Genomic DNA, 72,089 nt, shown 5'->3' with positions numbered 1-72,089 from the left:
AACCCGTACTATTAAGCATAGTAGTGTTTCTTCGAAAGTGACAACTTAAAAACCTGTGAACATACAATCGTTTCCCGAACTACTTGACAGCAGCCCTGGAACCGTAGAAATGACCAAAGACAGACACATTATTATACATTATTGAAAACATAAGCAGCATGAACACGTCGCAGATCAGACAGATTCTATCTCGTAACTGTTCCACCAGAAACATTTTCTACGGTGTTTACCCGAGAGATCTTTTACCTCGGACGTTTTCTACCCCGGCCTTGATCATCGCAAACACTGACAAGTCCGACTCCCGGGGTACACACTGGGTGGCCTTCTATTTCGACAAAAACAATGTGGCCGAGTATTTCGATTCATACGGATTTCATCCTTTCTATCAAGAATTCGTAACTTTCCTGAATCGTCATTCCTCGGTTTGGACTTACAACAACATTCCCTTACAGGGAGTATTGGCCACAACATGCGGATATTACTGTTGCGTGTATGCTTATTACAAAGCGCGCCATGTTACAACCAAGGATTTCATTCAGGCATTTCCACCAGGCATCAGTAAAGATGGATATATCCTACACCGTTTCCGTCAGATCTTCAAATGTTTACCACATTCCACGTGGGTCAGAGGGGAACAAGGGTGTTGTTCTATCCACGCGACCCGGTGTTGTGCCATGAAAAAAGATATATAAAATGTGTGCTGCCTGATGTTTCTCTCAGTGTCATCGAGACAGCTTCAGCTAACACATCATGGAACCCGCTGTGGATTCTACAATAGAAAAACACGACAAACTTGTGAAACGTATGACCCGTCAGGATGAGGCTTCCAAACGTAAAACTCGCAAACGTGTGCAACCTGTTAAATTCGAGATTGTCACTATCAAGAACGAGACGATGGACGGGGGAATGGATGTGGCTACGGATTGTGATTTCATAAAAAGACGTAGGGAAATAGGCTTTTCCACAGATACAATTCAGTGTCCTGAACTACACGCCGTAGAGACATGTTTCGATCTCTATCTTGCGAACACATATTTTCTGAACAAAGAGAAGAGCAAGTACGTAGCAATAGGATTCGAAAAGGAACCCCCTTTCAATTTAGTGTGGGAGTTTTCGAAACAGGGGAGATCACCCGTACGTATCGATTCTAAACAGATTAGAGAACTGTGTGCTTCGAAATCTGACTTATTAAATTACGTCGAAACAGGTCGATGATTCAACTATTTGGTTACAGGAAATATCACCGTTAGTGGTGTAATTTTTTTCGGGAAACGGTGTATTTCAATGTATCAACATTATTCACCAGATGCTTTTATTTTCACAGATTCTGAACTACACTTATTTTTGTGTAATCTTTTTAGACCTCTGCAAAAATTAATGAACGACCGTTATCATAAATTACAACCAGAAATGGAGACTTTTGTATATTGTGTCAAAAAAAATATGAGTTCATAAAAAAAAGAAGTACCCGATGTAGTGAACTATTTTTATGTATTCTGGTACAACGAATTGATGATTGAAATATATCTTCAGAACAATCTTGGACACACATTGATAGTGTAAATAAGTTATGTTATGTATCTGATGCTGTAAAGTATCCATTGTAAATCTATTCCATATTGTATTCCATTGTTATTTTTATGTATTGTAAATCAGTCTTTGTTATTTTATGTATTGTAAATCAGTCTTTGTTATTTTATGTATTGTAAATCAGTCTTTTTTATTTTATGTATTGTAATATAACCCTTCAGGTATTGTAAACCTTCTATATCATCAATTGTAAATAAAATATTTGTGTTATTCTATATCCATACTATCAATTATAAATAAAACATTTGTATATTTTGAACATTTCTTTTATTTATTACAATAAAAAGTGTACATTTTCCAGACATTTTCAACTGCACAGGTTTTTTCACCTTTACCATGTTCTTTACATTTTAAACTTTCTGAACTGTTTTTGACACTGCTTAACTTTGGACATTCAAGATCTTCGATATTGCATACAGTCATCTTACCCTCACCTATTTTCCCCACTAATGTTTTCACCCATTCCATTTTCTCCGTACCTTTAACATAAACTTGCTGATTCATAAGCACTAAATACAGAAGATCTTCTAATTTCTCGTATGGTAGCCATCCATCATTCCAATCGAGACCATGTTTGTTGGTACGGAGCCAGTAATTCACTCGGCGATACTTTTCACTCAACAAGTGTAAACCATATGGAGGTTTCATTAAACAGTCAAATGCACTGTCGAAAGGAAATTTTAAAATTCCTACTTCTTTACACACAAATTCTCCTTCGACTCCTCGAAAACCTTGAATGTCCAAAAAACAGGCATCCATTTTGTTCAACAGGTGAACACTGTCAATGTATCATCAATACTGCCCCGACATACCGCACACTTGTCCAATTGAGAGGCACAGAGACCACAGGCTACAAAATGTCGACACGGAAGAATTACCACACTGCAAGAGTTTTCAAAACATATTTTACAGAGTAGCACAGAATCCACACTCTGATTATCGGATGTTTTTTCAGTAGTTTCCACACTGTCGCAATATTTGCAACTTTTCGAATCACTGTGTAACGCTGCAACACTCTGTATGTAACTACAGGCTGGTATTGCCTGGTAATGTTCTAGAATCGGGCAATCTTCGGATGTCCAATCACACGCTCCGTACCCACAATGGAAACATATTACCCTATCACTGAATCCTGAATAATAAAAACCTGCAGTGGCTAATTCTTCAGCAGTCTGACGTAATCCTATTGGCCACTTTCTGTAAGTCTTGTATCTCGCATTCACCGACATATAATCGGTGGTAAAAGGACCGCCTGCTATCAGACGAGTATGGTAAGTATACACTCTCATATGTCGAACAAAGAAAACTCGTCTGATACTGTAGGTGACGGCGTTGTAGGTATCGGCGATAAATGTTCAATCTGGTTATCCTCACCATCAACAGGAAACAGTGATCTGCGAACACCGGAAGAAAACACAGGGAAACAGGGATGTCCTTCTAATTTACGTAACACAGGGCGGTCGCAGGCTGAACACCACACGGAACTTCTGTTCTCCAGCAAAACAAGCCACTCTTTCACTCTTCCCTTCAATGCTTCATGGATCTCATCCTCATCCTTCCTGCGACGTAGTTCGCACATACACCTGTGACTTGGGAATCCTGTTTTTTCATCCACTCTTTTTTTTTCTCTCGTCTATCTTCTTTAGCGTCTCGCAATATTCATGGACACCATTTCCTAATTCGTCAAACAGGTAACATCCACACCAGGGAGGTTCACGTAGCCCCACATACATAAACGGAAAATAGTTCAACAGACGGTGCAGGGCTGTTCGGTCACTATCGAGCTCCCCGCAAGATCGAACAATTTCCCAGAACTCCTCGTAACTATATTCGTAAAAATTCAGCCCTCTACTAAACAATCCTGTGCCACACACGTCCATTCTAACATAACTATTTTCCAACTCTTCTATTTATACCTTCTTGTATCTACGTCACATCCTCCAACGGTCGTAAACGCTCAAAACATGTTCAAACTTGCCCCGATTAGCAAACAAGACATTTACCATCCTATCTCAATAATTAAACGCACATCAACGCCATCACCGGAAACACGTATCACAATTCCAAGAAAAACAACCGCCACCCAATTTCCCCCCAGATATTTCAAACTCGTCCAAAACTACGCCCAAAACATGTTCCGGCACGCAGAAAACCGTTACACACAATTCCAGCAATTTCAGACTCATCAAAACAACCGGAAACGCTCCCCCAAAAATAACCGTCCATCTTATCAACGACAGGAAACCCATATCAATCCCTCATTAACAACAGGAAACACTTCCCGCAATCTCAATCTTATCAAAGCCCTCAAACCACAAACGCTCCCCAAAAAACCATAATTCAACTCCCGACCGGAAACACTTATCAATCTCCTCATTAACAACAGGAAACCCATATCATTATGCCACGCCCCCTTTTTCCCAACAGCCAATCAAAACTCTCAAAACACCCACACTTGCTTGCCCACATACCTACATCATCAATTGATCTTTGATCGATCTTTTCCAATCAATTGATTTATCGACTTCAACGCGGGTACATAACTACTATAGGCTGGGACTGTAATCCATAAACTTTAATGGTAACATCCAATAGTGGCCCCTCATGTTCTAGCTGCCATTCTGACTTTTTCAAATACTCCTTCTACATCATTATGTATCCTCACCAAGAAATCAGTACATGTCTTTGATAAATTACATTGGTTCTGTACAATGGAAACGAGCTTAAATAATGCTTTGGGAAAATTTTGTAACCTCTGCCTGCCTACTTCCTTCTTACTGACAGCGGCAGTGCCAGGGGAGTGCAAATGAGTGTTTGTGAATCCCTTAATTTTCTTCCGAACCCCCTTTGCAATATCTATGTTCACCTGAAATCACTAACAATTGCAGTGTCATATAATGTCATGCCATCACATTGTGCACCGAATATTAGGTACAGAAATGAGTCCACCTTGGAAAAATCCTCCGGTTGTCCATGCATGTCATTGGCCTCCCTTGAACAAGTTGTTCCTTTCAAATTTCCAAATAATGTCCTTGTGCTACAATCAAGCAAATTGGAAACAAGTCGTTAGTATTCCTCAGTATCGTAGATGCCTACTAAAAGTTGATTAGTAATTCATTTAGCAGCTAAAACATGCATGGGGCATTCCAGCATTACATGTGTGGCATTTTAGACGCAAAATTTAACATACTAGACATGAGATTGGATTAAAATAGTCACAATGAGCTGATTTCATGAAATTATGAGGTACTTGATGGTGTCTGCTAAAAAATGAAAAAAACGAGTATGATGGCATAGGCTGAATGCATGAAAAGCATTAACAAAAGTGTGTGACGATTTAAAAATGTACCAAATTTTGACTTCATTTGTCTGTGAAGCATATAGGCTACAGGTGCTATTAACTTTTATTGGTGAAATGTGCAATTGATATGCATTCACAAACATCTAAACGTCATGGAAATTAAAAACAATAATTATTTCCATTTTTTTTAACATGAAGTAGGACCACTTTCGTGGAATGCTCTGCATGCATGTTTCATTGTTCTTTATTTTCAATATCGCACCCCCTACATTTCATTCTGCACCCTAGATGATTAATCCTGGTGCCGTGCCTGCTTACTGACAACAGCTACAGAAATTAACAAAATGTCAGAAGAGGTTATCACTTTCCAAAATATTTTAACTTTCATACCTATGTAATCCATGTAACATATGCATTGATAATCATGGGGTAAAGATGTCTGTTTTTTTGGATGTGTGATTCATTGTTAGTCTTCGGATAGTTATGCACTAAAAAAAACTTTAAATATGCATGGAAAAATTCTGGAAATATGCTATTTAAATGATCAAAATATGCATTTAAAATTTTAAAAATTTACATCAAACTGAAAATTTAGCCGTAGATTGTAACTATTTACTAATTCCACTGTTTACATAAGTAAAAAAAAGTATGGTTTCGCTTACCTTATTGACAATTGACCATATTTTGCATATGTATCTTTATCATAAGTCCACTAACTGTTTCTGCCTTCACTGAACGTCACGATTAGCAGAAGGTGGAATTTCACCAGCTGTCTGCCATTCTACTCAGAATGGAAGGTTACTATTGCGCTTAATAACTACATATTGTTTCAGATGCTCAAAAGTAAACCTATGCCTGTTATCCACGACAATACTTTTATACTGTGAAAACACTCTCTCCACATCACAAGTGTAATTTCAACAAATTGGAAACGAGCAGTTCGCTTGGAATACCGTCCACATTTTGTTTTCCTTCATGAATAGAGCAATTGTCCTTTAGGAGCCTGTAGCCAGAATTCTTCACGAACACATACTGAATCATGTTTCTGAATTGCTCCAAAGGAAAGGAAACTGCAAATTTTCAGACAGAAACAGAAGAATATACATTTGTAAGAAAAAATCGGTAAAATATGCTATATATCCTGAAGACCCTGAAAATATGCATTTTCATATGCTATATGTAAAATGCATAACTATCTGAAGCCTATTCATATATACACTTGATATCAAAAGGATATGTAATGTGGTGTGATGCAGCACATATGTATATACCTAATAATATACTTCACTTGTAACATTTTTTTGAATAGCAGTTATAACAGCTGTTTAGTACAAGCTTCCATCTTCCTCCTTGGATCAAACAATGAAAAAAAAAATACATGGATGCGATCATATTCAGACTCCATTTTGACACGTGATTACTCTACCACCTTGTGGAATTGATGTTTATGTACTTGTTTTATGTTTCACTGCTGTATTACAGAAGGTCGGTATGTCAGTATCAAGGATTGCTATTTTTAGTCTGTGTTGGACAACTAAAGAAACTTTCTTGTGTAATTATAGAATTGATAGTATTTAGTCATTTTATATGAAAATGTAATGCATAAATTAGGGTACTCACTGAAACCCTGCTTTACTTAGAATATATGGGCTGGCACCCGTGGCGAAGTGGTCAGCACATCGTGCTACGATGCCAGGGGTCCTGGGTTCGAATCCTCGCCTGGGCATGGGTATTTGTGAGTGTTCATTCATCAATTTCATCATATCATAACTCATCCCCATCTTCGCAAATTAGCCGAAAGTGGCACAAAAGACGAAGTAAAATAAAGCAAATGAATCAATCAATTAATTAAAATATATAGACAACAAATTTTCCCACACAAAACCCTCTTAAGGAAGAACTTCATTGTATTTTCCATGCTCCATGGAAGTTACATAATAAATATGTGGCCAATAGAGGTTGATTTTGATTTGATTTGATTTTAAAATTTTTTGGGTGCGTCAGCACTAAGGCTATTTTGCACCCGTCACACTATATGGGGTCCAGCCCCTTACCGTTACACGTAACAACTCTAACGTTGCTTAATTAAAATCATAAAAGATTAAAATGTTCTGACTTGTTAAAAGCCGAGGCTGCAAAGAACACTCAGCACAAATAAGGACAAAACACAGTACAACACAAACAAAATTATACTGGCCATGGGGCCAGTCGCCAGAGCCTCGTTAGTCTTTAGTCCAGGGTGCACTACGTGGAAGTGAGGTTGACTTTTGGGCGCCTACGTGGAAGGTACCCCTTACACCCCGCCAATAGAGGTATACTACGTTTCTGTCCTTCAGATGACGATCACAACTAATCTGCCTGATTTTTTCTCATCATCACAATTGTTTCATAGTTTTCAGGTTCTAATATGCAATTGAAAAAGGATTATTGTAGCCCAGTCTGATTGTAGGTATGTTATTAGTAAAAATATGAAACCACTGTCTCCTTATAAGAAATGCTCACTGGTTCAAAATAGTGGTTACAAACAGTGTGAAAAATCTACTTTTGCACCAAACACAATATTAAATTATTGGTGACTTTTTCAGGATTTGTAATATATCTACTTAAATCCCTGTGAATAATCTATAGGTTGTAGGTATGGTATCAAGGTCTGTGCTACTTTTATTTGGCATGTATTTCACTTAAGACTGTACAGTCAATGGCAAAGATAATTGTAGGCAAATTGTCCACCACTATTTTCATTACTTTTCAATTCTACATTCTGGGTTGTTTTAAGGAATGAAACTATGTTGGTTCGAAGCAGGCATTCTCCTCTGCTTATTGGCGTCATTATTTCAATTAATTGTAATCATATTGTGTAATACAGACTGAATGAAAATTGTGGTGGACAATTCGCCTACTGTTTCTATCACCGTTGGGTGTACAATGTTTTATGCTTATATAGATTTTCTTCAATTTACTTCATCTCTCAAGATAATTTTCTGAATTTTGGAAAGAAGTCTCATTAATAGGCCATCCATGACCCAGATTAGATTTGTTAAGATTTAAAACCTTTTCATTTCTTGTATGTTTTGTTCACACACACATAGACGTATATCATGACTGAATGTGTTTCTAAGATGTTTTGATACTGTCAGTTGGCAGCAAGAAACTAAACAGAAGGAGATGCTGATAATACATAATACAATGAGATATTTGTAAGACAAAATTCAGAGGATCTGCAATGTGTTTTTTTTTCTATAGCTTGAGGATGAAAATTTTCAACATGTGTTGGTGTTTATATTTTTCTTTAAAAAGAAGGTTGTCGCAGAAAAAATTATAATTCACATCAAAGGTTTGCATCGATTATGTACCATGTTGAACACATTGACAAAACAACACATTGCAGTACCTCTGAATTTATTTTTTTATTTTTTTGGAAATATCTCATTGTGTTATGAATTACCAGCAGCATCTCCTTCTGTTTAGTTTCTTGCTGCCAACTGACAGTGTCAATACCACTTGACAGCACAGTCAGTCATGATATATGTCAATGTGTGTGTGTATGTTAAATCCAGCTAGAATACTTGGAGTTTGAAATGATTGTTTTTTTTTTACAAATTATACGCAATAATTTTATTGTACTCCTACTTCCATTGAATCTTCTTGTATCAGAGTGATATCGATATAAACAACAGTTGTAATATATACGCATAAGCAACTTTACCTTGGAATTATTGGGAGAGTAAATTCTGTAGCCTTTAATGCATCAATATCTTATATAAATTATTTCCGAGTTAATGGAGGTGCTCACTCTTCCCTATCCACTGACGGCACCAGTAGACATTCATATTTCAATCTTTTCATAATTTCACATACCAAACTGTAATGTAATTTGAAAACTCGTATTTACAGCACATGAAAAATTCAAACCTTTTTGAACATTCAGCATTTCTGTGATATTGATAAATTTTATTTGATATACGCATTTCTTTAATTTTCACAATTTGTCATACGTTTGTGTTTGTTCAATATTATTTCTTTTATATTTCCTGCACTGCAAAATCCCACAATCCATTTAAGAGATCAGAATATAAAAAAATCCCCAAAAAGATTCACGTAGAACAAATGTAAACATTAAACCCTTTCGAATTAGCCGTCGTAATTGCACTCCACTCCTATTCTGTATTTACTAGGACTCATCTATGGTTGGTTATACAGACATTTTTATTATTCCTTAAGTTGTTATTTCTTGGCTTTATTATGGAATTATTCCTGTAACGCATTTTTACTCTCATTTTTTTTATTTTTTACATAGTTTTTTTATCACCAGAAAGCGTCCAATAGCAAAATATAATAGATTTCCCATTATATAATATATTTCTTGATTTAGAATACTTGATTTCAAACTTTTTTTAATAAAATTATTACGAGCATAGAGCTTACGTTACGAGTACAGCGGTTACGAGTATGCTTTTCCCTTTCCAGCGCAATCTATTTCCTGTAAACAAACAAGCAAGGAACGATGGACACAAAACATGAGCACTTCCGGTGCGATCAGCCAATAAGGAAGCTCTATATTCCACTGGTTCTGCAGCACTATAGGGTTTGTAAATACGCTCCCGGGAGAGCTGCACTGCTATTACAGTCAGTGGTGTGAGTCATTATTGTGCAGTCGGTCGACAATGCCTTTTAAGCGAGCGCAGCGAATCGCTTTGTTAGAAGCATATTTTGAGTGTAAGACATACTGAGGTTGTGTGGAGAAATGGAGACGTCTATTCCCTGATGATCCGGTGCCAGGAAAATGTGCAGTGTATGATCTTGTTCACCGATTTCGTGAAACAGGCTCAGTGCATGATCGACAACGAAGTGGAAGACCCAAGGTCGTCACACTCGAATTCCTAGAGAACGTGACTCAGCGTATGGTGCAATCTCCAAGAAAATCTATACGACGTTTGTCACAAGAAGTTGGAGTATCATATGGATCCACACAGAAGGCACTGAAAGTAGCCAAGTTTCACCCATATCGTGTGAAAGTCGTTCAGGAGCTGAAAGCGTTAGATAAAGATAAGTGTATCAAGTACTGCCGGTGGTTCCGAGCTTTCACACGCAACAATGTGGCCATTCTCGATAAAACTTTTTTTACCGACGAAGCATGGTTTCATCTCAGTGGATACATCAACTCACAAAACACCCGAATGTGGGCAACTGTAAACCCACATGCCCTGCATGAAGTACCGCTACATTCCGCAAAGGTCGGTGTCTGGTGTGCCATTTCGCGACGAAGGATTGTTGGACCCCTGTTCTTTGAGGACACAGTGGATGGCGATGTGTACAGGGATTTAGTGCAACAATTCGTGGCTATGTTGGAAGAGCATGAGCGTGAATGTTGGTTCCAACAAGATGGGGCAACGTGCCATACTGCAAACGACACAATGACTATGTTGCGCGAGTTTTTCGGGAATCGCATCATCTCCAAAAATTTGTGGCCCCCCTCGTTCCCCCGATCTCACGTCCCCCGATTTCTTTCTTTGGGGGTTCCTGAAAGAAAGAGTATATACACACAACCCTCGCACATTGGATGAACTCCGACAAGCAATTTCTGACACTATTGCTGCAATTCCAGCTGAAACATTGAGGAAGGTGTCGCGGGACATGTGTAAGCGTGTAGACATGTGTTTACAGAAACATGGCGGCCATTTTCAACACTTCCTATGAACTGGAAACCAAACACTACTTTGCAATGTCCATAGAGAGTGCAGCATAACCTCCATTGTGTGTTTATGTGATTATGTTCTGTTTGTGTTGCGTTATGTTTGTGTTTTGGAAACTTTTTCCTCATGCGCTTAAAGTTATATGTCATCTTGTTTGTGTTTTACCGACCGTTGCTATTACAGTATACCTCACTTTTGGTTTACATTTATTTTTCTGTGTAGTACAAGGACTAAAGCATTTATATATGTATTCCTTTCGTTCCCATGTGTATTACTTTCTACACAATAAATTCTTAAAAGGTGAGTGCAGGAACTTTTCGATCGCACATATTGGTTGTATACGACATATACTTATGGATTCTGTGCCACGGAAAACCTATTTCAATGTGTCTGTGTGTGTGTGGGAGGGGAGTAGGTCATTCGTAAATCTCATTTCATTGGCGATGTGGCTTACGAAGCTTTGAGTTCCTTTTTTTAAGTAGTGAAAATCTATTGCAGTTGGCAACACTGCAGACAGTTGTGCGCCCGGTGCAGATTCTACTCAAAGCAACTACGTCCTGCAGAGGGAGGGGCGTGCAGTTGGTTGAATGAACGCACTGGGACCTACTAGATATCTTACGACTGCGGGTACCCGGCGGGTTTTCAATACCTGCCAAGAACGATCTGGGCAGATGGTCAGGCAAGGTGCTCAAGCGAGAGTGTTGTGCAGGTTGCATGGCATTTCTGGAGCGATGTCTCGCGAACAGGTCTGCTCCAGGTCTTGTGCAGGCCTCTGTACGATAATAGAATGTGTTTTTTCCATCCATTCCAAAGAGGTTTTGGTTGAGTATACAGGGAAAGACATGCTCATAACAAGGAAATATCGCGCTCTCCTGTAAAATCAAGAAAATGGACAAAGCACATTCTTTCCCTGTGGACTTCAAATATGCTGACGTATTCCTCTTGTTGATTTGTTGAAAGGTACAGCCAACGTCAAAGTTAATAGTTAATAAAATGTCCATCGATACCATTTCTTTTCCTGCTGTGTGTACTAATCATACGAGGCTTGAAAAATCACCTCGTATATTATCAACATCACTACCAATGTTAGAAATAGATTAAAGAAATATTTAAAAGTTTTTGGTGCTTCGGCACTTTGCACTAGAGTGCTGCATCCAAGTCTTTATGCTCGATCGTCTAATAGATCGAACGGATGACGCTAGATGGCTTACGGAATCAACGGTTTCTTCGCTCGAGGGAATAACGCTCGAACATTCAAACGATCGGTATAAGCTCGAAGCCAATTAGTTTACGTGTAACCTTAATTTTTGTGTAGTAGTTGGTCTTCAAATATGGATCGTGAAGTGAAAGACGCAGTGAAATTGATACTGAAGCTATCACAGTCGTCATCTCCACGTTAAAATGTAAATTAGTTTATCTTACAGATACATAGCAATACATGAAAACGAAAAGAAGATCATGGGCTGAAACTACCAGGACTAATTTTTGCACATTAACATGATATTTGATATTCTGATTTGATATCACGCTCGAGCGTTGGAGACTCGATCGAGTATTTTAGATGGAAAGTGGTCCGATGCAGTGCTCTACTTTGCACCATTTGATTTGATATCACGCTCGAGCGTTGGAGACTCGATCGAGTATTTTAGATGGAAAGTGGTCCGATGCAGTGCTCTACTTTGCACCATTCAAAATGTACGAGCAAGAAACCCCTAAAACCCTTACCTTAAAGCTAAAGAACAGTATGAAAAGAGCCCTTGAGAATGGTTGAAATTGCAAGGTTGTAATGGGACCTTTCTGGGATAAACACAACACATAAAAAACGTTACAAATTACCAAAAACTTCCTCAGAAACAATATAAGAAGTCCGTTCTTCTCGAAAAGCTTAAAACGTTTGTTCAAACACTATCATTATGCTCCAATAGGGATGATTAAGTTGTGTTAAAAATAAATTAAGGAAATCGGGAATACTCATAAACACACACACTCTCTCTCTCTCTCTCTCTCCCTCCCCCTCTTTCTTTCTTTAAACACACACACACATTCATATATGTATGTGTGTGTATATATGTATATATATATACACACACACATGCGCAAAGGAGAATATTGAATTTATCCAGAAACTTGAATGAATACAAATATGAAACTGTAGTATGTTACGCACATGGTATCACACTAAAATTCCACATAGTTGCCACTGCGGTCCAAATATTGAATCCAGCGGCAGAGACCAAATAGTCCATCCCGGTCGCTAAAAGGTCTTACTCCAAACTGTTGAGCCAGGTAACGGTAGACTGTAGCATTGCTCCAATTGTGTGAAAACATTTTCCACGGAGGTGTTTCTTCAGGGTTCAAAACAGATGGTAGTCCGAGGGGGCGAGATCGGGACTGTACGAAGGGTGTTCGAGAACTTCCCACTTGAAACCACCGATGTGATGTGTGCACGGGTGCGTTCGGCTGTATGCGGTCTCGCACTATCGTGCAAGAACTCCACACCATGTTGTAGTGTTTTTCTGCGTTTTTGGCGTATGACGGTTTTAAGTCTGTCCATAGTTTGACAGTACCTTTCGGCTGAAATTTTTGTACCCTGTGGCAGGAACTTCACACGAATAACACTGACCTAGTCCCAAAACTCAGTGGCATGAGTTTTTCTTTATTTTCTTTTTTTTTCAATTTCTTGGTCTAGGGAGACGAAGTGTGTTTCTATGTCATGGTCTGTCTTTTTGACTGCGGTGTCCACAGGAGTACAGTTGTTTTTCATCGCTCATTATGATGAGATGAAGAAATGATGAACCCTCTGCCGCATATTGTGTGAGGTGTGTATGGGCAGTGCCCATCCGTTGGGTTTTGGTTTCCTCCGTCAGAAGCGTCGGCACTCAGCATGCACACAGTTATCTATAGCCGAGTTGGTCACGGACAATGCTGCACACTGAACCCTGCAATGACTTGTAATCGGAATGTCCCTTCCTCACGAATCATAGCCTCCACGGCACACACATTTCGGTCATTGATTGATGTGGATGGTCTTCCACTTCTTTGCTCATCCATCACATCACTTCTCCAGCTGGCAAACACATTACGCAAACAGGTATGTTTACGTGTCATCACATCTTCTCCATAAACCTCTTTCAATTCTTGATTTGGTTTCTTCCCTTTGCTCCCACAACAATCAAATGACACTACGCACCTCCACTTTTGTGTAATGTTCCAGTTGCTGCTCCATGTCTCGATCGATATAGTCAAGGGAAGAATCAACGTGCTGCGCTCTGTTGGCTGTCAGATGTACGTCTGTATGTACGCATAACATACACCTCGACACCTACAACATACAAAAATTATAATTACACACATGCAAAACAATTGATTGTACAGCTAAATTCACCTATTTTTCTATTCACCTTTGTATATACGTTTATATGTATGTAGACATATATATATATATATATATATATATATATAATATGTGTATTATATTATTCAGGATTGCCTCAAAATAATCCTTTTCTATTTGGTACCGTTCCAATAACTGGAATCGTTCAATTAATATTTTTCTTGCAAATAACAGCTAAACTTCAAGTATAGTGTACTGTCCGCAAAGAAACAGTTACTGTGTATTGTATTACGTGATGTGATAACTTTACCTCACCTTGTGACTCAACAACCCTTTACATCCTTGTATCTGTCCCTTACGTGTCTTCTCTTTCGCCTACTTCTCAGTATTCTTAAATCTTTCTTGGCTTCTTCTAACCATCTTCTCCATTGTCGTCTTGATTTTCGTCTCTGGCATTTCATACATTTACTTCCTCACCCGCCTTCATTCGTTCATTCTATCTCCGGTCCTTAACAATCTTAATCAGGCTCTATTAAATTAATGTGTATCTTAATAGATTTCAATACTTTGGATATTGTATGTACGCATACCAAAAAAAAAGTTTTTTCAGATACAATTTTACAAAAATATGAAAATGAGAACTATTTCTATTTCTCTCGATTAGTTTTACATGAGTGATTATATTTCGTAGATAAATTTCGACAATTAAGATGAATGATAAAATGTTTGATAGGAAATGCCTTATCCAGGATTCGAATACTGGCCTTTGTTGTGTGTTCCAGCGGCCATTCTTTACATTGAGGCAGTAAGGAAAATTTATGAAATTATTGTAGTCCAGCCAACTATACATTTTTTTAAGGCCTTAAGTTAATTTTAAAGTAATAACCTTCAAAATCATAATCAAATGGCATTCTTTTAGGCCTTAATTTCCTTGAGTCATATTTAAGGAGATGTTGGAGGAGATGTGATCAGCAGCACGCTCCAGCTACCTTCACCCTAAGTGTTGCCCAAAGGTACCCGTTTAGTTTAGGCCACGTGAGAACCGGGGCCGCTTTATGCGGGAGCAAGGCCGAACCAGTAGATCACCCAATCAGGAATCGAACCAGGATATAGTGACACTGAGACACAATACCGACTAGACCATCCCGGCTCCCTCGACAGAGGCAGACAAGACGACAATTAAAGACAACACAAATTGCGATTAAATCAAAGCAAATTTCGAAACGTACCCCCGAACAAAAGTGATATTTGTAAACACTGATTCGTAAATATACCATTACGATAACCTGCAAAGACAATCGATGTAAAAATATCATTCGCGTACGATAAGCAATGAATTGTGTTCATGGCGACAAAACTAAACTTCTTTTCAGTGGCAACAAATGGTGGACTAACAGCTTCTCTTATGCACATACATTTTCCTAGCTTCTTTTGTATAAACGGATCCCAACTTTTCGCGAAAGTTCCATTTGGAATCAGCTGCAAGGGAAGCGAAGTAAACGACCCCAGATGGGGTTTGTGTCTGCCGGGAAGTTGTCCTGGCTCAAGGGCTGTTGCTTCAACCACAGACACTGGCCTTCGTTTGTAGTTTCCTAAGCCTTATTAACATGCTTTCTATAGAGATCCATGTTTCGAACTTTTCTCCAACTGTACCCGGTACTGGAAAGTTTGATCTTCTATGAATTATTCACACTGTCCCTTAATTTCTTTTCCCTGGTGTGGAACATATGCAAAGAATTTATTATTCATAATGAATATATTTAAACACGTTTGAGCTGCATTAAGTACTCTACTAATCACAAAATCTAACATGTCCATATTCTAAAGAAAAATATATAATTTATAATTTTAAATAAAACATTATTGTCTCAAATATATTTCAAGGCAGGTTTAATTGTTCTTGTAAAGTCTCATAAAGAAACTCTACAATGGCTATTTTATTTTTGCACGATTGTGAAGGTTTCAAACTTACATCACACGAACATTCTCGTACACAAAAAGGTAGAAATGCCGTATTTACGAGATCAATTTGCCAATTAGCATTTCTGCCAGGTTATTGATACACCTTAATTTTAACAACTTGTGATTCTAGATTTACTTTTAACGAAACAGATATGTCTTTATGCTATTAGACGACTAAAAAACATTATTTAAATGAAATATTAAGTGCTTGTATTTTTAAAGAAATAGTAATATTTTTATTTACCTAATATGAAATAATTTAACACAGAAATTAAGAAAACATGGATCACGATCTATCTATATCCTGTGAAGATATATTCTTAATTGGTTCCTGAATGCCTGGTGGGCACACACTGCAGGTTGTGTTGAGGCGAAGATTGCAAATTTTGCATTTAATTTTGTTGATTACACCTTCACTGTATGACCGCAGACAGGCAGCTCAATAATTTATTTACACTTGCATACAACATGTCAATTATTCGCCAAAATATGCGTGATTTGTCCATCAATTTTCTGTTTGTGTCAAAAATCGAATCATTTGATGCATGTTGATTATACAGAAACACAAAAATCGGGAACAAAAAAGATACTAGATTCATTATAATGTGATATTTAACATTTCATGGGACTTGCCTCTCTCTCTTAGAAAATAATAATGAACTTGATGTTATCAATCAACATCATAGCTCAGCTATCTCCGAAACAAATGTACACTTTATTATAATATAGCAAAAAACTATAATAATTAAATAAATATTTTATTAAATTCTTAAGAAATTGAAACTGACACTATTGTAGATTTTAGTGAAATTGCCCTCTTAATTAATAACAAAACCAATTCATCAAGTGTTGACCTTTGAAAAATTCAAGAGCAGGATGCTTGTTTTTGTCTTGATTGAGGATGACGAAGCTGTACTGCACATGCATTTGCAGTAGAATAGCTGAAATTATTTGCAATGGAAATTTGGTATATTTGTATATATCAACTAAAGAACTAGTGAATATAATTATGTAAGTCAACAAATATTATTATGATATCATTTATGACATAGGCATAATCTTTTCTTTAAGAGAGCATCCACAAAGATCAATACAAATAATTGATTCAAAATCTTTTTTAGGGAATAGACTATCTTAATACATGGAATTCTCATTCAAAGAGATTTAATGTGGGGCGTAATAATCCACACATAGCAGCCTCTGTTCAGGGGAAGATACATTTCTCAAGTTGGAAATGAATGAAAACATTAGAATTGTTTTTTTAAACCTGGAAATGGTGTAGGGAATCAAACTTGCCTAAGAATCTAGAATCTGCTCCACTACTGGTCATGTTCAGTTCAAGAGGAGGGGAATATGAGAACAATGATTTTCGCTACTTTCCGGACCCACTCATGGCACGTGAAACATGCGTCAAAAATGTTCATTTCTCTTGTACTGATCGCGATTCCAACAACGTCCGTAACTAAGCCGCGCGTCAGGCTAAGTTTGCAGCAGGTTTTATGTATCAATCCGCACGAGAATTGAGCTCAGAATCTTCCGAACCAGTCTTGCCTCAACCGCCGAACTGCTTACATCGCAGACACTGAGAATATCCACAGTATTGCCAACCGCACAACACATCAAAACCATCATGCATGTCAAGAGGAATGTATTTTTGTTTCTTTTTGTCTCCTGAAACATAACATTTTAGAAGTACTTTCGGCGCATAAATTATTTAAAAAATGTGTCATTACTTAATATAAATGCGAAATATCTTCGAAACATGAGAGCATGTGCATGGACGTGCGCAGGATTTTTTCCAGAGGGGAAAACAAATCACATTTTCCGCCAAAAGAGTGTAGTTCCCTAAAAAAACATTGCTTAAATTTGAATTTAAAGTGTTAATGCAATAATAAAAAAATATTATTGTGGCTAAAATGAAATTATATGTGTGAAATATAGAATTTTTGGTTGACTTTCATTTTCCAGGGGGGGGCACGGCCCCCCTTACCCCTCCCTTCCGGACGCCCATGAGCATGTGTGTATATTTCGAGCACGCAAAAATAAAAATAAACAAAAATATAAGTAAACAACGATAGGCCCCCTTGAATTTAATGACAAATTATTGTTTTTGGTTTATAAAAAATACATTTATGAAAAACTTGGTTACTGTAAGACACGTACTTCAAGTTATACCAGCAAAAAAAAAGCATGATTTGTTATTGGTGATATATACAATCAGGTGCATTGTCTGCTGTTAATACTCTGGTTTCAATTTATGAATCACCACTAAACCAGGATTCAAATATTGGTCTGGCCAGTGGGTGAAACAATAAGCTTCCCCCTTCCCCTCTCCCTTTCTCGTCGGTTTCTTCAGCCCTGGCTTTGGTTTTGCACGGTGGTATACATAAAAAAAATTCAATGTACGCCCCCGCCCCTTAACTCACGTCCATACATTTCTCAAGTTGTAAATGAATGAAAACATTAGAATTGTTTTTTTTTAAACCTGGAAATGGTGTAGGGAATCAAACTTGCCTAAGACGTTAAAGCACGTCTGGTCCAAATAATAAACATGTTTCTTCTCACGTGGGTATCTTTTAATACCACGGGCATTCATTTGCTGTCAAACAACAAACAATCGTTTCCTCTTCCTAAACTCAAACCGCAAATCATTCAACACCCGGGATACAGTTCGTGCGCACATTGACGGCAAATCACCTGCCGCTCTGTTTTACTTTGATCTTGTTTCCGTAAGGAGAATTAAGAATTTTAAACAACTTGCTTGATTTGAAGAGATTTTCCCTTCGGATGAAGCTCACAATAACACTCGCTGAACAGGAGACTTCGATTCAGCCATTCTCGCCGCTGTATATAACGATTATTAATCACAATTAACATAGGGTTAAAATAGTGGGATGTGCAACACTGGTATCACGGATTCCACGCGCTCTGCAACGTATTCAGTCTTGCTCGACTCGCACTTGGGCTTCAGCGATTCCTCAGCGCAATACAAACTCCAGTTGGCGAATCTGAGGATCCAACTTCGTCTGCACAGTGATTGCAACCGATCAAGTCCACACCTGCTAATGGATGTATTATTTTGTCTGTATTTTACAAATTAAATAACTGTTTTCTTGCAAGTATGCAGTTGTGTCGGAATAGAACCCGTCTCAGTGGAACTATATTCTGCGCGCACGTTTGGATCTACATATGCGAAAACCTGCTGCAAAGTTAACCTGACGCTTGGCATAGAACGGTCTTGAATTTTTGTTTTCTCATATATTCAATCCTAACGTTTATACAATCCAACTTACTAAGGACTATTTTTTGTTGCAGAAGCACCAGGCGTTAGAATTAATATTTAACTAAAAAGAAAAACACGAAGGATTACAGGATGGGTCACTGAGTATTTTCCCAGTTAACTTGTTCGAACGCTTTTCTTAAACCACAGACTACTATACCCCAGTACAAATAGATCCATCTAGTGGGGGGGAAGACAACACACTCGAATAGTAAGGAACTTGTAAGCGACCAAGCCGAGACGTCTCGCCTTTGGAAACTGCAATGTAGGCAGACCACGCCGAGTGAGAAGATTGCTGACATACAATAACTTTCACCAACGCGGCCGACTCACTTTGGAAGAACCAAAACACAACAAAATCCCGCAGATACCAGGGAAAGAATGAAGGGGCTCTTATGGATAAACATTTTATTTACACGATATATACATTGTCTTATGCTCCTCTTTTCAGTACGACGCACATCTGCTCCCTTGGTCCAGCTTGCCTGCTGGGACTCTAACGTAGCACACTTGAACAAGTTGCCGCGCACACTTCCGGTAAGTAGCTGAGACTTGAAACCGTCACACTAGCTTTGTCCACAGTCGAAACTTGTACTTCAGGGGACTGCTGCGCGCGCGTCTGGGCTAATCGCCGGGAAATGTGCAAATTGAGGGACACTTCAAAAGCATGCTGCCTCCAGAATAACCCGTGCTCACAAGCTCTGTCTCGCACGACGACAAACGGTCACTGTCCATCCGGGAAACTCGAGCATCACTTAGCGGACTTCTGCACCGAACTAATGCACTGCGACGTACTGTTCTGGACGAAGTATTATCCAACACTGTGCTGTTGTCTCTGGTCCGCCAAAAACTGTTTTACTCTCTTCTTGAGAGCTCCCTTTCTTCCCAAAATATCCACATAAAGGGGGCAAGCCCTAATTGACCCTTTCCATTTGAACAGAAGGTGTCTCGCAGGCCAAACTTCAAGAAATTTGCGGCTTCCGACATATCCAACCTGATAAACGTTATCTTCGTGAGAAGATAAATCTATCATGTGGCTGTCGCCTAGCAAGTTTGACCCGAAGTAGCCATTATTATTGTTGTGTAAAGGTAGGAGATGACGGGCAGAAGACTAACCCTCTTGGAAGGAAGATTGTGGAATTTAGGTCAGATCTGGAAGACAAGAACCTGCTTCGTTACCAAGAGAAGAAAAGTTTCCTTAAGCAGAGATTTTTGAGCTATGTGCATCTTAAAATAAATAATATTAATATGCACAAACATATACTTAACATAATTAGTAATAATGTGATAGTGTTAATATGTACGGTTACACACTATCAACATTTAAGCTAGATATTAGAAAAGCGAATGGACGTTCGTATTCTAATGTTAATAACTTAAGAAAATAGAACAATAATTATAAGAAAGTTTTAACTTTCCTTTTGGATTGTGCAAAGCAGATGTAATGAATATATCCAAATATGTTATACAAATACTAAACATACATTAAATTGGAGCACTTTCCGGTTTTCGTAATCTAAAATAAATATCGAGGGAGAATCAAATGAAAACCGCAATTAATTTTCTCCACAATTTTAATGCAACGAAAATGTTTGGTTGTACATTATTTTTGTACATAGTCCCCTCCCAGTTCAATACATTTACGCCATCGGATAGGTAGTGCTTTGATACCGCGTTAGAAAATATATTTCGGTTGACTGTGTAGCCACTCGTGCACCGCCGATACGTCTTCATCAGACTTGAACCTCTGCCCTCCAAGGTTCTCCTTTAATGGACCAAAGATGTGGGAATCAGATGGTGCCAAAGCTGGTGAGTGTGGCGGATGTGATAGGCACTTGAAGCGTAGGTCATCGATGGTTTTCGTGGTTGCACGAGCAGAATGAGGACGGGTGTTATCAAGTAAAAGCAAAAAACCTGCACTCAGCAATCCCCTTCGCTTTGTGCGTATCGCTGGCCTCAAGTGATTCTTGCGAAGGTCGGTGTAGGTGGCACTAGTCGCTGTCGTACGTGGGGGCATGTATTGTTCCAGAATACTACCTTTCTTATCCCAGAATAAAGTCAACATGACTTTCGCTGCAGAAGGCTGGCTGCGAAACTTCTTTGGTTTCGGCGAAGACGAATGTAGCCATTGTTTGCTTTCACTTTTTGTCTCCGGTTGAAAATGTTGCACCCAAATTTCAACACCGGTGAAAATGTGAGCTACAAAATCCTCACCCTCCTCTTCATAACGCCTCAGCAGTTTCTTTCAGTTCCTGCGTCAGCTGTCGAGGAACCCACCTGGCGGACACTTTTATGTAGCGGAGGTCATCATGCACTATGTGTTGTACTTAACCGAAGCTCATATTCAGCAAGGAAGCAATTTCAGCCAGGGTGACACGCCGGTTTTCCTGAATAAGCCGATATGCTGTGGCTATGGACTTCTCTGTCACAACTCGCTGAGCCTGACCCGGACGGGGAGCATCAGTCAATGAAGTCGTACCTTCTCCGAATTTCTTGCACCAATCGTAGGCTTACCGCTGTGACAGACAGGCGTCCCCATACTTCGCCTGCATTCTCCGATGAATATTAGCTGGTTTCATACCTTCACTCAATAATAATCGCTTGGTGCAACTGCGTAGTGGTGCCGCCATCTTGAATCAGCTGTTACTCACATCCAACCCCACCTACCGCCACTGCTTTGTACTACCACCTTAGAAAGACGTCAAGGACTGTGTCTGCAAATTTGCAAACGCCTAGAAAGAAAAAAGATAATTAATTGCACTTTTGCGGTATTCATTTGATTCCCTCTCGAATACTTTAATATTTGAAAGTTTTATCCAATTTTAAGACTTCAGTATTGTGATTGATTTTCTGCATTTTTTATTTACATTTATTTCCAAACCGTCCCTCACCGTGGCCGTACGGTCTTAGGCGTCATGCTTTCTGCTTCGGCTACAGGACATGCGAAGGTTCGAGTCTCCTGGGGATGGCATAACAACTTTTCTCCTGAGATTATGTATTAGACCACTGAACTACGAATGAGTAGCATAACCCTATCATGGAAACCTACAATAGTCACTGCGGGTTCGTCGTACTGACCACGTCTCCTCGTAACAGATTGGATTATCTTCAACCTTGGCATGTGGTAATGAGGCTGCCAGGTGGTATGCATGTCCTGGCCCTCACGGGCAGTTGTTGATGCGTTGGTAATATTATTATGATATTTTATGAATTATTAGAAATTTTAGATTTACGGCTGATTGAGTCTTTTTAGATCTCTTCTACCGCCTGTCTCCGTGGCGGAGTATTTTGTATAACACGGGTCACGCGTTCAAACCATAGTTGAGATGGTTATGTGTCACTGTATTAATTTCGACATTTCTTCACAACTTACCCAAACATGAAAAATTGTCTTGAAATAAAAAGAAACTCAAATAATGAAGGGGTGTAATGGATGATCTTTCGAGTTTCAAGTTAAATATTGCTTTAAGTCCATTTTATGCACATATAGGCTAATCGGAACTGGATCTACATTTTCAAGTGGGACCGAATCATTTTGTTGTAAAGTTTCACCGTGTATCGAACCCGGGACTCCTTTCTTACAACAAAATAGTTTTAATACTCGTAATTGTCTATAGTTTAATAGGAATGCAATTTTAATATTTTTAAAAGTGCCTACTTATTTTTATCCTTGATTTTAGTATGTAATATTTATTATGTGCTGGAAATAAATTTCCATGTTTTAGGCCACTATGTTATAGCCTAGGAAGTTCTTATACGCTTGTATGTTCTACCTTAGCGCATAACCATAAGCTATAACGCTATATAATCCCCAAGATGCATTACTGTAAGAAAACGTTCTGGCGCTGAATGTCTCCCAAGAATGGTATACATGGATGACACACGCACACACATCTCAAACTAAATTTTTCCAATAGGAAATCACCGAGAGAATGTGTTTATGCACACGGCTGCCTGTATGTTGCTAAGAAGCCTTGTGTTCACATACCTGTAACCCACGCAAGAAGTACCAGTATCGTGGTACGAAGTTAGTCGTTTATTTTGGAAAATCACAACGTGTGGGTACTATCAGTAAGATCCTTCATATTTCGGATACCTGCAATGCCCATTGTAGACAAACAAAATAATTTGATCTTTCTAAATGTATTGGTCAGTATGTAACCGTTAATTAAATTTTCATATTTTAGTAAAATAATTTTGTAATTATTATTAATAAATGTTTGTTCATCATAAAGATTTATTCCAGACACCTACACGTGTTAGAAGAAAGATATTGTAGTGTATAAGGCTTATCTTTAATTTAACATTTTCATCTCGTTAGCTTTAACATTAAAATTCATATAAAACAATTGTAGAATGTAGATTTTATGTTTGTACTGGACTAGGTCGAGTATTGTACCAAATATGTAATCTTGTGTACATGGAACTAACATCGCACTACTTCTTTGCTTTCTCCGAATAACTCTAGTAGAGCCATGTCAAACTTGTGGCCCACGTGCCATATGAGACCCAACTTAGAGCTGTTGGCCATTTTGAAGGAGGAATGGAAGCCACTCTCGACCGGCATTTACCGACGCCTGGTGGGAAGACTTCCTCGAAGGGTAGAGGTTGTGATACTGGTGAATGGCGTACGTACCCCATAATGACAGCAGACCAGCTCCTGGTTAGCACATTCCTACGAGTGTACGATTATTATTAACTGATTGATTGATTTGGTGTTTTAATTGCACATAATGTACAGTAAGGCTAATCGGGACTGGACCTACAGTTTAGAGTTGAATCCGAAACACTATGTGCCTCCACCTGGTATCGAACCCCGGACCCCTTAATTACAAGGCGACGACGCTACCACTGCGCCATCGGGGATGCCCTGTCGGTTGTTATTGGCAATAACAATACTGGCATGTTGTATATATAGAGAGTGTACCATAAATGATAGCGCAAATTGAAAGAGACTCAGTAAACATGGGGTTGCAAACCAAGTGTTTTTGAGATAATTGCGAATGTGTGGTCACAATCTTCCACTGACTTGATTGCTTGTACACATCGTATGCTTTTCATGTGGGAGGTACCATAGTCCCATTTGGCAACAAATGACAAAATTGAAAGATTAACCTCGCTAGGCATTACTGTTTAATTTATTACCAAGGAATATTGCACTGTTCATATGTTACATGGTCAGCAGTGTTCTGTTTTATACAAATAAACCTCGGAGTGCGCAAGGAGACAAGCGTACAAGGTGTACAAACAGCCAAGTCAGTGATAGTAACCATACATTCGCAATTGTCTCACAAGCGTGTTCGTTTGCTACCCCCATGTTCACTGAGCCTTTTTACTTACACTGTCGTCTCCTTTTCACCGTCTCAGTTTTTGCTATCACTTCTGGTACACCCTGAATATTTCAAAGCAGCCTCTGCTGGTACGACGTGGGACTGTCATGCAGGTGAACCTGGTACGATTTCCGAGATGTTTGAGTTCAGAGGTGGAATATCTGAAGCACTGGTCCTGCATGGAATGGCTTTGGGGTAAACCCAACTGGTACCCGAGGGCGACTCTGAGAGGTAAAGGTGGGCTGAGTGTGGTGCTGACCACATCACCTCCAGGAATGGCTAATATTTAGTATGGGTTACGCCTTAAATCCAACATCTGCAATGTGCAGAGGATAGGACACACACACGCTTAGTTCTTTTATATTCGAATCTTTCTATGAGTGCAAAACATTTGTTCTGCCTAATACAGGTATCGACATTATTATATCCGAAATATGTTAATGCAAACTGACAGAGTCCTTGAGTTTTAAGCTTTCTTTCCACTTTGGCAAAATACCATGAAACAATTCCGTAGCGAGACACGAAGCAGCACTCGTGTTTTCCAAGCACTAACGACGCAGCTCATTAACAACAGTGCACATCTCATCAGATACTGGAAAACTAATGATAGAACTCATTAGTGAAAATCAGGGAGTAGAGGCTACATTGGGCTTCTCCTTCTCTACTTGAAGAAGATAGAGAGATGGATTACGTCAATCAATTTGTCAGGCGGCAAGAAGAAAAGTAGAAACAATATTCTTCTGCGTTGAGAGGATCATAAATCTCCATCTTTGATGAACAAGTCTCTCCGATTGTTCAGAAAGTGCTAATTTAACTTTGTGAAACAAATACAATGATTCATTCCAACAGTAAGGATGAATATACAAGCATTATTAAGTAAAATCCGCTTCAAACACTAGAACGAATAAAAAAATATTACATAAATTCGGAACGTTAAGTAAACCTATAGAAAGACGAGCTTACGAATATTCATTTCACCAGTGGCAGCGATTAGGGGGGCGATAGGGGCGGTTGCCTCCCTCACTATGCAATACCTTATATACCAAGAGAAAGTAAACTGTACTTGCCCGTATGTATTGATGTAATATGGCAACGCGTGCTTTTCCTGTACCGACGTCATTTTTGTTTGAGCGAAACTAGCGCCGCTACACCTAGTTGTACATGTATGAAAATTTGCTGGACCACACTCACAAATGTACTAATGCTATTGCAATGCTTGTTAACAAAAAACTCGATTTGTTGAAATGAAATTAGGCTAATATTTAAAAACTTCCAATTTCAATCCGGACGCGTATTTACAAACCATATAGTTCTGCAGAACCTCCAGCGATATGTGGCTTCTGAATTGCTGTCATTACTGAAACATTTCATTATCTAATGCTCTTTCAAACAAAATGGTGTTAGAGACAACGTCAGAAGGCAGGGTTCACATTTTTCAGTGTAGATTTCATAGATCCATCACAACAAGTTAAGAAACCCTTTAAAGTTAGGTTAAACTTTAGCACATTTTTAAAATTAATGTTTTTAAAGACAGAACAACAAAACTCTTCTTGAAGGGAAATGATGTTCCACTTTTCAACATTTTTCACCATTTTTGTGATATTTATTCTTTATTTTACAAAATTTGCCGTACATTTGGGTTCGTTCAACACATTCTCTGTTATACAAGGGTCGTTCAAGGTTGACCGGGATTTTCGTACGTAAAAAATCGATGAATAGCCGGATCATGATGAAACGTGCGGGTGACGTAATGTATTCCTTCGCGAGTAACTAGCGCCCGGCATGACGTATTTCGCGCATGCGCAGCAGTTGCAGCGAACATGGCGGAAAGCAGTGTGTCTGTGGCTGTGGAGCAGCGGTGTGTAATCAAATTTCTCGTGAAGGAGAAAGTGAAACCAGCTGAGATTTTCAGACGATTGCAAGCACAGTATGGTGAACAACAAACGATGTCGCGGACAAGAGTGTACGAATGGTGTGAGCAGTTTCGCGAAGGACGGGAGCTGGTGATAAATGAAGCGCATGGACACATTCGCCCGACTGCAGTCACATCAGTGAATATCGCACGTGTTGAGCAAATGATTCTTGAGAACCGGCGAGTAACAGTGCGGGATATTGCTGCCGAGGTGAATATCAGTGTCGGGAGTGTTGAGACAATCATTCACGACCACTTACGCTTCCGCAAAATCTGTGCAAGGTGGATTCCCCGCCAGCTGACATTCGATCAGAGGTGGACACGCAGGACGGTCTGTGAACAGCTTCTGAATCGGTTTCGAGCAGAAGGTGATGAATTGTTGCAATCCATCATCACGTGTGATGAAACATGGTTGCACAATTCAACCCCAGAGACCAAAAGACGCAGCATGGAGTGGCTGCATAAAGGTTCCCCGCCCCCCAAGAAAAGCAAAACGCAGCCGTCCGCTGGAAAGATCATGGCAAGTGTCTTCTGGGACATGAAGGGCGTTATCCATGTGGATTTTCTGGACAAAGGGAGCACGATTAATGCCCAGTATTACTCCACATTGTTGAGTGGTGCTGTACGAAAGTCCATTCGCAAGAAAAGACCTGGGATGTTGTCTGGAAATGTCATTCTTCTCCATGACAATGCCCGCCCTCACACGGCCAATGTGACAACAACAACTCTGGCCGACATGCGCTGGGAAGTTCTGCCCTATCCCCCCTACAGTCCGGATTTAGCCCCCAGTGATTATCATTTGTTTGCACCCCTTAAAGACCATCTGGGAGGTAAGAAATTCACGACAGACGAAGCACTGCGGAGCGATGTCCTCAACATGCCTACGACAACAACCAAGTTCTTTCTACGCCAAAGGAATTCGGGAGCTTCCAGAACGATGGCAACGGTGCCTCGGCGCGCACGGAGAATACTTTGAAAAAACTGACATAGTTTGGTGTTTCTTCTGCTACCTATTTCCTCTGCAGAAATAAAAGTTCCGGTCAACCTTGAACGACATTAGCCGCATTATAAATTCCACTGTTCCATTTAAGTGAAGTAAATGTAAAATTTCAGAAAAAGTATCATAAGAATATACATCCGTCGCCATTTCGCCCCTGTTGTATATTTAGTACTTTGTCACGTCCATATCATCTTATTATCTATAATTGTTATTATTGATATTCTAACATAAAATGAATTTATTCTGTATTTTCAAGATTAAAGAAAAAACAAATACATAAAAATATCCATTCATGTATTTTCTATATAGAGAGTGGTCTCAAAGTGGGCGTACGCCACCATTTCCAACACTGGTTATGGTTGAATCCTTGAAATGAAGACATACCTAATGGTTTAAGAGTCCAGAACAACGATACGGAAACTATCATTTTCGTAGCCATTTTCTGCGTCATGTTCTGGCAAATATTTTTTTCGGATATTAATACGAGGTCACGTAGGTGAAGGCAACTTTCACAGCTGCTCGTAACACTTGTGACGTGTGATGACGGTTATTTCAGATGACGTCGGAACAACATGAAACCTGCCTCAACATGGCACAGAATTCGGTTGTCCTTCTAAAATGGCGGTCTCCTCTCTGATGTTCCGGACTCTTAATGAAGTAGGTACTTGTCCATATGAAGCATTCAACCATAAGCATCCCAGTGTCAAATATAAAGAGGGGTTTGCCCACTTGATGCTCACTCTGTATTTGATCAAACACTTCTTCAATTTATTTTTGTTTCGCTTCACATACAAGTTGAAACCAAACGTTGCATACATTAAGGAAGTCTGGTTTTGCCCAATGTGTCGTATAAAGTCTAAGAGCGGGGATCGTGGATAGGCTATGACAGCCTTTAGCCACTCGCTTGTTAGGCGAGAGGAACGTTGTAAAAGGAAGGGGGTAGCTCTGGAGAGCACGTCGACACTAAACTACAAGGGGACTAGCCCCGTAAATAAGAACACACGGACATATTTTTAAACACTACCTTTGACTGAACAGGCAGGGGAAGGAAAGACAAGGAATGTTCGTTACCTGGAGTTCTACGGCGATCTCTTCTCCGCTGGTCCTTGGATCGACGTGGTCCTACTCTGAAACAAAACGGACGAGGGAGCAACTCCGGGCTCCAAACTCTGTACTTTCGCCGACCGATATTCTAACGATAACTTTAACTTCCCGATTGTTCGTTTTCTCCTTTTTCTGAACTTACGATGCCTTTGGAGCTCTCTCGCGTAAACTGCAAACAACTAGACACGGATTTCTTTTGTAATAACTACTTCATCTGACTGACGGAAGACAACTAAGACTGAGATTTTCTCACGCGACCTATTTATGTGAAATTTGAACTATCGGCCGTTACGACGCTTGCTTCGATCGCGTCCTCTCGCAACGGCAATCCTGAGGAAGAACGCTGATTCCTTATTTCATTTTCTAATGCAATGTCAGCGGAGTTTTTCCAACTCCGCTGAAGGACGCTGTCGCGATGAGCTTTTAAGAAGCTCTTTCTTCAATGCTTCAGCGGAACCCTTTTTATAACGTGATTAGCTTATTTATTTATGATACCCGGGTCCTAGGTTCGATTCACGTCTGCGGCGTGATACGGTGTTTACATACTTATTTCTACGTATATGTATAGGCAGTGATCGAATTGGGCCGGTATGAGCGGGTATGGCGTATTAAATTAAGATGCCGAATAGCATACCTGCAGTAAATCTTTAAAATTGCCACTTATTTATTGGGGCTGATCGCACAAGTAGCTACGCAATGGCCAACAATGCACTCGCTCATTTCTATTTCTCTCTCTCAGTTCTTACACGTTTAAGTTGTACCGTACAGCACTCTGCACTCTTCCGCCACCCTCGAATACTCTTTGTCGATCATACGTCATGTGAAAGTCAACACTAGCGTCGAGAATGTTCTAAAAAATCTGAACTGAACCAAATACTCAATCAAGAAAATCAACCAGTAACGTATTTAGAATTGTATAAAATATTGGTAAGAAAGGACGGCCTTTTATATATTTACCATATGACATAACTGCAATAAATTATACTCAATGTATCGGTTGGCACGATAAATCACAGTGATCATGAAAGGTTAACTTTGTAGCTGATTCTTCTAGCGTTCCGAACTTCAGCAAGTGAGTGGTTTAATGTCAAATACATTATTAGTCAATACAATTCATGCGTGGCACAAATAAAAAAGGAACGCAGTTTGTTGTGATAAAAGAGAGATAATGAGAAAAGATGCATTATTTAAGAAATAACAAAGAAAGGATTGCATCAAAAGACAGGTGTGTGCATACAAGCATGCCGGTAGTAATGTACTTGTATTTCCAATTGGGCCACTGTGTTTAAGTAATCTGATATCGTGTAGAATCCTGAATTCTCCATTTTGGAAACATGAAAGAGTACACAGGATATCCTCGTGAATTCCTTGAGGCCATTAATCATTTGGCGGACGCTTCAATATATTTAGAGTTCCGGGCTCATCTGAATATGCATGCAATTAGGAATACTTAACTTTAAACCCTGAACGTAAGAGCCTTTTCATCGCTTTAAGTCACGTGCAATTAATCAAAATTAAAGACATGTTGACACGACGTTAATAACTTATTTACACAGAGGTTGGAGAGACGGGGAGGAAAAAAAAAACTTTGCATATTACGTTCCCGCGAAGCTCATGAAACGAATAGAAATTCTCAGCTACATAAAATTATGGGTACGATTTGCAGTGTGCGAATTAACGGGGGGATTCCAAGGATTTCCCTCCCCCACAGGAAATGTTATCTCCGGCATAAGAATTTTTTAAATTCCTGCCAGGGCTGTTTTATCCCTGTGAAATAAAATTGAATATAAAGCATTATAGGATACCATGTCTTAACTATGTAGCAAAACCCAATTGAAATATCATTCATGTCCAATAATGATCCAGTCCTTAAAAATTTCCCTGCCGAAAGACACCATGCTGCAGCTGATCAACCTCCACAAGCAGAGAAAACAACAGGCTACTTTTCAATTGAGTTTTCATGGCATAATTATTATATTTTACATATATCAAAGTGCTCACAAGAAACTTGTAAGTAGCTTAAATGAACATTAAGTTCGAACTTGTCAATATAAATTTGGTATAGTTTTCGGTGTTATTAGTGTGATAGCTTCTTTTCACTGTATAACATAGCAGTTCAGATCCGATTTACACTATAAGTCCAGTCACGATTAACGTTCTGTGCATAAAGTTGACTTAATACAAAAACTTTGAAAGAGAATGCGTTTTGCGTATGATTTTGGGTTTCCTTACTATATGTAAACTATATGTAAATTTTATCATAATATTTAATGACCTAGGTTTTTAAGGTACTTAGAACCGGAAGGCAATAATCTAATTTACCGAATTGTAACATATGTACAAATGTGCGTACCAAAAAATAAAACCAAAATGAAATCACAAACACTGCACTTGGTGTGCATACCCCCGAAGCGAAAAGCTTACTTCGCACAGTCACGAACATACTATAAATCGACAGAAAATATTCTTATCTTTATTAAATTAAAAACAACAATAATATATTTCGTGAACAGTACTTGGTAATGGCAAGTTTATTGAAGATCTTCCTAAGGTTTTTGCTATTATTACGTTCATGTTTCTGCATATACGTATTAATGCTTGTGTTTTTGACGTGAATAATTCTTCTTGTTCTCGTACTTACATGCATTCTGAATATACTTATTAAGATTATGAGTTATTTTCTCTATGTAATTAAACTGGTTTTCACTAAATCTGAAGTGTATTTCCGAAAATAACATCAATAATAATAGAAATGCTTAAACATTTTCATGGACCTCCCCAAAAGCGAAGTGGTAGCGTCGTCGCCTTGTAATCAAAGGGTCCCAGTTCGATACCCGGTGGAGGCACACAGTGGTCCGGATCTCACTTTAAACTGTAGGTCCAGTCCCGTTTATCCTTACTGTGTATAAAATGGACTTAAAACACCAACCCAATCAGTAAATGATCCTGTAGAGTAATAGGTTAAGCTGCTTTTGATTATGGAATGTTTATAGGAACATAAGTAAGGTAAAATAATCTGTGAATACAATGGTACAATGGTAACGTGCAATGGTACAATGGTAACGTGCCATTAATTATTAGAATTATAGGAGAATGTTTCAATAACGTGGGCGCATGTTTCGAACCCTGCTGCAACCTTGAAGAGATGTGCGTCCAAAAATAAATCATCTATATATACTGTAGATGCAACCGCAATTTCGATTCATCGTAAATAATGTAAAGAAAATAACTATTAAAAAGACTTGCCGCAAAACGAAGCTAAGGAAACAATCTATATATAGCCTCTGCCGCAAATAAACATTGCACATTATGTATGGTTAAGGTAGTCCCCCTTGGATACGACACCATACCATGAAGACACATTTAGGGAATTTGGTTGTAGGGCCCCACAACATATTCTCGATCTCGGCCAATTTGGCGGTGATGTGATCAGAAAAACGATCCGGTCCCCTTTACCATTCAGTGTTTCCCCCAGGTACCAATTTATTTCAGACTGTGTGAGACCGATGTCGCTCTATGTAGGGACAAGGCCGGTAAAATTATTACCTTAGAACACCCAAACCAGGAATCGAATCAGTCTCTCCCGTGTGGCAGTCAGACACCCTACCGACTAGACCACGGGGGCCCTGATTCTATATTGCAAAAAAAATGTATATTTTCAGGAACCGATTCATCTACAATGGAGTATTTTTAATAGCCCACATAGACTAATAAAAGCACAAGAAAGTGGTGTCTATAAAAATGATTTACCTCAATACAAAAATCTTTAATTTTGAAAGACCGTGTATATATAAAAGGCCCGTTTTTAGAGAGTCTATATATATAGCTCCGCTAAGTTAATGGGTTAATATATCAATATTTCAATATTCTGTTGATACTTATACAGTTAAGTGTATACCGCATTCCTATTTAGGAGTTGTCCCTTTCTGAACGTGAGAATATTCTAGAACAGAGATAATGAAATCCCATGGCGGAAACGGAAGAAAATGAGGTTTCAAGAAAAGTTTCTGTTGACTCAGAAACTTAATTTTCGAAATAAGAACCGCATCGTGTTCAACTTTATTCATTTTTCGTTTCTGTTTCATATTTGTACATCAAAGTGAAAAAACTAATTTAACGTATAAGTAACGTCAACTGAGGATTTTTGGCAAAAAAGGAAGAGTAAAATATAAGACAATCATTTTCCGTAAATCATCTGCTAAAAGGATGGGCCGCTGATCTCTCAGCGTATCTTTCCTAGCATCAAGGAAGTGCTACTCAGAGCCCACGGGCTCTCATGAAAGGAACAAAGAGAGCGAAGGAAAACCGCCCTGGGCTGGGAGCGACGGCTCAATGAAGGCGAACAAAGATGTAACTTCACAAGAAAGGAAAGGCTGAATTCTGAGACAGAAAATTTCAGACAATGAATTTCAGGGTTAACTGCCAACGATTGAACAGTCGTATAACACTGCAATACGGGGGAAATGTGGTAAATGGGGCCGAAAAAGTAAGAACCATAAGGAAGGGGAACTTTAAAATTTTTGAGAGAAAGGCTTCAGGAATTCCGAACAATGGCTATTTTCACCGTTCGAGACACATGACGTAATCAGATAGAGTTGTCACCTTGCATAAGAAAGTGACGTGGATTGCTTGATGGGAGACCAGGGGAGAGGGTTCGAGAAGTTAAGTCTCAGAACGACTTTCTTTTTGAGATGCGCGAACATTTTCCACATTTCAATATCTTCATTCTCTGTATGAGAGGTTTAACGTTTGCGATATTCAAGTTATTATTTTTAATTAAAATTTTTCACTGTTATGTCTATTTGTCATCCACTTGTTGACTAACCCACGATTCCAACATAATATACACCGTGTCCATAAATATACGGTCATACTTTAAAGTGGTATTACGTCGCTTTGAATAATCGTATTTAAATTAAATTGGTGACATTTGAAAGAAAAACTCAAATATTTTTGTGCATGTCAATGGACACTAATATCAGCAATGGACAACAATGAACGAGATCAAACATAGAAACTGAAATAAATTCAGTCCTGACAAAAATGGACGATGCGGGTTCATTCTTGGATATTTAGCAGGCAGGCAGGTTACATGTGAATGTTTTCCTTTAAAATAGTGTTGTTATTACAGAAGATTTAAGAAGTTGGTGTGTTTTAGAATATCATTACACGCAGAGTTTGGTGAAAGTTCAGCGTGCTTATAGGCGAAGGTTTCAAAATCAGGCTCCTTCACACACGTCAATTTTGAAGTGGTACCGGGATTTTGTGGATCGTGGCTGCATATGTCATCAAAGGAAAGGCCATTCAGGGAGACCATCTGTCAATGCGGGAATTCTGGAACAAGTGCGGGAGGCATTTGTTCGTAGTCCTAAGAAGTCTGTACGTAGAGCTAGTCAGCAGTTGAACATCCCTAAATCTACCGTGAGAATCCACATGCAATTTTGGAAGTTGAAAGAGACTTCCCTAAAGTGAATGTCTTTTGTGCCGTATCGAAACGTCAAGTCTATGGCCCATTTTTCTTTCGAGAGGCCACTGTGAAAGGTCCAGCTTATCTTGACATGCTCACTGAATGGTTATTTCCACAATTGGAAGAAAATGAAGGCAATTGTTTGGGATAGATTAGTGTATGTATTATTATTTGTGTTATCAATGTGTGAAAATTTGTGTATCTTAAGTATTCATTATACTTGTCGCCACTAGGTGGCAGGACAGTGCAGACTCTGCTTCGGAGACTGTGCAGGGCGTGGTACGTATCGGGAAATACCCGCACTGTACGAGAGAACAGCGAGAGACATTGCTACACGGTGGTCAACTCCATTCCAATGTAGACCAGTGTCAGTGTACATTAAATAGTGTATATAATCAGTCCAGTGTTTAAATAAGAAACGCAACATTTTATGGTCATCTCCGGGCAGGATTAGTTTACCAAGGGAACAATCTCTGTGAGATATGACGTGTTACGCATCAGAACAAACGTCTCAACTCGCCCGCCATGGAAAGAACGAGTGTTTTCGCGCGGTGTCGAAGTGACTTTGTATGCAGTGTTCCAGTTACAGATGTGTACTGACATTCGTACTTACGTCAATATATGGTTGCATGTTATGTGCTCAATCGTAGAACTTTCTGTGTCACAGTACTTATTACGTATTACGTGTAATTTTCCATCACAACGGTTACGCGTGTGGTTTGAACAGACATTCCGTATCGTTATCGCGCGTACGTCGAATGTTTTGTTAGAAGACCGAGTTATACACGGTAGTATTCAGTGGACAATAAGTTATCTGTTACGATAACTCAACACGGGAACGAGTATCATAAATTTGGACAGTTTCGAGCATCCACTACAGTATCCTGCTGTCGGCTGAAGTGACGTCATCGCCAACACCCAGGGAAGCTTCAGATCAAGGTCAGTAGTTAGCTAGGCTCGCACCATATTTTGTTTACTCTTTCCTCACGTACTATTTCCTACATATCTTGCCCTCTTTCCTTCGCGATGGATGAAGAAGAGAAAAGAGTGTTGATACGTAAGAGAGCTGGATTTAAGGGCCAGTTAACACGAACACAAGCATTTGTCAATGCCTTTGAAGATACGGGGGAAGTTCAAGAAGTAAGGGTCCGTTTACAGAATTTAACACCTTTGTGGGAAAAATATGATGAAGTTCAAACACGTTTAGAAGTAGAAGATATAAACGAGAATCACGAACCTCACAGGGGAGATTTTGAAGAAGTTTACTACAAGGTATGGGGTAAAATGGAATCCATTATAGACAAACATAAACAAGCACAAGCTGCACCTACAAATGGATCGGATGTTGTAAACAATGCTTCATCATTAGGTACCAAGCACATCAAATTACCCACGGTATCTTTACCCACGTTTCACGGTAATTATCAGGATTGGTTAGCATATTCAGATGCATTTCAGGCTATGGTTCACACAAATGACAATATTCCTAAAATACAGAAATTCCACTACTTGCGTTCATCATTGGAATCTGAAGCAAGAACACTTATCGATACTTTGCCCATGACCGATTCAAATTACGATATTGCATGGCAATTGTTGAAAGATAGGTATGAGAATAAACGACTGATAGCAGCAAGTCATGTCAATAACATCTTGCATGTGAACGCAATTAACAAGGAAAATGCCACAGAATTACGTCAGTTCATCAATGACGTCACCAGTAACTTAAATGCTCTTCGAGCTCTTGAATTACAAACACCGTTAGAAGATGTTATTTTGATACATCATTTTTTGGCTCAACTAGATTCTCACACAAGAAGGGAATGGGAATTAAGCCATACCAATCAGTCGTTCCCTACACTAAAGGTACTGTTCATCTTTGTAGAACAAAAATGTCAAGCTTTGGAATCAATGAAATCTGTTCACGTAAACAAAAATGTCAATGAACACAAGGTTAGCCCTAAACAGAAACACATCCGTCAGTCAAATTCTTACCTGACAACTACAAATACACAATGCTATTTCTGTAAATTAGCACATTCCTTATATTCATGCAAGTCTTTTGCAGGCGCAAGTCTGAAGCAGAAACAAGAGTGTGTGCGCAACAACAAACTTTGTTATAATTGTCTCAGATAGAATCATAATTTTAGGAACTGTACTTCAGGTAATTGTAGACGCTGTGGATTGAAACACAATTCACTGTTGCATCCAGACGAAGGCGGTAAACGAGGAGGTCCTCTAAGGCAAGACCAACCAAGGAATGACTCACCAGACACGAGGAATGAAGCTGCAAGGACAACTTCAGTACAATCTTCATACTGCACATTTAAGAGTAAACCAAGATCACACGTTCTGCTATCAACAGCTTTAGTAGAAGTTACCGATTCTAGAGGACAGCCACATACATGTAGAGCTCTCCTGGACAGTGGGTCTCAGTCAAATTTCATCAAGGAAGATCTTGTTCAGAGACTACAGTTGCGAAAGCAGAAAAATCATATTCCAATCAGAGGAATCAATAACGTTTCATCGGAAGCCAAGCACAGTGTAGACATTCAGCTGCGCTCAAGAGTGTCAGACTTCCAGACTTCACTTACTTGTCTGATACTCCCACGCATCACAGGGAACGTACCTTCTCAAGTTATTCATCATGAACATTGGAACCTACCAACCGACATTGAGTTAGCAGATCCAGATTTCTACAAACCAGAAGGGATAGATCTACTAATTGGATCGGAACTTTACTTGCACTTACTTCTTCCTGAAAGACAAACGAGAGATGAAAACTATCCAGTTCTTCAAAATACTGAATTAGGTTGGATTTTAGCTGGTCGGATGGAACAGCCTGTAGAACCTAGTACACCCACAGTAGCATGTTTTGTACGCATGGAGGATAATTTGGATTCTCAATTACGGCGTTTTTTCGAGTTGGAGGAAATGTACTCGAAACAAAAAACAGCTGAAGAAGTAGCTTGTGAAAACCACTTCAATCAACACACCACCAGAGATGAAACAGGGCGTTTCATTGTTCGTCTCCCATTTCGATCAGACCATACAGAGCTAGGACGTTCATACAACCAGGCATTATTCAGATTACATCAGTTAGAGAAGAGGTTTCAACAACAACCAAAGTTGAAAGAGGAGTATGGCAGAATACTCGAGGAGTATGAAATGTTGGGACACATGAAGCCAGTACAACCAGATCTAAATGAAGCTGATGACGTGTCATACTATTTACCACATCATCCAGTATTCAAACCTAGTAGCAGCAGCACGAAGACCAGAATTGTTTTTGATGCATCAGCAAAAACAACAAATGGAGTCTCATTAAACGATATACTGATGGTCGGTCCAACCACACATGACGATCTTCAGTCTATAGCTCTTCGCTTCAGAACGCACAAGGTTGTATTTACGGCAGACGCCGAGAAGATGTTCAGACAAATTCTGATTCATCCAGATGACACTAAGTTTCAACGCATACTTTGGAGAAATTCTACAGATATGCCAGTACAAACGTTCGAGCTCACAAGAGTCACATTTGGTTTGGCATCATCACCGTTTTTGGCGACCAAAACATTGCAGCAGTTAGCTGAAGTGGAAGCAACCAAGTTTCCGAATGCATCCAAAGTTTTACAACGAGATGTTTACGTTGATGACCTTCTCACTGGAGCCAACAGTATTGAAGAAGCTAGACAATTGCAAGGAGAACTAATCGATTTACTGAATTCAGCAGGATTCACTTTGAAGAAATGGTGTTCTAATCATCCAGAACTTCTTGAAGCAGTACCAGCTACTCATAAATGCAACTACCATTTCAGTTCGACAAGGGAGCAAGCGTTACGGCTTTAGGCCTCACGTGGGATCCAGTCACCGATAAATTGCAAGCAAATAACAAGGAGATAGTGTCATGTTTTGAAGACAACATCACTAAACGACAAGTAGCTTCTATTGTCGCATCAATCTTTGATCCTTTGGGACTAGTGAGTCCAATAGTAATTTCTTACAAGATACTTCTACAACAATTATGGTTCCATAACATGGAATGGGACGATAAGTTACCAGAACAACTCAACATGGAGTGGAAACGTTTGTTTCAACAGCTACCAAACATTAATCAGATACAAGTTAACAGATTTGTGCTAGTTCAAGGAAAAGTGGTTGACATTCAACTCCACGGATTTTCAGATGCATCGCAAGTTGCATATGGCTGTTGTTTGTATCTTAGATCAACAAATGAAAATGGTGAAACCACTGTACATTTACTTTGTTCACGTTCGCGTGTGGCACCTATAAGAAGAATCACTCTTCCTCGTCTTGAATTGTGCGCTGCCTTGTTGCTGGCGAAACTAACACACAAGGTGTTACAACTACTGCAATTGGAAGTCAGTAGAATCAATCTGTGGACCGATTCGAAGATCGTACTGGCGTGGCTTGCATCACCTGCAAGACGATGGAAAACCTTTGTAGCGAATAGAGTTTCACAAATTCAAGAATGTACTAAGCCTCAGTACTGGAAACATGTAGTGTCAGCACAGAACCCCGCAGATTTAATCAGCAGAGGGACAAATGTAGACTCACTACACACCTCTCAAATGTGGTTTCATGGCCCTGATTGGTTATCACTTCCAACAACAGCATTGCCTTCGAGTCCAACATCGTCAAGGGATGATGACTTCGAACTCGACGAACTTGAAGAACAAAGAACAACTACAGTAAGTCTAGTCACAAATGCACCAACAATAGAATTATCAGCAGATTTTCGTCGTTATTGAAACTTCAAAGAGTGATTGCATATTGTTTGAGATTTCTACACAATGCGAGGAACAAACAAGAGAAACACATGGGATCATTGTCAGCAAGTGACTTAAGATCAGCATTGCATACTTGCATTAGAAGCATGCAACACAAAGTTTATGGAAAGGAAATACGAGAATTGTCTTCTAACAGTCAGGTGTTAAAGGATAGTAAACTTTCAGACTTGCATCCTTTCCTCGATAACAAGCAAGTACTCAGAGTTGGAGGAAGACTTAGACACTCGCAGCTACCATATGATAGCAAACATCAAATCATATTGCCACCGAAGCATCATTTAACTGAATTGATCATTCTTTCAGAACACCACAGGCTATTACATGCAGGACCGCAACTCCTTATATCTTCATTACGACAGGAGTACTGGATACCAAGAGCCAGACAAGTGGTCAGAGCTATTCTGCATAAGTGCCTCATTTGTTTCAAATTAAGGGCATCTATTTCCAACCAGCTCATGGGACAATTACCACCATCCAGAATACAGTCCACTAGACCATTTCTAAACACTGGAGTTGATTACGCTGGATCAATTATCATCAAGCCGTCAATCACTAGAAGCAAATCAAGGCTGAAAGCATATGTAGCAGTATTTGTATGCTTTGCCACCAAGGCTATACACCTAGAATTGGTCGGAGATCTCAGCACCAAGTCATTCATTGCTGCTTTGCAAAGATTTACGGCACGCAGAGGAAAATGTCTGAACTTGTACAGCGACAACGGAAGAAATTTCGTCGGTGCCAATCGTGAATTACAAGAGTTGAAGAATTTATTCCAATCATCAGACTTCAGCAAGTCTATAGAAGACCATGCAGCTCAGGAAGGATTCAAATGGCATTTTCTCCCACCCAATAGCCCAAATATGGCTGGACTTTGTGAAGCAGGAGTGAAGTCCATAAAGCATCACCTGAGGAGAATCGTAGGGAACTCTGCTCTCACTTTCGAAGAACTTGAAACACTCTTAGTTCAAATCGAAGCCTGTCTTAACTCAAGGCCCCTCACAGTATTGTCACATGACCCTACAGATCCCAGTTTTATAACCCCTGGCCATTTCCTTATTGGTGCACCCCTAACTAGTTTTCCTGAGCCTAGTCTAACTAACATCAAAGAATCCAGTTTATCCAGATGGCAGAGATTGCAGCAGATGTACCAACAACTATGGGACCGTTGGTCAAAGGACTACTTGCATTCCTTGCAACAGAGGACCAAGTGGAACACCCAAAAGAAGAATTTGGAACCAGGAACAGTGGTCTTAGTGAAGGAAGATCACCTACCTCCACTTACATGGAAACTTGCTATAGTTGAACAAGTGCATCCTGGTGCGGATGGACTAGTGCGTGTTGCAACTGTTCGCACTTCGTCTTCAACTTATAAACGTCCAGTTAACAAACTAGTGCCTCTTCCAATAGATCATTAGTTGTACTTTGTTGATCGACTCGATCAAGAGGGGGGACTATGTTTGGGATAGATTAGTGTATGTATTATTATTTGTGTTATCAATGTGTGAAAATTTGTGTATCTTAAGTATTCATTATACTTGTCGCCACTAGGTGGCAGGACAGTGCAGACTCTGCTTCGGAGACTGTGCAGGGCGTGGTACGTATCGGGAAATACCCGCACTGTACGAGAGAACAGCGAGAGACATTGCTACACGGTGGTCAACTCCATTCCAATGTAGTCCAGTGTCAGTGTACATTAAATAGTGTATATAATCAGTCCAGTGTTTAAATAAGAAACGCAACAGCAATGAATTTATTTTTCAACAAGATTGAGCACCTCCTCACTGGCATTTACATGTTCGGAAACATCTGAATGAGCGGCTTCCAGGAAATGGATTGGACGTGCCGGAAATGATGATAATGTCTTCTACAATTGGCCGCCGAGGTCACCTGACTTGTAGTCTGTGACGTTTTTTTATAGGGTTACATAAAATATTGTGTCTATGTACCCCCATTGCCTCAAAACCTGCAAGAACTGCAAATTCGCATCATTTCTGCAATCCAGTCCATCCCTGTGGATATGTTGGAGCCTGTGTGACATGAATGGGAATATCACCTTGATGTCTGCAGGGCCACTCGTGGGGGCCACATTCAATGTCTATGAGTTGTAAAATAAAATATTTGAGTTTTTCTTTCAAATATCACCAATTTCATTTAAATACGATTATCCAAAGCGACGTAATACCACATTAAAGTATGAGAGTATATTTATGGACAAGCTGTATAATTCACTGAGTTCTACCACAGCTGCTTGAAATAGTTATTTGGTGTATTATATTGACGGCGAGTAGCACATCAAAGTTCTACAACCTATTCGTATCGTGTTTGCAACACACTGACCAGTATTGTAGACAGACAAAGTGCAAAACGACAGAAGATTGTACATCAATATACCCATTCAGTGAATATATATGTGTATGTTAGAGTAGAAGATTTGTAGGTTTCCTTTAGAAAATTATAGTTGCAAATACACTTACTATTTCGTGTATATCTATTAATTTAATATTTAATATGAAGGTATGTCTTAAAAAAATATGAAAAACATCCTAAAATTAGTATAGTGTATTAAACTAGCAACAGCTCATTTTCAGTTAATTTTTAAATCAGGATTTCAAATCTACAAATCAAGGATAACACAACAGGACTCAAATTAAATTAATTGTTAATATTTAATCAGGAACGTTTCTAGATAAAAAACAAGATTATTGTGTTGAACTGTTAAACAGATTCGAGATTTTGAAGCTTTTAGATCACGTATTAAACGGACACTAAAGTAGCAGATATAAATTCATATTAAGTATAGGGTTTTCCAATAACAATGATATCATTTTGAAATGAACTGGCAACTATGCTTCAAATGTTATAACTGTCAGCAATTGTCATTTGTCTTTATTATACTGTGACAATTCATCATGGCTAAATACACGATTCAAGAACGTTGTTTTATTATTTAAAAAAGAAAATGAAAAATATAAGTTCTTTTGTGAATAATTTTGTACAAAAAAATTATCTTCTCAGATGAAGCTCATTTCTGATTAAGTTGATATGTTAACAAACAAAATTGTCATTTTTGCATCAACAAAAGGTGACTGTATGGTGTGGTTTATGGTATGGTGGCATTATAGGACCATTTGTTTTCCGAAACGAGGTAGGAGATGCAGTTACAGTGTCTGGTGAGCGGTACCGATTGATGTTAAAAGATTTTTGTGGCCAAAGTTAGATGAAATTGATTTGGAGGACATGTGGTCAAAACAAGACGGTTCCACGTGTCACACTTCTAATGTCACTATCGACGTATTGCAATAACAGTTTGGTGAAAATATAGTTTCAAGAAATGCAACTGTTATTTGGCCCCCAAGAAGGTGTGATTTAACTCCTTGAGATTGCTCTTTGTGGGGTTATTTGAAATCTATAGTCTATGCAAACAGACCACGAACTCTTGATGCATTAAGATTGAACATCGAACGCTGCATTCGTGACATCAGGCCCGAGATATTGCACCACAAAGTCATCGAAAATTGGGTTCATCGAATTCACTCGTGTGCACGAAGTCGAGGTGGACACTTAAATGATGTGTTATTCAAAACATAATGTAATAAACTATGCTTCAAAATAACATAAAAAGTTTGGTTGTATCTGAAATAGTTTTTATTTCATTTCATTGTAAAATCATATCGTTCTTATTGGAAACCCCTATGTAAGTGTAAGTGAAAGTATGTGTTATGCAGTGGAAACATCAACTGAAGAAACTATAAGATAGCACAAACCAACCCAGAGTGTGTTATAAGCTAATAGAAAGTAGAAATCGTACTATGCTAAAGTTGATAAATAACAAATATGTATTAATTTTATACAATTGAAAGTGAGTTTGTGTGATCGATCGTAAGAACTAAACTAAATACATTTAAAAAGTAAATTTAATGAAAATTAATAAAATAGCATATATAACATCCAATATTTGTTTGTAACAGTTGGGCTGAAAAGTTCGTAGGCTGACTCATAGATGGCGTTACTAGAATTAAATCCATGTGATTTTTACTTAGTACTAACCTTCAAAAGATACGTGTATAAATTTCACAGCTGCCGGATAATTAGTTCGTGAAATATAGCATTGTGAGTGAAGCAGCTTTTGTTATTGTGAAAAAATGGATAAAAAAAGAATTTCGTGTGTTAATAAAGCATTGCTTTTTGGCGAAAAAAAATACTGTTGAAGCCAAGGCTTGGCTTGATAAACATTATTCGGACTCTGCACCAGGAAAATCAACCGTTGAAAAGTGGTTTGCTAAATTTAAACGAGGCGAAATGAGCATCGAAGACGATGCACGCAGTGGACGCCCCAAAGAGGCTGTTACCGACGAAAACATCAAAAAAGTCCACAAAATAATTTTAAATGATCGTAAAGTGAAGTTGATCGAGATAGCTGAGACTTTCAAAGGAACGTGTTGGACATATTGTGCATGAATATTTGAACATGAGAAAGCTGTGTGCAAAATGGGTGCCGCGCGTTCTCACAATCGACAATGCACCGTGTCACAAATCAATGAAAACGATGGCAAAATTATATGAATTAGACTACGAATTGCTTCCCCATCCACCATATTCTCCAGATCTGGCCCCCAGTGACTTTTTCCTGTTTGCAGACCTTAAAAGAATGCTCGCTGGAAAGAAATTTAGCACTGATGAAGAGGTAATCGCCGAAACTGAGGCCTATTTTGAGGCTAAAGAGAAATCGTACTATAAAAATGGCATCGAAAAATTGTATGACCGCTATAATCGTTGTATCGTCCTCGAAGGCAACTATATTGAATAATAAAATCGAATTTTGTCAAAAAAATATTTTTTACTATGTTAGCCTACGAACTTTTCAGCCCAACTGTTATTTTATAAAAGTGTAAATGACTTTGTAAATATCTGTGTCAATATAAAATACTCCAATAATTGATAAATGGGCACGCAGAAGGGTTATCAGGATAAATAAAATACATGTATATCCAGATGATATTAAACATTAGGAATAGTAAACCTACGAGACGCAGTTCTGTGCGTAATGCGCAATGAAGTGAGAGACGAGAGGTTCGAACACTTGAAGGGATAGGTTTTATCATTGTGTTCATTCCATCGTCAATGATATTGTTTAATGCAATCTTAATAAGACCATTCTCTATTCTAAAGAAATGAACAATGAACAACAATGTGAGCCTTAAACGAACCAAGTCAAATTTTGATAAATAATTCCGTGGTGAAGTTGTTAACAACTTTTGTTTAATTGCATTATTTATTGAGTAGAAAAAAACGTTCCTAGGTCCAGCTAATGAGAATAAAGTCCCTTGTTATTTTTTTTTGCGTATTATTATTAGTAGCGGTACGCATACATTTTCCCAGGTGCTGACAACGTAAAGCTGTATATTCACAATCTAATTCTTACCTTTATGTAAGTTCTGCGGAAATAGATCAAATTCATATTGTCCGCAGTAACCAAGTAATGTTTTGGTTTTGGACTTGGTAAGTCTTTTGTGGGTGTCCGAACCCCCTCGACACTACTGTGGTCCCAAAATGTTCGGATTTTACACGCTAACCTTGTGAAACGTTAATGGGAGACCACGTTTCCATTAACTTTGGATAATGTTTCCATTACATATACGAACGAAATCAGTTAATTTCTAAAAAAAAAAAAAAGAAATATTGCCATTGATGATAGAACACTGATGATGATATATTCTAATTGGCATAAGTGAGACATATTAATACAGAAGCAATTTTCAAAATATGAAACTCGTGTTTTAATGATTGCATTTCAACTTAAGGGGTCTAACAAATTTAATAATATATACGAAAACTGAAAATCTTGAAAAAATAATTTGAAGACAGCATTTCTTACATTGAGCAATAAAATCGTCTTCTAGAACTGTTTGTAACTGCTTTGAAACATTCCAAAATGCCTAGTTTGATAAGTTACCTCATTTGTCACAAGATCCTTTGGCATAAACTCTAGAGTTAGTGTAATTTGCAACAAGGTGGTTTTGCAGCAATATCTTCATGTATTTCTGATGCTTAAATTGATTAATTGGTAAGCATTTTCGATATTATGATTTCGATCACGTGAAACCAGAATTAGCTTGAATTGCACTGAGACGCGGAGAAACGCGTCAGCAGAACTTAACTAATCCGTTTCCGGCGTTTCGGTGTGCGTTTACCCATAAGATAACATGCAGACTTCTGGCATGGAAATTCCGTACTTCGGTTCCACGCGTTTACCTGTAGTGGGCGTTACGCCATTTGATTTCAATAGAAGCAGACAACAGATGTTTTGTTGCTTTCTGTTCCGGAGCTTCTCTGAGTCTCGGTGGGCGTGAAGCTTATTTGACCGTAACAAGCTCACTGGAGTAATGCCCAAATTACATAGGAAAATAAGTACAAACTAAATGAAATTAGATGGTATACACTATATGTTTTGTCTACTCTTATGGCTTGTGACCCTCATGCTCGCAAGGGAATTTAGGAACGGGAAATACGCAGCAGACTAACCAGACAACCTGTGGCGCAGAGAGTTACAACGTCGCGGGAGAATGTGCTATGCGCACCTCGTTCTACAGGCAGATGCGTTTCTTGTGGCGCTGGATTAGTCGCTTCACTGCTCACCACTTTCCTTGCCAGCTTGTAGAGCACCCACCGTAAGACTGGACAGGAGCTAGAATGAGTAGAGGAAGCGGGGGCTAGTTGCAACAGGGGTAGGTTGAAACACTGTAAATATCTCCTCAACTTAAAGAGTTACGAAAACGAACTTGCACTTCACGCATGCGCATTTTGTGGAGGAAGAAACGTTCTAGATTATTGGTGCACGCGAGCTGATAACAGTTACAGGTAATAAGAATTGTTTGTTTTCAGACCAGGTGAGTAAAATTTGAATATTTTTTTTTTAAATGACTGGCGACTAGGACAAGTAACTGTCGTTGACTATGTTGCTATTAATGATACACATGTACTTTCACCTGTAAAAGAATAACAGCTATGTTTACAATGAGATTCGTGTTGAAGACATTTTCGTCCTTTTGTTAAGTAAAGTGGGTGAGGGATAAGTTGCAACAGGTGGAAGGGAGTGAGTACCGTGTATACAGTGTGACGAGTGGGCACATTTCAAGAAATGTGCGAAATAAGATGCGTTTTATGTGTGTCATCATTGTTTCTCCGATTACAGAAATTGTTTCTTTTGTTATATACTCCTTTATCTAGCGTACATTTATAAACCACAAATATGCTAAATTTAGGTCTAGGCCTACTTGAAGTTTAAAATATTGTTACATTGTGAGCATATGTTGAACAGTTTCTAACATAATATTCATATCGTTTTTTGTATCATTTGTTAAATAAACTAAGATTTTCGTTCTTACTTTCATTCATGTTTCCAAGTGTTGCAATATGCCCCATCCACTGTTGAAACTTGCCCCGGACACGGAGCAAGTTGCAACAAAAGTTAGGTGTTTGGAAATTTTAAATTTCCAATAAAAGTACATGAATGTCGAGGTTCTCAAATTTTCTGTGCAAGTGGAATGTATTCCGCCTTTCAACTACAAAGTTTCGTGGACGTATGTTGAAAAGCAAAAATTATACAATTTTTGGAATTTGAAATTTTTAAAAGTGTTGCAACTAGCCCCCGCTTCCCCTACTGATTGATTGATTGATTTGCTTTATTTTACTTCGCTTCTTGTGCCACTTTTGGCTAATATGCGAAGATGATGATAAGTGATGATATGATGAAATTGATGAATGGACACTCAAAAAAACATCCATACCCAGGCCGAGTTTCGAACCCGGAATCTCTGGCGTCGTAGCTCGATGTGATAACTACTTCTCCAAGGGGGTATAATGAGTAAGATCAACCTGTGGGTATACGGTGTATTCTCCCTCTGGACCCCACCTGCTTCAAATACGTCATTTTTTCTGAGATATTGATAGTTTTCAAGGAAGGACGGACAGAAGGACCCGACCGAATCAGAAGGGTACTTTGAACTTTTGCCGAACAGTCCTGCTTCCTCAATACGAAGCTTTGCGGCTGTCTTTTTTCCTACTGGATCTATCTGAGTTAACAGAAACTTGTTCTTTCTCCTCTTGGCCAGCGTTCTCATGTTAGGAGCTAACTTCTGTCCCCGAGGGCATTGTTCGGCTAATCTTGTCAGGGAACACGATCACCACTGCTCGCTTGTTGGTACGGCGGAAGACAACCAAGGCCGGAAGTCACTAATAAGGTCGGCGAAGAGAATTTTACCAGCCCTGCAAAGCGAAGTAAACAACCCGCAGTGTGAGTACGAATTTCTGATGTTTAGTGTTTCCTGCGGGAACTTCAAAATATATTTTATAGATATAATAATTAATCAAACTATACTCTATTCACGGATCTTTGGTGCAAGGCCGCGTATAGCGGGTTGAGAAGTTGAGAGGGATCAAGTGGCAGAGCAGAGCAGTACACGCTGCTAGAAGGTTTGTAACTGTAGTCGACGTTCCCCCTCCACGCAGAACCGTTCCCTCTCGCGTGTTCATTGGTGGAGAAGTCTCGCATCTGTACTTGCGCATAGACTTGTATCCGTTCGCTTGCTCCAGAGATGCACGGGACAGGGTATATTAACTCAATTCATTTAGTGTTGAAGTAAACTATGTACGCGTACTTGTTATTCATATCACCAATACAAACTATTATATTGATATAAAGTTACAGGCACGTGTTAAATCAACTTTTCTTAAATTATATCACATTCCTAAATTTACTTTCTAATGGAATATTTACCGTTTCTTTCTAATTTTTAATTTGCTCCTTATACTCTGTACCGGGTATCTCTGGATTTTTTAATTGATTGATTGATTGAGTTGGGGTTTTAAGTCCACTTTATGCACAGTAAGGCTAATCGGGACAGGGCCTACAGTTTAATGTGGGATGCGAACCAGTATGTGCTTCCACTGAGTATCGAACAAGGTACCCCTTGATTACAAAGTGACAACGCTACCACTGCGCCATTGGGAAGGCTCTGGAAATCTCTGGAGAAAGCGAACAAAAGCAAGTTCTCTGCGCTAGTAAAGAGTCAATTGCGCTAGAGGAGAAGCGAGTGCACGAAGAGGAGAATACGGCTGCAACTACCAAGATTTAGCACCAGAGAGTGCTCCTAGCTCCGCCAACTCTATATCTCCCCTTCTCAATCGTTATGCGCGACCTTCCTCCATAGATTCTGCTTACGGATTTTGGAATCATTTATTTGCTGCAATTTGAAACTCATTTTCCTTCAATGTTCCTGCGTAATTTCTAACCACCGCAATCTGAACACTTTTGTGCCAACTATATGGCCACGTGTGCTCCTATTCTTTGCATTGTCCATCTTTGGTTAAATGTATCGGAAAAAGAGTTCATAGGACTTTGAGAAGTGTGGTCAGCAGAATACTTGTGGGGAGAGAAAGCGCAGAGTATTACTCTCAGCAAAGGATGTAAAAACAGACAAATGTGAGCGGAAGTTATTTTATAACACCATTAAGCCTTGTTTCCATGATTATGAAAAAAATATAAATATGCTTACCAAGGCGGTAATTTATTTTATTAAAAACATAAACTAAACGTAACGTTTCAACCTTCTAGCAAGGTCTTCTTCAGATTCTGTTTGAAGTACAAAAGTACTTGACTTTGTGTGGGGCGTTACCCCCCCCACCGCCGATACGCCTTCATGGCGTGGTGCTAAGCACCGGGGAACACTTTACTTCTTTTTACTTTACTATTAGAAAGTTGTTCTGAAACTTTCTAGCAGGTGACTTTCCCTTGTCAACTATACTTTCACGTAAAAGGTTAAACATATTTACTTCCATATCGAATGTGGTTGGGCTTTATATCTCACGCTCTTTTTCCTTAATTTTTCTTCCTTCTCCTCTCCACTTTCTCTCATGTCCTTTCCACTCTTTCTAACACCTTCTTCCATTCTTTGTTTAACTTCAGTCTCCCATTCCAGTTCATTGTGTCTTCTTCACCTTTCTTCTCTATTTCCTTGGCTTCCTTTCATTTTCTTACTAGCATTCTCTTCTCCCTTCCTATCTGCTTAGCCTCATCCCACTCTATGTCATGTCCTCTTTCTCTCGTATGTTTAAATATCGCATTTCTCTCTCTCTTAAGTCGTACATCATCCCTATGTTGTTTCAACCTCTGCTTCCCAAGGCTCGTTCCCGACCCTGTGGCCGAGTGGTTAGCACATCGCGCCAAGGGTCCCGGGTTCGAATCCCGGTCGGGCTTGGTTGTTTGTGAATGTCCATTCATCAATTTCATCATTTCATCACTCATCCCCATCTTCGCAAATTAGCCAAGAGGCACAAAACGCGAAGTAAAATAAACAAAATCAATCAATCAATAAAAAACCAAGGCTTGTTTCAACAACGGAAACCCACAGAAATCCATGGGAAAGGCATCGGGGGATTTTACAGGAATGTCTGTAAAGGAGATTGCATGAATGCCCGTTTCACGTGCCATCCGATCCATGTATGCCTGCGTGGACTTTGCCGTATGACTGGATGCCTTGTCCTGGTGGATGACAACGCGAGATGTGTCGCTGCCGTAGAGAGAAGGGATATCATGTCTGTAAAGTGGATCCAAAATATTCGTCTGGTAATAGGCTGCATTTATTTTAGAAATTTTGTCCACTCTGCGCACTGGAAGTTTGCCGTTATGGCAGTAACCACCAACAACCATGAACTTTCAGCACATTCACGTACCCACTCAGATCGACCTATTGCATCACGTGGACGATAGTAGATGGCCCTTTCTTTATCACATCCCGACAGATACACCCATGCTTCATCAAGGGACACCACATATTTTTAGCGGTCCCCAGCCAGATGGCGTTCGTAGAGCTTCCGACTGTTGGTCTTCCTCTCCTGGACATGTGAGGCACGCAGCTTATGAACTTGAGCATTGCGCTTCCGCACAAGTTGTAAATCTTGGGCTATGATGCGATTTACAGTTGCAGGGGAACATTGCACTGCCTGTGCAATCGCTCTTTGCGTTTCAGGGTTTTCACGTCGCACCAAGGATCTCACTTTCCGCACAACATCGGGGGAACACTTGGGCTTGCGATATGTCCGAGGCCCACTTTGACTGGTTCCAGCAACAGGTACGGTGCAAGCTTTATGGCGATTCAACACTGCGTTGATGCCCTTCTTTGACACATGGAAGGCTTTCGTCTGACACTGTTTAATTATCTGGCTATAACTATAACCAACGTCGGAAAGGGCACAGATGTACCCCTCCCAAAAGACTGAAATTTTCGGTGCCATATAAACACTCACTCACACACCAACCATCTTCTTTGCAAGTCAACACACAGTACTTTCGTCCTACTGGCTCTGGCTGCTCTGTGCTGTGCGTATGTGCTGCTCCCTGGTGATCGAAATCGTTACCATCGACGTGAAACAATCTTCTGAATGTCGTCTTGTCAGTGTGTTACCGACCTCAGAGATTGCAATATTACTCACTTTTAGTCACAAATAATTTTTGTTATTCAATACATAGTTAAAAATGTACGTATTCAATACGTTGACATGTTGAATTAATTATAAGCAATAAATCCTCAAACTTTCGAAAGCTCCTATTTCTCTTTGAATGTTTTTCTTTACCTCTCTATACTTCCGTTATTGAATCTGAGCTTACATTATTCGTTCCTTTAAAATTGTCCTTTCTCCCTCCCTAAAGTTAATTTATCAACAGCTGTCACTATTGTAGCTTTTAAACAACCAACGTAGCAATTATTCATAATAATTCAATCAAATTAATTTCATTAGGGCCTCCCTAACGAGGCAGTGGTATAGTGGTCCCCTTCATTTCATTTTTTGATTTATTTATTTTATTTTATTTCGATTTCCTGCCAATTTTATGACTAATCACGTAAAAGACGAATGAGTGATGGTACGATGCAATTGATGAAGGAGCACTTACAAAGAACATCAATGCCGAGGTTTGATTTCGAAACCAGGACCCCATATTCGTTACACTTTAGGTCAGGATAACAACTTGCGATTTTCGAAATCCTATTTCATTTAACAATATTATATATATTTATATCTTCATTTCATATTATCAATCGATCACTGGGAATTCTGCATGTCAGAAATTAATGTTGTTCAATTATCAATAGTAACTGGTAAATATGCAACCTTCCTATGGCCTCCCCGATGGCACAGTTGTATCGTCGTCGCCTTGTAATCAAGGGGTCCCGGGTTCGATACCCGGTGGAGGCAGATAGTAGTTCGGATTCCATTTTAAACTGTAGGTCTAGTCCTGATTAGCCTTATCATGCATAAAGTGGACCTAAAACACCAAATCAACCCATCAAAGCACGCAAGGTGGTGATAATGAAGAAGCATCCAGACGTTCAACTGCTACGGAAAAAGGCTGAAGCTAATAATCCAAAAATGACAACTTTAATGTGCCCGGTGTCTAAGAGAAGGTTAATCCCTGCGTTACGAAAGGACCCAAAGGGTAGAACGATCAAACTTCCACCACCTGAACAGGTAGATCCTGACACGCAGAAGAAATGGGTTCCAGTTCAAAGTGAGTCTGCTGCCTCCTCTAAGAAGACATTGTTAAGAGTACAAATGTCCAGGGACTTAACACGGGACAAAATGTAACTCCTTACTAACCCACCAGAACACGCTAGATGAAGTTCAAGTCTATCCCAGTGATAGTAGGTCTCAAGCGCAATTTTCCAACGTCAAGAGAAAGTTGTCTTTAAGATCAGAAGTATCCAGTACGTCCACTTCATCTTCAAAAAACCTGTTCCCTAGATTTGCTCAGAGACCTACCCCACCTATCAGTGAATTGCCACCGAATCCACTCTGTGCTGTAGTGCCTCGACTAAGAGACAGAAAACGACAATGTGAGTGTGCAGTGCAAAAGGACAAAGAAAAATTTCAAAAACCTGAAAAAAGTCTAGTTGAATACCAGGAGGAACGAAGTGAGTTCATACAAAAGTTCAGGCAAGTTGAAGCGGAAAAGCGGTCTTTACTAAGTCAAGTACGTGAAGAGGCCGAAACCACGAAGGTTTGGCAGGTTAATCCTGGTACACATTTCGAAGAGCTCATAAATATCAGTCGACCACATGTAATGGGAGTACTTAGTGAAGAAACTGTGCAGTGGCGTCCAGACGAAATGGGAGCCGTTAGTGAGAAGACTAATGAGAAAACTGTGCAGTGTAACGTGATTCCCGATGCTGAGAAGGAAGAGGAATGCGGTAGACTTTCCACAACTCCCGAAGGTAAATCTCAGATGTCACCTACTCCGAGAGGACTTTCAGAAGGTAAAGGAATGTCCTTATCCAGAGAAAGGAACGGAGAAAAAGGTGAGCAAGTACTATTAAGATTGTTTAAAGCAAAACCAGGTAACATACGAAAAGTGAGGTTGAAGGATAATCAAATTAAGTTACCACGTACCTTTCCTTTATTTAAACTTATGAATAAGCAGAAGCTACTGTTGAAATCTTGATAGAGTTTTTGGCAGAAATTGAAATATTAACAGGTATTCTTTAGTTATTCGATGTATAGTCTGTTCTTAGGTCCCAATTAAAAACTTAAGATGAGCCAATATAAGGTTCTGTTGTACTTAAAGGTGCACTATCATTAAAATACACAAAGCCTGAGAATAGGTAGTGGCGCTCTCGGAGCTAGGAAAGCTCCCACTTGGAACATGTAGGAGTATGCCAGATATTAAGTAAATGGTTTGTCCAAGTAATAAAAGGAATTTAAGTTACTAGTAACTATACCAAGTGGTAAATTGGTTTAACCTGTTATTTAGTAATAAAGTATATGGTAAGGTAGTAACTTCAGATGATTCATATTTCTTATAAAAATATTTTTGTCTTATTTTATGTTAAAAATTAATCATCCAAAAGATTTTTCTCTGAGCAGGGAGAGGTATGTAACGTTCCCGTAGTTACAAGGTATGTTCATTCAACTCACTGTTTGGTTTTGCCAGCTGAGAATGGATAACTCAGATTTCTAATTGTCAGAGTGGTACATTGGGGTCATTCAATATATTTCCATTGCTGTGTTATCTTATCTGCTCTGTGCTCTACCGTTGCTCATTGTTGTTTAAAACAAAATTGCTAAATTCTTTATGTGTTTCACTGACATGTATATTTTCTTGCGTTTTCCTAGTTTAGAGTTCTTAACAGTAAGGAAATGGATAATCAATATATTCTCAGTTAGTAATATTTAAATATATAGAGTTTGCTGCGTGTAAATCTGTGACGTACCAAGTTATATCAGCGCCACCTGCATTTTCTATATAAGAAGCTCACACGAGCCGAGAGCTCAGACTTTTTTATGGAAAATTCACACCAAAGCGACAAGCGGCAGGAAGCACGTGTCGCTTGAGGATTTCACCAACCGAACGCAGGCTTGTGCGGCCTGTCACGCCGCTACGATATGAAACGTTGCTGTTAATTTTGTTGTTCCCAAGCAACACGTGTCGCCGGTCGCTTGTCGCTTCGGTGTAAATTTTCCCTTAGGCTCCCAGACGTCAACATCCAGGGAAAAGGTCTACCTGCCAGAGACGTCCAGCAGCAGTGGAGGACTTGGTTCCCAGCTTGAAACCTCTGGAAGCTCCGACCAGGTCCCTCCTTAAGAATTGAAGCCCTTAACAACCCGGTTCCCAGAAGCAATCATCGGGAAGCTCCAGCTGGGTCTCCCCAAGGTCTCTGGTTGTTTACGTTCAAACCCCGGGTAGTTCCCGACCAGCGATCCGTAATTGATGCCACGCGGTAAAGTTCCGGATCCCAAGTTCGAAACCCGGGCAGCCCCCGCCCGGTTCTTTTTCTCCTCCTTTCTAGTTTATATTTATTTTATTTTATGGAACCGACTCCCAGGTTCAAACCCGAATGTCCCCGGTCGGTTCTTTCTTCGTCTCCTTTTCTTTATCTCTTAGAAGTATACTTTCGGAAGTTAAGAGAGGATGGAAAGGTTTATTTTTCAATTAACAAGGGAATGTTTCAAGTAGTTCAGAAATCTAACTGAAATAAACAGGTATTAAAAATCTAAATTAAGATGGACTCATTTGGTTAGGATAAATCCAGTTTATTTAACTGAGATAAGGTTGTTATTTGACGAAGAAGTTGTCTCTAACTGAGATAAAGTTGTTTTTACTGTAAGTCAGAGTTGTTTAACCGAGATAAATATGTTACAGAAAGGGATGTGTTTTTGTCACTGGGTTAGTGTAGAGCCCAGATACCTTCGTAGGAAAGAGAAGCCTTATGAAAACCTGAATATGTAATAAACTTTTCTCATTTTAGAAATTTGCATATTTCCCTTTGTAGCTACTTATCTAGTCACCTTGTTTGTAATTTACACACTCAGCAAGCCACGAGGCATGAGGTATTGTACAATCTTGTGTTCTCCGACTGTTTATTTATGCTAGCAATCATGGGTAAACTTAGCAATCCCGCCCACTTTGTTAAAGTGTTTAGATTTGACGACAGATTCCTCTCTAGAAGAACGACTTTCCAGTCTTCGGTAGGCGAGAACTCATCTATAGGAACGCCACTTTATAATATACAAGGATTCAGGATGCTCCTATACAACGGACTCCTTCCCATCTAGACATTTTATGGACTTCTTTGGAAACACATATAAATTATATTTTATTAAATAATAAAAATCTGCTAATATTAAAGGAAATTATGATCTCACAAGAATGCCAAAAATTAAAGATTAATGGTGATGTATTACTTACAAATAATGGAAAGCCAGAAAGACAGAAATCAAAAATATCCCCTTAGCAACCTCAGACAGTTGAAAGCTGCCTAGTAACCAAATCAACAAGCTTCTGCTATAAAAGCGAGAAATTTCGACAGCTAGTTGGAGACATTTAGGGTGTTTACCCCGTTTGCACTCCGCCCAACAGTCACATCAACTGGGTCTTTACCCATGAGACGAAGACTTAGCTGGCTGAGGATCATTTCGGAAATCTGGATGGGGAAGAGGTCTTCACCTAAACCCGACCAGGACCTTCCGTTTGATAATCATCAGCAGAGTCAGCAATAAGGCGACCCTGAGTCCCAGGGGGTACTAAATTCCCAACGCTAAAAAAATATTTTGTCTTTCCACAGAATTAAGCAGCGGCAAGGAGATTTACGCAAGCCACGTTCTTGAAATAGCGGTATTACTTGAGCTCGTGATGTCTGTAATTGATTAGAAAAGGCAGCAACGCAATACAAAATTATCCTAATAAATATTCCGATAATAAAAACACAATCTGTTCAAGGATAGAACAGTTAAATTCCGACCTATATCTCTGGCAACGGACTAGGTGTTACGTTAGCCTTAAGATGAGTCCGATATAGAAGGTAACGATACCTGTGGGGTCGAAGGAGCCGGACGCGGGTGACAGAGTGTTGTAAACGGCTCTGCGCAGCCGGTGAATATTAACAGGTGGTCGAAGCCAAATCAAGTAGAGATTTTGCAACCATTCTACCTTTGTAATGATTAGTTACAGAACGATTAGTTACCGTAATGATTAGTTACCGAGAGGTGCTCAGATCAATTCCCGGCGCCTACACCATGTTTCCTCCTTCCCTAATGTGTCTAACTATATATCATGATCAAATGTACTTGGTAAAGAAAAGGGACTAGCGAGAGTTTTTGTAAATAGGCTCAGATCGGGGTGACGCCTCCTCTTTCTGCGTTCTTTCTTATCCAGGTGTTGACTTCATGCATAACTTTTAATTTTTACTTTCAAGTCAACAATATATTATTACAACACTCTTTCCATTTAATGGAATGAAGAGTTTGAGAATAATTAGAAACGTAATACACTAGAAAACTATATCCACTTACTGTAATGAAGAGTTAGCAAATGATTATTTACCTTAATATACTGGAACACCCTTTCCACCTAGTGAATTGAAGAGTTACTGAAGGATTTAGAACACCGTTCCACATAGTGTAATGAATTGGATTGATTTGATGTTTTAAGTCCACTTAATGCACAGTAAGGCTAATCGGGACTGGACCTACAGTTTAAAGTGGGATCCGAACCACTATGTGCCTCCACCGGGAATCGAACACGGGACCCCTTTATTACAAGGTGACGACGCTACCACTGCGCCATCGGAGAAGCCTTATGGTGTAATGAAGAATTATAGACTGAATAGTTATGAAGAGTTATAGAATGTTTAGTTATTGTAATATACATAAAATTCCTTCTAACTAGTGTAATGAATAGTTACAGACTGATTAGTAAGGAATGATTGGTTATCGTAATACATCGTAATACACAAGACAATCCTGTTCATCTACTGTAGTAAAGAGTTACAGAATGTATATTTATCTTAATATACTTAATATAAGTTACAGAAAACTTTAAAATTCCTCTCGTACCTAGTGTAATGAACAGTTACAGAAAGACCATGCCGTAACAGACAATGGAATTCTCACCGAAGCAATCTGTTGCTACGCCAATGTAATACAACAACGCAGTGCACCATGAGATCCTGCGTCCATACAAAGCCTTCCAGCACAATACTTCTGCACAATACCCACCGCAAAGCTGGTTTGACGCGCAGGGAAATGGGAGCCATTCAGTGCGTTAATTACGAGATACACTTGTTTAAGTGTGGTGGATGGCCTCCACATACTGAAGTAATCCATATGTCAGTGTGTAGGTGTCCAAATTCTGTGCGCAGTGCAATCAGTCTTCTCTCCAGGCGGGCCGTTTGCCAACAGAAAAGGCGAATGCGCGCAGCTTGGTCGCATCGTGGCCTGCAACGGCAAACAGCTGCTCGAGCCCCTAACAAACAAATGGGAGATGCGACGTCTGCTATAAACTATTATTTTCAAAACGGAGTTGATGTTTTTGTTTACTTTATGAAAAGCTAATTGTTTAAACCGCCTTTCCAAATACGGATAGAACGGTTTGCTTTTGTTAGCCCGCATTCTCAACACCTGTATCTGCTTTTTACAACGAAAAATACAGTCACAGTGAGGTATGGCTATTATTCGTGGAAAATTATTACATTCATTCATTATGGTGTTCGTAGAAATTAATAGCATGTTTATTATAATTTACTTACCATATGCTATTTGTTGGAAAAGTTATGTACAGCCACCGGCATAAAAAATGGGACACCTAGATCCTGAAATACTCAAATCCTTACAATGTGTTATGTGTTTTGCCTAGCTCTACGGCAATACGTGGATTTCATAGCAACTTTTCAGACAACTTCTACTACCGCCGTACACTTAGGCAACACACATAACGCCTTGTAGGGAAGTGTGTAGTAGTAGTAATAGTAGTAGTAGTAGCAGCAGCAGCAGCAACAGTAACAACGATGTGAATAGAGGAAAGCATAAATAACTCATATTATCACACGAATATTAACAGTTTAACTGCTGTGTTTTTTATATTTTCACCATAATTATTGCATTAAAAATACTTATTAGATCACATGTCTCATTAAAGAAGAAACTTACTGATTTTATGGAACGTTCAAAACAGTAGTTTTTATTAGGCAAGCGTTTAACCTGTGATTAACGAAAGGCGAAATTTTACAAATATTTCTTTCACTCCTTTTAACCAACAATAACAAATACAAAATATTGTTAAGGGTCATTCCCCGTCAAATAAAACAGTTATTTTTAATTTTATATGATACGATTTGCAGAATAAGTTCAGTTTGCACCAAGTTGGGTAGTTTTGCAAAATTTAATTTTTGTATTTTATTAAGGGGCTGGGAAGGCAAATATTAGATTTTTCGTGTTCTCATTGATTTTCATCTCATGAAACGAAATATAAAGCAAGCTTGTCATGGACTGGTTCAAATTATTATGTTAGTGAATTAAAATCTAATTACATGCAACGATTTTAGAGCTGAGCAAATTTATAAATCTGAAAAGCGAGCGGGATGAAAAGGTACATTCTATACACGGTAATATTCCTTGAATATTAATATGAACGCAATCAGTGAAGTAATGCATTTACTATTCAAATTTTCTACTTGAACAGTTGTCCAAGCATTGTTAAAAGTTCTTCTTATTAAAAGATTCTCATTCTCTTTTGAATACTCTTTAAAATGAGTTATATTTTACCTTTCTACCTTACATAGTCTTTGAGTTTATAGCATTCAAATATTGTTCTTTTCTAAAAATCAAATTTTTGCCCACTGACAGAAGTTTAGAAAAAGAGGAAATAAATGTGACGATAAACTGTGTTTCTAAGACTGTGTTATTCTTCAATTAAATTATTATTTATGGAGTTTTGTAACATAGTTTCTTAATAAATAATATTGAAGTTACGGTTTTGACATAAATAACCATTAGTGAACACACGAATTTGTTTGGGTGCAAATTGAAAATTAATTAATTTCTGTGACTACGAAGGTCAATTGCTGAGTGATTTTACATTAAATTATGCTTGAGTATTTTCTTATACTAAGTCTTGCATTAAATTCTTAGTTTCATAATAGTTTGACGTACTAATAGTAATTGATTGATGATGCTTGAAAGCACAAAAATGTAATTAGTTCTTGAAGACGTTTACATGTGTGAAATGAATGTGTGATATCAATGTGATCATTTTATCGTATTTCTGTGGGAGAGAAATCATATGTCGGATTTAAAATTATGGATGCTGGAGTTTAAATTTTAATTAAGAATTAACAGGCAGAACGAGTTACATCAAAAATTACCATACTCAGTTCTGCTTTGATTTACGGTAATCATAAAGATTTCAAGTATGTCTTTGAATTATTATCATCGTGAGAACAAAAAAGTTTCGTTGTTTGTATTTTGCAAGCAACCGCTCCCTTTGAAATACTATGAATTAAAAAAAACTTGTAGTCCGATCGTGATGAAATTTAAATGCACGGCAGGTAGAAAGTTTCAAATACATTTCTTAATTTTCAGATTTTTTTAATCCAAGAAAATGATCTTATCCATTATGTGAAACAACTTTTTCCAAGTATTGAGTAGTCCTACAAATATGAGGGTGAGTCAAATGAAAACCTTAAAAGTGCTGTAAAAATATATGTATTCAGTGGAAGTGAAACAAATGGTCATCAATTTTCTACATAATCCCCTCCACGTTGAATGCAAGTTTCCCATCGTTTACAAAGTGATTGTATGCCTCGGAAGAAAAGTATTTTGGTTGGTTGTTTAACTTTGACCTCGTCATCAGCACGAAACTTCTGTCCTTCTAGGGACTCTTTAAGTGGGCCGAACAAGTGGTCATTTGCGGCAAATCTGGGAAGTAAGGAGGATGGGGTAGGCACTCAAAATACAAGTCGTTAATTGTCGCAACAGTCATTCGGACAGTATGTGGCTTAGCATTGTCATGCCGTACAATGACACCTGACGACAGCAGTCCGTGTCGCTTTGACCTTATTGCAGGTTTCAGAAGGTTATTTATGAGTTCACAATATGAAGCACTAGTTACTGTGTGTCCCCTAGGCGTGTAGTGCGTCTTCATTCTACGATGCATATCCATAAGTTTAATACCCTCACTCGTCAAATATCTGATCACAGAACGCTATTCTTCCTTGGTGCTTGTTATTAGTGGGGCGCCCATATTGAAGCTGCTCCTACAACGACGACTGGCCACCAACACTCTTCTACCACCTGTTGGAGAGAAAGTAAAGTACGAGAAACAACACCACCAAATCTCATTACTATAGCATAAATATTAAATATTTTATGACACTTTTAAGGTTTTCATTTGACTCCTCCTCGTATCATATTGGTCTTGTTTTGAAGCTCTTTGCACCTATTTGTAAAACCCATTATCATTTTCAATTCACATTGCGAAACAGATTTTAAGCAGATCTTCATTCAATGGAGTCAAGATGTTCGTTGAATGTGGCAACATCGTACGTTCTGTCGGTACAGCCTTGTTGATTGAACCATGGAATCTGCGGGCTGTTGCAGTGAGTAGGTGTGTGCGGTGTTGCCACGTTCAACACACATCTTTACTCCGTTGAATAAAATTCTGTTTAAAATTGGTTTCGCCATGTAGTTTGACAATGATAATGGGTTTTAAAAACAGCTACAATGAGCTGCTAAAATATTGAAAGCAAAGTAAAAAAATATATAACCATAGATTAACGAAGAATTGAATAAGCTAAATTTTGATCTAACTCGTTCTTATGTAGGTGTACTGGTTATTTTTTATTATTGTAGTCCAAACGATTGTGTCCATAATATTTTATGTGACAGTAGCATCCCTTTCTCTGATAATTTACATCCTACTTTAAGTACACTTAGTTCCATCTGCTACGAGAAATGTATATCTAAATTCTATCTCGGTATTTTAAACCCGTCAGCCAAGGAAAACTTGATTCATGTCCACCGTTCACCGCTTCTCAATTTTGACCTTCTAGTTCCGGATGAAACGGTCAGGACACTTTTTAACGTTTCACTTAAAGCAGAAGTGAATTCCGTCTCCATAACATTCCGAATCGCTTCGCTTCTCCATTCTTTCCTTTAAGGGACTGAAAGGTTCTCCTGCTCTGCACCGAAAGAAGATGTGCAATTTACTCATCTCCTCCTCCTACGCGGGAGATGGACAGCGCTTAAGCCTTCTTCCACATCAGACAACTCGCTTTTATCCTGGCTGGAGTCCCACGTACCAGGATTCTTTCACAAATAAACCTTCAGTTGATTCTCTCGTTGCAATTCTAGGCAGGTATTCTGGCAGAATGTTCACTCTGAAAAATTCAATGTTGGTTTTGCTTCTCAAAGATGAAGCCACTAGAACTGGGTCAACCAAAGATACTTCCATTTTATGGATATCCTTCTTTCCCCTCTTTCAAAGATATTCAATTTTACTCACCGGTTCCCTGTTTAGAAAATTCAGTATTTGGTATTTTTCTAGAGATTATGTTGCTTCACTGCCTCAAGTATAACTGTAACGATGGAAATGAATGAGGGTTAAATGAAGTATATGAATGGGTCCTCGAAATAACCTTTTAAACACCATCTCTAAATACATTTTACTTGTACTGTTGATGAAAGTTAAAATTGCCCGTACAAAATAGTGATTCTTGGCAACAATGTCTATTAGTTTGATTTCACAAACACAGGCACACATACACACACACACACACACACACACATACCGGGAGTTCCATTTATAATGATAGTATGGAATATCGCATGCAGAATGCATCCAATCGAAAAATTGCACAGAATAAAAATTTGATACTATTGAGGGGGTAAGTCAATGCCGCAAAAATTTCGTCGCCGCCATCCACCACTTAGGGGGAGGGGTTAAATTTCAAATTTCAAATGGAACACCCCCATTCGTTTTACATAATTGGATTCCGTGTTGAAAAAGAAGAATATTTTGTTTGAAAAATTTTGTAAAAAAATTGCAAACTTCGAACATTTATAAACATTTGGTAGTTTCAGATTCATTTTGTTCCCTTTATGTAATAACGGTTTTGGTTTCCGCTGAGAACATTGCATAAACGAATTTTATTCAAAAGATGTGTGCAAGGAATTCGGCAAAAGAAAATTGTTTTCAATTTATGTTCTTTTCTAACAATAAATAATATTAATTTGTTCCAACTCTTTGGTTTCAAGGAACAATTTCATATGAACAACAAAATTAAGTATGTTACTACAAATTAGTTACCATTTGAGGTACACAAATAAATGTTTAAGGAAGCAAATGTTCAAAATGATGACCGTTCTCTTCAATGCATTTCAAAACACGGTGTCTGAAGCTCCACACTGTTCGTCTCAAAATGTCAGGAGTGATAGAGGCACAAGAATCAATAATTCGTTGCCTCACGTTTTCTGGCGTTGTTGGAACTTCGTGGTAGCACTTTTCTTTAAGTAGTCCCCAAAGGCAGAAATCAGGCGACGTGAGATCAGGTGAACGAGCTGGCCAAGAAAGGGGTCCTCCACGTCCTTGCCATCGACTAGGAAACTTTGTGTCCAACATGGCTCGAGCCTGAATGTAGTAGTGAGAAATATGAAATTGTTCCTTGAAACCAAAGAGTTGGAACAAATTAATATTATTTATTGTTACACAAGAACAAAATTGCAAACAATTTTCTTTTGCCGAATTCTTTGAACACATTTTTTGAATCAAATTCGTTTATGCAATGTTCTCAGCGGAAACCAAAACTGTTATTACATAAAGGGAACAAAATGAATCTGAAACTACCAAATGTTTATAAATGTTCGAAGTTTGCATTCTTTTTACAGAATTTTTCAAACAAAAAATTCTTCTTTTTCAACACGGAATCCAAATATGTAAAACGAATGGGGGTGTTCCATTTGAAATTTCAAATTTACCCCCCACCCCCCTAAGTGGTGGGTGGCGGCGACGAAATTTTTGCGACATTGACTTACCCCCTCCATAGTATCAAACTTTTATTCTGTGCAATTTTTAGATTGGATGCATTCTGCATGCGATATTCCATACTATCATTATAAATGAACCACCCGGTATATATATATATATATATATATATATATATATATATATATATATATATATATATATGTGTGTGTGTGTGTGTGTGTGTGTGTGTGTGTATATATTTATGAAGTGTGCGTGTCCATATATATTGACGTTTATGTGTATCTTGTAAAGCATAATGTGCAAACATACTGCACATATACATACACTGTGTATCTAACCTTTCTAAAATTTTAAGCGGGAGGAAATTTCAGAAAGTACTCTTGAATCACCAGGAAATTGTATAAATTATGCATAAACTACCCCCTCCCCCCCAACACACAAACACCAAGTGTCTTGAATTAGCAAGCAGAGTTGGGAATTTCTCATTCATTAAGTGTGTGTGTGCGTGTGTGATTGTATTCTTGTAGTTGAGAATTCATAATATTTATAATATGCAATAGATCGATACATTAAACTCTCCCTTGATGGAACTGTCAGCGATTTCGCTTTGGTTGCCCAAAATCGCAGTTTCGATTCCACGTTGGAAATTGAGATTTTCTGTGGTACTTGAGCTACTTTACAGCAATAACAGCGGACTCTCGATAGCCATAAAACAGTGGCGATGGACTTGATGCACTGACCACTGGTCATCCGATGTAAAGCGTCTTGGCAGGCTTTCCCATTTGCGTGTGTGACCGGGAAATCGTTTTTGTAAAACTGTTTGGTAATATCTAGATATATTCTTCTAACTTACAGATAATTACGTAGCCGTCGAAACCATTGGTTTCCATGAAAGAGAGAATTACCTCAAAGCGAAGAAACCACTTTCCAATCCTCACAAGGGAAAATGCTTTGCTGAGCGTAACTATTCTTGCACGGGATGTGAGAGGCTGCGCTGTAGGTCAACCATTTCATTTTTGCACTCCAAACCTCACCGCAGGCCTACATATTTATTGTCGTTCCGATTCCATCAAGGCTGCTACCCGCTTCTGCACAACACTTCCACAAATTTCCCGTTCGCATGCGGGAATACATTATGTGTGATATAATGTCTTCTCGGATGGATCGTGCAGAAAGCTGATGCATTGTGCATGAAGGAAGGCTCTTCACATCTGGCGTATCGTAACGGATTTCAAGAGCAGTATACATTGTGCTAAGTCAGTAAAAGTAGCATCGAGCAGAGCCCAGAATTTATGATTCCCTCGGGGTCCTGAAGAGCTTTAACAATTCAACAGCACATCTGAACCGGAAGTGGATTTCCACCGATCTCAGGTGTTTGAGGTGTGGACTAGAGGGAGAAATTAACTTCACCGGCTTTCTTAATATGTCTAAGTGATCCTAGGGAGAAAGTGGAATCGGGAAAATAGAAGACAATTCTCGACACTTTTCCTTTGGCCGTATTTAAAAAAAGGGAAATTTCTCTGTATGCCAATGCCCTGATACCAGCTTGTGTGTAAGAAATATGTATCCAAACGATAATCGAATTTCTCTGGCAACTTAAAATCTCCCTTGTGGATATGGATCTTTTTTTTATTTCCATGCCATTCATGTCATAACATACTGAAAAAGCATATGTAATATATAACCAAAGTAAAATTCACAGGCATTTTAAAAAGTGTGACCGATTGCACCACGAAACATGAAGCAGCTATTCACGGAAATAGTGAATATATTTAAAGAAGACTTAACCGATCCGAAATTTAATCTAATTTTACCTTTATATACTAACATGGATCGCATGGTCCAAATAAGGAAACAAAGAGATCTGAGCAGAAATGACAAGTGGCCATTTTCTGGAAGTGGCGGCGATTTGGAGGGGGCGTGGGGGGCAGATGCCCCCACCAAACATTTTGCCACTTTTGCCCCTCACCATGCACCTTATATATATATCTACCGAGTGAAACTAAACTTGCCCCCCAGTTTTGTCACTTTGACCCCTTCCAATTTTTTAACCCAATCGCCGCCACCGTTTCCTGATTTCATTTTGATTATGGTGCTCTAAACGGACTAAAATATCTGGCGTTAGTGGCTTAAAGCCCCTTCGACATCATCATTCATCTTCATATCCGCTATAACAGAAAAAAATATAAAGAAAACGTAACACAAATAACAATATGATACGAAAGCAGATGAACAATTTCCCCACTTTCTTAACAGTGAGAAATAGAAAAATAACTTTATTAGATATTTCACTCCTGCCTTTAAAATAGCATCAAATTTTTAAAATTGGTTAGAACGGAATTAAGTGTAGACTTTCTAAATTGAAGTAGATGTTCATTGTACAAGGTTGTATAGATATTATTATTTTAAAAAATTAATGATAGACATAACTAAATTAGCACTCATATTAATTTAATCACAATAGGCATACCTTTAGAGCTGTTGAAATTCAAGTCCCTTAGTGAAAGTGATCAGACACGTCTAATCGTTCCGCTGTGACTTCACCTGCTGCAATTCACAAACTCGCAGAAATTGGGGGGGAGGGGGATCTCAATGAGCCAGAGGTTCCAAGAAACAAGTCGGAACCTGCTGGATATTGAAATTTCTGGATTAATAGCAGGGTTGTTAAAGGTCCAGGAATTTTAAATACAATTAATTAAGGTACAGGAGAGAAAATCAGAAAGCGTAAATGGGTTCTGGACCGTAAAGAACCTTTTTATCGGTAAAGTATTTCAATTCGGTCCAGGAACCATTTTTCCCGATCAATTTAAGTACGTTCCAGGAACCTTTATTCCAAGATCAATTTAAATACGGTTCAGGAACCTTTTTTCTGAATGAATTTAAATACGGTCCGGGAATCTTTTATCCGAACCAATTTAAATTCGGTCCAGGAACCTTTATTGCAGGATCAATTTAAATACGGTCCACGAACCTATTTGTCCAAACCAGTTCAAATATGGTCCAAGTTCCGTATTGAAATGAAACAATACGCAACTTGGATCGAATACGGACCTGAGGATAAACGATTATCCACTTGTGACCACGAAAAGCTAATCCAGGTGCTGGCTGTCTCGAGAATCTAAGGAACAAAGTAGAAATGGGCGAAACGCAAACGAAGCAGTCACGTCACTCTCCACATAGCCCCATTCTCTTGACGCGCGTTGCTTCACTTGGTTGTGGCAGCACTGTCGTTCCCTGTTGTAATATCGGCTGGGAACACAGCAGCCTCACCTTACTTCATCGACGGCTCCTATTGGCTGCGGTTCCTGGATCGGATGCCGGAGCAACACGTGATGGGTTTGTTTGAACTCAATGTGACGCCATATAGTCCATTGCGATCGTTATGTACAGTAACTCTTCGACAAGGGAGTGTTTTTAATCTGGCCCACGAGAGTACAGCAGCGTTTTGATTTATTCCCTATGCTAGGTTTTCTACAACCGCAGTTTGACATTCCAATGTAAAACGTACTCGCAGACATTTTTAGAAGGCAACTTTTAATCGCTCAAGCCTGGTCTGTAATTGTAAGTAAATTCAATCCCGGACTGGGATAGAAAATCAGCAAACGTAAATGAGTTCTAGATAGTGTATCGTGTCATTCTATAGAATGAAGGGATCTGAACCAGTTAACTGATGGGGTGATGTAAACTACTCATCATTCATCCTCTTGATGAGACCACTCGTCATTGACATGACGAGTTATCGATTGGCATGCGAAAGGTACAAATTACACAAAGGAATTAAACTACTGAAAAGACAATGGTAACTCGTTGGATTTTGTGAACCGTTGAACCTGTATCATGGCTGGGTGTAGGATAATTACCTGTCTAACTGAAGTCTCTGAGCTGAATGAAAATAGCGAAGTCCTCTGTAAGCTTCTCTCTCACTTGTTGACCAAAGCATGCTTCCACTATCGACCTCCTGTCTTGCTGACCTCCTCTCTCTACCAACTCAATTCCCAAAGTCCAGTCACTTCCCAGCTTGTCTCACCTCTATATTCCCTGGCCATCGAGCTCTTCCTCGATGCCGAATCGCCGAATCGTGTTTATTATAATTGCTACCATGCAAACCGCTGACACCATAACCAGAAGTGTTACCTGTTCCTGAATGCTTAGGAGGTTTGCATGGCACAACACAATGCATTGTAAACATGCCTAAGAGGCTTGAGACAGCTGAGAAAAACAAGTGAATGCCCTGGTCAACATGAAGCGTTCAGAGAGACTTAATAAAATAAACATACAATCTTAGGGATTGTTACGTTCGCCCCGCGTAGGAAAATTTTCTCCTTTGAAAATTTAAAAGTCAAATCGCAAAGCTTGACATGACTCAGGTTCGCCAATTCCATATATTTTCTTAAAAAACCCAAATATACAAAAGAAATCCACCATAACATAACTTTCTCTTGTTTACTGCATCCTGAAGTAAAGAAAATTTTCATTCCCTAAACTTTATAATGAATAATACCCTTAATACTAACAAATTCGTATGTTTATACGATGTAAAAAACAATAATATATACTATTATAAGACTAGAAATCACAAAAGTTCGTGTCGTTAAACGATAAAACTCTTAATGTACCACATTTTGTGCGTACGTACTGTTTATTATGTATAATTGCTCATCCACTTGCTCCTAGTCAAGAGTCTGTGATGCCTCGCCACGCGGTAACGACTCTGTGTCTCCCGCGAGGCCAACGGCTAGAGCGTCTTTGCAAGATAGAACGGAATTCACAATGTTTGTTTATATTGCCACTCAATATAGAGTCTTCAAATAGATAAAAAAAACCTTAAAAAGGTGCACAAGTAAGTACACGTAAGTAAGCATGTAAAACATTGTCATATCTCACTGTTTTGTCCGTGTGAAAGCCTGATTATATCAAAATGTAGTATGTTTTACGAACTACGTAGCCACTGTACTCCTAACATCGCCAAATATATGAACTTGCATGGCTGTGTTGCACATTCCAATGTATTATTATACAATATTCAATGCATATAGTGGGTTACACTGAAAACTGTCGCTGGTAAAAACTTAATTATAGCGTTCAATTTTCTTTTCTACGTTAAACTGTACACTGTATACATATATATGGCTTGGTGAATACCTTTGTATGACTGCACACAAAAATTAATAATCTTGCAAGTGTCAAAACTATGTGCTCGAGTTATAAATATCAAAAAAAAATGTTCTACGAACAAATGTGTCGCTTTCAATATTCCATGTTGGTGAGAGAAGGAAAAAAAAATATAACGATAATAACTGCATGCGACAAACATATGCATAAAATATTGGCACTAAAGCATGCTTTCTAAAATGTTCGAAAGTGCTGTAATTACGTTATTTATTGCTTGCATGTCCGTTTATTATTCAAAGTGCAAAATTTCATCTTAAAAAAAATTATGCACTAATTGCACTGGTCAATTGACACCACTGGTGCTTGTCGCTTCCTTGTAGTATAATGTAAACTTGAATGCATATCAAACTGGTTCTCATGCATGGCACAAAACTGAAAATGTATATAAGGGCTATGGAAATGTATTGTTTCCCATAATGCATGTTAAATAACCAAATAGATACACATGATAGGAGCTCGCATGTGTATGTGTAGAAACACTGTAGCACAATTCTGTAATTATTGTTTGTGACCAGAACTGCTGTTTGTAGAATGTATGTTTTCTCTGCTTCCTCTTCTTTCTGGATTGCTTGTCGTCTTGACTGCATTGGGGCAATGTAAAAATGTAGTAAATTACCCGTAGAACTTGGGAGATAGGGAAAAGTTGTTGTTCGAACTGCAAACAGTGTGGAGGGAAATTGTATCTAGCTCCATCACTAGGTGTTGTTGATAATGTGTAGTCCGCTATACTGGGAAATGTATGGTTGATTACATCCTTCCTGTAAAAGGTAGTCTCCGTGTAGTAATAAATAGAAATGTCTGCATGTCTCCCTCAAATTGGTGGTGATGAGTCTCTCCTTGAAATAATACTTAAAATGTCTGCATGTCTCCCTCGTAGAATGGTAATCAGTCTTTCTGTCTGGTAATAGACTGCCTGCGGATGTCCGTCACGAAAAATGCCCATGGATGGTGTAGGCATTGCTTGTCCATGGTACTCCGTATAGACAGGTTAGGTTAAAAGGAAAAATTATGACAAAGAAAGGAAATTGCAATAGGATGGGTATATATAATTCAAGTATGCATGTACACAAAACCAACTAATTTTCACTGCCTTTTCTTTAAAATTAAATTAAATTGTCTCATCAAAAATAAAATATAATTAAAATAAATTGATAAAATAATTGCCATAACTCTTTGAAAATAAATAAGGAAAATTTAAATAAAATATCCAACCGTAATTAAAATATTAAAGTCCATGATTAATGTGTTGCCTTAACCTATTAATTATTACTGCGCTGCTCTGAATTAATCTGTTTCGCAAGCTGATGATGCTTATAAAAATAATATCCTAGGGTTGCGGTTAATAACACATTCCAAATAACAAAAACTAATATAGACATAGGCAAAGGGTTTAGGACTAATTCCTGAAATGAGATGCTCTTACTAATTGATTGATTAAGTTGCTTTAAAGCAAGTTCAAGCGAAGTCCATTGGGGAATAGTGAAATCAGATAAATTTTTGGGAATATTAGGTAGTAACTCAATTTCCTGCATTTTGACTTGTTCTAAAGCTAAAATTCTTGTGTGTAAAATTTGTTGATCCACAATAATTTGCGAAAAATCCTGATAATTAAAAAATAGAGATTCCCCTTCGTTAAGCTGAATTGATCTGTGCGTGTTCAAATTATTATTCAAATTCTGAATAACAATAAATTGACCTGAACCTGATATTAAAATACCATTACGTGTCCTAATAAACAGAAATAATTTATTGTCAGTAATAGACTTCACTTCAAAATTACAAAATATAAAATTAATAAACAAAAGTAAGTGTTGCAAGCATGTTCTAAAGTCTGTTGAAAATTATAAAATAAATTATGTTGTGAACCCTTAAAATAAATATATAAAACTTGTGTTGCGCAAAGCAAGCTATTAGTATCTAAAAGGTTGCTTTGACAAGCCTCTAATGGCCTCCTAATAAATGATAGGCCGGTGCAATTTGCCGTGGTTCATTAATATGCAATGTAAAACAAAAAAATTCAATAAATGCTACTTCTGACTTTCGTTAAAACTCCAGGTGGTAACAAATATAGCATCAGGGAATTAAAAAGGTGATATTCAAATTTTAAACACAATAAAAATAATGAAAAACTTTCTCAATTTCAAATTTTCTTTAAACAAAAGAAATTTAACCACTTAAAACTTCTTGAGTCCGCCGTATACCTCAAATCACTTGGTCGTGTAATCAGACCCGCCGCGGAAAGGTATACTTGACCCATATAAGAATGGTGTGTCAATCCCTTAGGTATGTTTAAACAAAATAGATAGAGAATAGTTATGCTATATATTACAATATAAATACAAATTACTAATTATTACTTACTGTACTAACATTAACACGAAGTTAATCAGTAAGAAGTAATGAATTTATTGCTGCATGGTCGAATAAGATGCAAAGTGGGTAAGTGAGCTAAATTTCCTAATAATAAATATTAATAATAATAATAAATTCTCAAATTATAACATTTGTGGTAAACCACACTGTTTAAATTTGGAAAGGCTAACGATGCCGTGGCGACTTTTGCTGCACATGCCTGTGCTAATCACCGAGGCTTAGCCTGGCATGTTGCTAATAATCTTGATTACTCTAAGTGCATAAAGTGCTCAAATTGCCCTTTTGTAGAAATTTCCCTGATTTTTTATTAAAATTTCGTTTATCTCTATCCCGATTCTAATGAAAAAAAAAATACGTCGATTTCCCAAAAAACTTACTTACTATAAATATCTCATAAAAAACGGGAAAATTTTGCGAGAAAAACGCAAAAATTCGTCTTGTTGTTCCTTTTGTAAAATTATTGGTCTCAAGTGCATAAATGCGACGTTTTACGGAAAAATTTATCTATATAGAACAAAATATCCCTAACATTGTTTACATGAACTTCTATCGTAAAAATCAAATTCTGATGGCTATATGCGTAACTAAACTGATCCCCTAAAATTTTAATGGACGACCGCCCCTGGCTGATGTAATCTCCATGCTAAGTGTTTTCTAAGTTTCCAGCGTGTTCAAAGTACTCGGGAGAGAGCTTGAGTGCAGAAAAGGAATTTGCAAATTCAGCTGCAATGTATTTCTGCTTATCGTTGCATTCTTCGTAGTCGCTTGGATGGACGGAACTGATTTCTCTACAGCGACAGGCGTGATCGGTGACTTCGGGTAAGTTCGGGTTCCGTTCGGGAGGTGGAGGGGAAAATTCGCTGCTTCGGGCAGCGGGCATAGGAACGGAGAAAGAAAATGCAAGGCGATGGTTCGCTGATACATTGAATGACGCGTAACTGTTTAGAAAACTTTAAATTACTACGAACAAAGTGTAGTAACAGCTGCGGGAGTTCGAAATAAAGTCAAAGACTTTTGAAAATTACATCATAGGCGGAATGGAAAGGGAAAAAAATCGTCGCGCTTGCGAGAGCGTGTTACTAGAACACTTCCGTGCTTGTACAATAACAAAACTTGGAAAGCTGCTAGCAAACTAAATGACTAATAAACCTTGCATAAGGTACAATCAAACGTAAAAAATGAATTATACTTAAAATTTGAAACGTAATGAATATAACATTCTAGGCGAACATGAGGTCGTAGAAAATATGGTCTGTAAACGATACAACAGGTTCGGGAACCTGAAAATTTGGCTTACTTTCTGCTTTTAAAGTAACACTTGAAACTTTCTCGACTTTTACTGGTGACTGATTCGCAAATGACTCTTTAATTTTTACAACTGGCTGAACACAGGATGAAATAGGCAATTCACTTTTCATTTTGCGACTGTTTTGATCAAAATTAGGACCCTGGCTTACGGCAAATTTCTGAACTCTATCTTTAACGGATAAAATATTCTTCGGCAAATCTATACTGTCGTCTTTAGTGACTAAACTAATTCTGGATACATCTTGAACTTCTAGTTGTGCCCTAGGTTGAATAATAATGGACTGAGAAAGGGGTGGGGGAATTGGCGGGTGGCTCGTTTTAAATGGTACCACTTCAACAATCGGTGCAACATCGTCGTAAATCTGGTCAATGGGCGGTGAATCATTATTAAGTTTGCTTAACTGTAATTCGTTGGTACACTCATGGTCATAAGTAATAGATTTCTTGCGGTGACATTGAAAATAACAGATTATGAAAATTATAAAAATACTAATAATAAATGTTGTTAATAATAAAATTGTAATTATATTATAAGGATAGTCAAAGGACTTGTTCAACAGATAAATAAAATTATAAGCTTTTACGTATGGAAGAAATCCGTTTAAAATAACTAAAATCGCAATGATTTTCATGTTGCTTAGGCAATCAAAACAAACAGTTCTTCAAAGCTAATACGTACTTTAAGCTTGCCTAGTCTAAGTAGTAGATATTTTAACTCAACTTTTAATTATTTCTGACTCTAGGCTCAAATTATCTGCGTGATTTATTTATTTAATATAATTTATTTATTCTCTAAATTTATTAGCACTGTTTAACTTATGTTATTTTAAATTTTACTGCAAACTTATCTTATTTTAATTTCAGGTGTTAACGTTATGTTTAAATACTTAAAATTAATTGAACCGTACTAAGGTACAAGGTAAGGAAAAATTGAGTCTGATTTACTCCTGACTACCTGAAATAAAATAATAATTATTATTTATGCGATCTTTAAATGCATTAAAATACTAACATCACTAAAACTTGAAGAATCTTTAATTCTCTCTACTCATTCTAAAATATGCTTAGCATATTATTGTGGCAAAGCTTTAAACTAAAACCGTTGTGGTTTAATCATTATCATTCTGCGATGGCAGAATGG

General features: G+C 38.5%; 2 protein-coding genes across 2 annotated transcripts; both read left to right on the top strand.

The window, feature by feature from the left end:
• The first annotated feature begins 34,999 nt into the window (after positions 1–34,999).
• On the top strand, positions 35,000–37,822 carry LOC145980161 (uncharacterized). Its single transcript, XM_083113200.1, has 2 exons — positions 35,000–35,693; positions 36,186–37,822. The coding sequence occupies exons 1-2, from the start codon at positions 35,000–35,002 to the stop codon at positions 37,820–37,822; spliced, it is 2,331 nt and encodes a 776-aa protein (XP_082969326.1).
• A 1,048-nt stretch (positions 37,823–38,870) lies between these two features.
• On the top strand, positions 38,871–40,199 carry LOC145980159 (uncharacterized). The gene has a single exon (XM_083113199.1). The coding sequence runs from the start codon at positions 38,871–38,873 to the stop codon at positions 40,197–40,199; it is 1,329 nt and encodes a 442-aa protein (XP_082969325.1).
• The last annotated feature ends 31,890 nt before the right edge of the window (positions 40,200–72,089 follow it).

This window comes from Lepisma saccharinum, chromosome 27, assembly GCF_977018435.1.
Source record: "Lepisma saccharinum chromosome 27, izLepSacc3.1, whole genome shotgun sequence".
NCBI classification, from domain to species: Eukaryota; Metazoa; Arthropoda; class Insecta; order Zygentoma; family Lepismatidae; genus Lepisma; species Lepisma saccharinum.
The sequence above is the reverse complement of the archived record's forward strand: the minus strand, read 5'-3'. Positions and strand labels throughout refer to the sequence as shown.

Coding starts and splice junctions, on each gene's coding strand:
- LOC145980161 (XM_083113200.1), top strand. CDS start 35,000: ATGGATGAAGAAGAGAAAAGAGTGTTGATACGTAAGAGAGCTGGATTT. Junction 35,694..36,185: donor GTTCATCAATGACGTCACCA/GTAACTTAAATG, acceptor TGTTGCATCCAG/ACGAAGGCGGTAAACGAGGA.
- LOC145980159 (XM_083113199.1), top strand. CDS start 38,871: ATGCAACACAAAGTTTATGGAAAGGAAATACGAGAATTGTCTTCTAAC.